The sequence below is a fragment of the Scyliorhinus canicula genome, chromosome 8 (assembly GCF_902713615.1).
Source record: "Scyliorhinus canicula chromosome 8, sScyCan1.1, whole genome shotgun sequence".
Lineage (NCBI taxonomy): Eukaryota > Metazoa > Chordata > Chondrichthyes > Carcharhiniformes > Scyliorhinidae > Scyliorhinus > Scyliorhinus canicula.
Window position 1 is genome coordinate 191297702 of NC_052153.1, and position 60948 is coordinate 191358649.

A 60948-nucleotide genomic window follows, 5' to 3' on the forward strand; every position below is an offset into this window, starting at 1 on the left:
AATCCCACCATTTGAATTAAAGCAATTCCTGGAATGTTCTAATTCTGGAATGGTGTAATAATGACCATAAAATGAATGTCGTAAAAACCCATCTGGTTCTCTAATGTCCTTTTAGGGAAGGGAAGGGAATCTGCCGTCCTTACCTGGCCTGGCCTACATGTGACTCCAGATCCACAGCGACACCCTCTGAAGGGGCCCAGCGCTCAGTTCAAAGGCAATTAGGGATGGGTAATTAAATGCTGACCCAACTAGTGATGCTCACATCACATCAATGAATAAAGCTAGAATGAGTATAACCAGCGTTATACTCCATGAGTGCTAACCAATGGGTCAATATTCAATTACCCATCCAGGGTCCCAGGTGCGATTCCGGCTTGGGTCACTGTCTGTGCGGAGTCTGCACATCCTCCCCGTGTGTGCGTGGGTTTCCTCCGGGTGCTCCGGTTTCCTCCCACAGTCCAAAAGATGTGCAGGTTAGTTGGATTGGCCATGCTAAATTGCCCTTAGTGTCCAAAATTGCCCTTAGTGTTGGGTGGGGTTATGGGGATAGGGTGGAGGTTTTGACCTTGGGTAGGGTGCTCTTTCCAAGAGCCGGTGCAGACTCGATGGGCCGAATGACCTCCTTCTGCACTGTAAATTCTATGATAATCTATGTGCAGGTTAGGAGGATTGGCCACGCTAAATTGCCCCTTGGGAAAAAAAAATAATTGGGTACCCTAAATTTACTTCAAAAAAATAAAAATAAATACTGTGGCTACACGAGCAGGTCAGAGGCTGGGTATTGTGTCGCAAATAATTTACCTCCTGACTCCCCAAATCCTGTCCACCATCTACAAGACACAAGTCAGGAGTGTGATGGAAAAGTGCGGCATGGAGGCGCTGAGGACCCAGGTTTGATCCTGACCCAGGGTCACTATCCATGTGGAGTTTGTACATTCTCCCCGTGTCTGTGTAAGTCTCACTTCCACAGCCCAAAGAAGTGCAGGGCAGGTGGGTTGGCCACACTAAATTTCCCCTTAAATTGGAAAAATTTTAAAAAAGGAGTGGGATGGAAAACTGTCCACTTGCCTGGATGGGTGCAGCTCCAACAACACTGAAGAGGCTCGACACCATCCAGGACAAAGCAGCTCTTTTATTGGCACCCCTTCCACTCGCTTAAATAGGAACTTGCCAGTGCTTCACGACAGAATTTTTGAAAACTGACCTTTGCGTCAAAGGAGCAGATTCATGGGACCAGACCCCCGCCAAGACATTGTTTACTATTCCGACTTGAATATATAATGCCATTCTGCCCCTGTCTCTGGGTAAAAATCCTCAAACTCCTTCTCAAACAGCACTGTGGGTAGACCTTTTTTTTAAATAAATTTAGAGTACCCAATTATTTTTTCCAATTAAGGGGCAATTTAGCGTGACCAATCCACCTACCCTGCACATCTTTGGGTTGTGGGGGTGAAACCCACGCAGACACGGGGAGAATGTGCAAACTCCACACGGACAGTGACCCAGGGCCGGGATTCGAACCCAGGTCCTCAGCGCCGTAGGCAGCAATGCTAACCACTGTGCCACCGTGCTGCCCCTTGGGTTTTCGATTCCGCACGGCGGTGTGATATGGAGTGCAAGTTGATGCGAAAGAGGAGTCAATGTTCGTTCACAAACAATTGTTTATTGGTTGCATTGTTTACAATCATTGCAGCTCCATCGTGCAACTTTGATAGATCGACAATTAAACGCAGACGTTCACTCTGGGGTGGGTTATGGAAAGCTGGCTGACCTACAGCAGTATCTCCCCCAACACAGCCGAGGAGTTGGGAACAGCAGCCAGTCACCTGGACAAAGCACCGGGAATAATCAGGGTCAAATCTGTCCGACTCACAGTCACCTCTGCCACACTATTAATATTGACGATAAACCTGTGCTTTGTGAATTGATCTGTGCAGCGCCTGTTAAGCACCAATACCTAAACCATCCATGTGGATAAATATCCTGGACGTCTTACTAAGAGCACAGTCAATGTACCTACATGGACTGCAGCGGTTCAAGAAGGCAGCTTACCACCACCTCCTCAAGGGTATTTAGGGATGGGCACCAAATGCTGTTCTACCCAGCGACACCCATGTCGTGATCTCTGTGTGTGCATGTACATAAGGGGTTAATATGTAATCCGTAGCACCACATGATCACTAGAGGGCCGGACCAACAGAGGTATAAAATAAATCACACTGGGTCTCTCCCTCTCTTTTGGGTGTACTGTGACCAGGACAGGAGTATCGGATTAGTTCAGATGGTTAGTGGAGTTACGAGTAGTCACTGTAGTTAGATCTTGTTAACCTTATCACTAGTATCAATGTCAAAGTAAAGAACTCATGCAATTATTGTTATAGTTACTCAATAAACCTTTTGTTACTACTGGACGAGTTCGAGTCTTCTTCATCGAGATTCAGAAGACCTCATCAGTAACCGAGGTTTGAGTAACACATATTGCACTCCGTAGTATATCAAGACTGTAGCCATCTGGGATGGCCACTTCCAGAATACAAAATGGACGCTCGCAAAGAATGTAGGGAACTGTGGTCAATGTTAGGAAAGCAAGCAGGCAGAGCATGTATGCAGATTGGAGAAGGCAGCTCCCAGACGTGACTGAAACTATTGGTCAATGAACATATTGATGGCCCATCTCCGGGAACAAAGGAAAGACACTCAAGCAACTAATACTGTTTCAGACATCCCAGAGCCAGTTCCCCAAGCGGAAGCACAAACAAAGCAAGGCCAACGGCCACCTAGGACACGCCCAGCCATCAGGGCACCCACCCCTTTATTGGTCAAGATCAATACCAGTGATCGAGAAGTGGCCCAATTAATTGGGGCCAAGTTTAAGGCCCGCCTAAAAGCACGCAAAGCCCCTCCAGGTATAAGAAGGAACCCCCCACGAGAGGTTCGCTCTCTTGGAATTGGCTCTCAAAGCGGAGAGACCCGTCCACCAGCTGCACCAGAAGCAGTAAGTTCAAGGTCAACGCTCGCTACCAATCGGACGACCTGAGCTGTTCTCCTGTACCTCTTCGAACCCAGCAACCTCAGAGCCAAACAATGGCCATTGTCCCTCTGACTGAGGGGGCACCCGAAGCTAAGTATAGGCCTTAGAGTTAGAGATAGTTTACTTTGTAGTACTTTGTGCATGAGTAGATATTATTGTCTGTGTATTGGCTCTTTGATCAGTATTCGGGTCGAACCTCGTGGCGGTATCGAAAGATACCTGGCGACTCTTAGGCATAAACATAAATAGGATTAAGAAAGGCGACTAGATTAACTGCCATATTTATAATCAGATAAATATAGCAACAAGACACACAGAGAAATGTAATAAAAGATAATACAGGAGTGTAATAAAAGAGCCCATATCCTGCAAATGAATTTAAAAAATGACAGGAAGAGCATTTCATCTCCAAGTAGAGATATGGTCATCATACTGACAAAGGTTAAAACAACAAAGCAATCAGCTCTGACCCAGGGAAATAAGAATTTGGCTGCCTGTTTGAAGATCGTTGTTTGACCGAGTAAAACTGCATCTGATAAATTAAGTTCTGACATTCATTGACCGGAGTGTGGTGATTAGGGGGGTTTGTTCTGCATAACCACACCCCCCCCCCTCTCTGCATTCACCCGCCCCCATTTCCCCATCTCCCACATCCATCCATCCATCCCATAGTCCCATTTATCCTCCCCCCCCTCCGCATTCCCACTCTTCTCATATTCTTCCTCCCTATTCCCAAACCCTACCTCTTGCGTTCACCCTTCTCCCACATTCCTCATTCCCCAACATTTCTCCTCAATTCCCCCTCCTCCCCCGCATTCCGGCTCTTTCCACATTCCCACTGCTCCCCCGCCAAATCCACCTCAGTTTAAATTTCCCATGCCCGATCCTAATTGGCTCCGAATTGTCAAGTGGGAGAGGGTCAGAACATCAGTCAGCAGCGGAACTATACCGCAATGCGAGAGAAAACGTCAGAAATGGGAGGAAAACATTGGGAATTTGAGAGAAAATACCGGAAATGAGAGAGAATATATCAAGTACAGGAGAGAAAACAGGAGTAGGAGATGAAAACACTGCGAATGTGATTTTTGGCGTTCAAACCTGATCCATTCACAATCGCGTCTGCCACATGAGCTCATAGATGATAGAATCATAGAATTTACAGTGCAGATGAGGCCATTCGGCCCATCGGGTCTGCAGCGGCTCTTGGAAAGGGCACCCTACTTAAGCCCCACACCTCCACCTATCCCCGTAGCCCAGTCTAACCTTTTGGACACTAAGGGGCAATTTAGCATGGCCAATCCATCTAGCCCACACATCATTGGACTGTGGGAGGAAACCGGAGCACCCGGAGGAAACCCCACGCAGACACGGGGAGGAAGTGCAAACTCCACACAGACAGTGACCCAAGCCTGGAATCGAACTTGGGACCCTGGAGTGTGAAGCAACCGTGCTAACCACTGTGCTAACGTGCCGCCCACTATTACCTAAGGGAAAGCCGGAGTGTTTATACAGACTTTTACTGAGAAAGCTCAAATTCACAATCCATTCTGAGAATTGAGGTCATATGGATTTAATGCGATAGAGTAAAACGGTCAATCCACAGCTAGTTTTATCGCTTTCCTCATGAAATGAAAATGAAATGAATGAAATGAAAATCGCTTATTGTCACGAGTAGGCTTCGATGAAGTTACTGTGAAAAGCCCCTAGTCGCCACATTCCGGCGCCTGTCCGCGGAGGCTGGTACGGGAATCGAACCGTGCTGCTGGCCTGCTTGGTCTGCTTTATAAGCCAGCGATTTAGCCTTGTGAGCTAAACCAGCCCCTGGTTATAATATAATAATAATCTTTATTGTCACAAGTAGGCTTACATTAACACCGCAATGAAGTTACTGTGAAAATCCCCTAGTCGCCACACTCCGGCGCCTGTTCGGGTACGCAGAGGGAGAATTCAGACTGTCCAATTCACCTAACAAGCATATCGTTCAGGACTTGTGGGATGAAACCGGATCACCTGGAGGAAACCCACGCAGACACGGGGAGAACGTGCAGACTCCACACAGACAGTGACCCAAGCCGGGAATCGAAGCTAGGACCCTGGCGCTGTGAAGCAACAGTGCTAACCACTGTGCTACCGTGCCATCCATTGTTGGTGCAGGAGAAAGGGTTTTAGATTCCTGAACCATTGGAACCATTTTTAGGAAAGGTGGGATCTCTACAAACTTGCGTCACTGTCTGTGCGGAGTGTGCATGTTCTCCCCGTGTCTGCGTGGGTTTCCTCCGGGTGCTCCGGTTTCCTCCCACAAGTCCCGAAAGACGTGCTGTTAGGTGAATTGGACATTCTGAATTCTCCCTCTGTGTACCCGAACAGGTGCCGGAATGTGGCGGCTAGGAGATTTTCACAGTAACTTCATTGCAGTGTTAATGTAAGCCTACTTGTGACAATGAAGATTATTATTATTATTTCAATTTCAGCCAATGGCTGAGATTTTAAACAGACTGTTGATTCATAATCACACGTGTACATGGGGCTGTTTAGCACAGGGCTAAATCGCTGGCTTTGAATGCAGACCAAGCAGGCCAGCAGCACGGTTCGATTCCCGTAACAGCCTTCCCGAACAGGCGCCGGAATGTGGCGACTAGGGGCTTTTCACAGTAACTTCATTTGAAGCCTACTCGTGACAATAAGCGATTTTCATTTCATTTCACACAGTCCCATCAAGACTATAAGATCACCACAGTGTGATGTAGAACATTGCCGACTAGCTGATTAACAGGAAGAATTTTGCTGAACCCAGGATCTCACAGTGAAGGATGATTAAAGCAAGCCCAGTTTAAACTGCTGGGTGAGATTCTGTGCGGGGCGAGTGGGATAGGTTTATGTTGCAGTTTATATATTTGGGTTCTCCCCTTCCTGCGATGGGTCGGTCCTTCCTGGGTTCTTCCTCAGCCTGATCCTTCCTGGGAATAAAGACAAGATCAATTAAAATGAGCCAAATTAACAGTAAGATAACATTTTCAACACCTCCAGATACAGCCAGCACCTGTTTAAATAGGATTCCTCACACATTTAAAAACAGATCTAATTATTGGTACTTGTGTTAAATATTAACCGAGTGGGCAGGATTTTCGAATGGTCTTCCGTTCCCCAGTATATTACCAAATAGGATCCTGAATTCTCACTCGCCGGGAGACAGATGGGCGGAGCAATCATCCAGAAGGCAGCATCCTAACTGGCTGCCTCTGCGTTCGTTGTCTGATTAAGGACACCATGCTGGTTCTCAATGTAACCGGCCCAGTCAGAGAGTTGGCAGATCTGGAGCCTTAAACAGGTGAGTGCTGCTCAGTCACGAGGATGCTGAGGCACATTGCTGAAGGTTTGAGATAGACTAGGCCGGTGGGCCTTCACCGGGCACAGATCGCTGGTTCTGATGGATCCTCCAGGTTGCTGTACTGAGACCACCTCCACTGAGCTGGCAGCCTCCACGAGTGGGGGGGGGACATCTGTTCCGTCACCGGCAAAATCCCAACAGGCCCAAGCATTCGCCTCTAATTGCCTCCAGGCACCTGTCGATGGATCAGCTTCCCAGGCCATCCATGGGAAACGTCCCCCGTTTAGGGAATGTGGTGGGAAGATGTCCTCAGGCAGTTTCCCCTCACACCCAGCCCCCCTCCACCTCCAAGCCCCTCCGCTGCCTGTAGGACAGGAGAACGCAGCCCAAAAGGGAGGATTTTCTACCTGGGGATTTTGACACGAGTAACAAAAACTTGTGTTTATATAATCGCACCTTCCATGTAGCAAAACGTCCCAAGACCATAACAGACAAAACCTGACACAGGAGATATTAGGACGGGTGAGCAAAAGCTTGGTTAGAGGGCACAGCAAGACTTCACGAGACTGTGAAAGCCTCATTGCCACGGTCTGAACAGCAGCCACTACCCAGAGTGCAATTCCTTTCCCCACTGCTGTGGAGAGTGGTTAGTTATTCTACAATAAATGGGAAAAAAATCTTAGATTGGAAAATTACCAGGACTCTTACTGCCAATATTTATTCATTTAAAATTAATTACGGGATGTTGGCTTCACTGGCTAGGCCAGCGTTAGTTGCCCATCCCTAGTTGCCCTTCAGAAGGTGGTGGTGAGCTGCCTTATTGAACCGCTGCAGTCTTTGAGGTGTAGGTACACCCACTGTGCTGTTAGGGAGGGCTTTCCAGGAGTTTGACCCAGCGCCAGCCTGTTTAAAATCTCAGCCATTGGCTGGAATTGAAATAGTAATAATAATCTTCATTGTCACAAGTTGGCTTACATTAACACTGCAATGAAGTTACTGTGAAAAGTCTCTCGTCGCCACATTCCGGCGCTTGTTCGGGTACACGCCGATATATTTCCCAGTCAGGGAGGTGAGTGACTTGGAGGGGAACCTCCAGATGTTGAGGTTCCCAGGTATCTGCTGCTCTTGTCCTTCTAGATGGGAGTGGTTGTGGGTTTGGAAGGTGCTGCCGAAGGAACCTTGGTGAGTTAATGCAGTGCATATTGTAGATGGTACACACGGCTGCTACTGTGCATCAGTGGTCGAGGGACCCAGCACTGGAATCAAATAGAACTAAATCATATTTAAATCTAACATCTCCTGCAGATATCCTACAGATTAAAGTAGACTCCAGCGAATGTGGAACGATCTTGTGGCGGAGTGGGTACCGTCTCTGCCTCTGAGCCAGGATTTCCTTTACGAGTCCCACCCCAGGACTTAGTGGCCAAGTAAGATGTGTTCATAACACGGCCAAACAGGTTGATTATTAAACCTTTCCAACACACGCCAATGACAGGCAATAAGGGCGGGGGAGATTCCTGATCAGCCAGGACAAGAAATCGGAGCCTCCGCCATCACTGTCCACAAACGCAGGTTACCACATGCATGTAAACATTAATGTCACGGTGACTCAGACTCCCTGTGTAAACTGCAGCACACCGTCATTGTGAATGGAGGTGGCCTGGGGGGGGTTAAATCAGGTCTGTGACACTTCAGTAGGTTCATGCTGTGAGGAGCTGAATCGTGCAGACCAGGAATGGGCCGGTTTCCATCCCCTGTCTGAGCTAATCCCAACTGGGCTGCAGTAGGAGCTGGTGTAACTGCGACAGGGATAGGGAGACTAAACATTGAGCAGGGTGCCTGCTCCCATTGTATCCAGTGACCTGTGCTGGACACACACTGTGCGGCTCAATCAGAGTGGCCCAGTGACCTGTGCTGGACACACACTGTGCGGCTCAATCAGAGTGGCCCAGTGACCTCTGCTGGACACACACTGTGCGGCTCAATCAGAGTGGCCCAGTGACCTGTGCTGGACACACACTGTGCGGCTCAATCAGAGTGGCCCAGTGACCTCTGCTGGACACACACTGTGCGGCTCAATCAGAGTGGCCCAGTGACCTGTGCTGGACACACACTGTGCGGCTCAATCAGAGTGGCCCAGTGACCTGTGCTGGACACACACTGTGCGGCTCAATCAGAGTGGCCCAGTGACCTGTGCTGGACACACACTGTGCGGCTCAATCAGAGTGGCCCAGTGACCTGTGCTGGACACACACTGTGCGGCTCAATCAGAGTGGCACCTCTGTTCAAATCTCCTGCCAAGACACACTGCCCAAGGGTCACCTGCGAATCGAGCTTTGCAAAGGCTCCCAGTAAAAATTCCATACCTGATTTTGTCCCTCAATAAAATGATCCACATCACGAGCAGGGGAAGGAGTTTCACTCCAAGTGGAATGCACAGTATCACAAGGGGGAAGGGCTGTGCAGCTGAACAGAAAGGAAAGAGATCAAATCAGAGACAAAAGGTGAGAGATCGACAATATACAGACAATCGTCAGAGGGCTGCAGACAATTGCAGATCAGAAATATTGTCGCACTGGAGCTGAATTATGCAAAAAGCATGGAGGAGTGTGGAGGTAAAGCAACAAACAGACACTGCCAATGTTTCACATTGACAAGGATCATTTGTTGCATTTACAGTCAGTTTCCGACCCTATAATATGTAAAACAATACGGGTAAATTTGCAGTACTTGCTGACTTCTGGTGTGTCAATGGAGGGCGCATGTTGGGTGGCTCCTGTTAGAGTCTCTGGTTTTAGACTTTCATGCCTGGTTTCAGGGTGAGTTTGTGGATGGGTTGAAGTGGGAAGTCATAAGGGAAACGAGGAATATCGAAGCCCCAGAAGAAGGGTGTTGGATAGAAGGGGGCGAGCGGAAGTCTGCCGTCGAGTGAGTCTGTGAGTCCTGCGGGAGGAACGATGGCGGGGGCTGGGACGTAGGGTGGGGCTGCTCCCCTCACGGTGGACACTCTGACCGAGGTGATGTCAGGGGAGATTGAGAGGCTGTTGGCCAAGCATTTGGAGGTGCTGCGGAGGGAGTTGATGGCCTCGCTTAAAGAGTGGGTGGAGGAGGCGATTGCCCCGGTAAATGCGGCAGTGGTGAAGACGAGGTGTGGGAGCAAGGAGAGAAGCCAAAGGGGGTGGAGGAGGCTCAGTCACAGCACAACAACCAGTTCACCTCGATGGGAGAGGAGCTGCGGAGGGGGGGGGGCGAGGGTCACAAGGGGCCTCAGAGCCAAGGCGGAGGGCCTGGGGAACAGGCCCTGGAGGCAAAATCTGGGAATCGTGGGTCTGCCCGAGGGGATGGAGGGCCCGAGGCCGACCGAATACTTTGCAGAGATGTTTGCGGGGTTGATGGGGGAGGGGAGGTGAACCCTCTCGGTATGAATGGGACATGGCACATCGGTCACATGGCCGAAGCCTAAAGCGAATCGGGCAGGTTTTGATGGACCTTGGGGGGGGGGTTATGAATGGTGGGGGGAGGGGATCGACAATGGGAGTGGTTTTTGCAAGAGGAAGTGGATGAGGGGATTCTGGGAGGATGGGGTCGACGTGGCCAGATGGGCAGGGCCTGAGGGAATGGCGATGGCGGATAGGAGGTGCGTGGGAGTGGGGGGGGGGGGGGGGGGGGGTGAAAGAACCCCGGTCAGAATGGTGACGAGGAACGTGATGGGGTTAAGGGGACCGGTGATGAAAGCGAGAGTTTTTGCGCACTTGAAGAGTTTAAAAGCTGATGTGGTGATGCTGCAGGAGACCCATTTGTGGGTGAAGGATCAGGTGAGGCTTGTGGGTGAGTCAGGTGTTTCACTCGGAGTTTGATACTAGATCTCGGGGAGGGTTGGCGATGTTGGTGGGCAGGAGGGTGAGGTTTCAGATAGAGAAGGTAGTGGCTGAGCAGGAGCGCTGGTCAGCATATATTGCTCCAATTGGGACGATGCAGGGTTCGTGAAGAGAGCGCTGGGTACCATCCTGGAACGGGACACCCATGAGCTGATTTTAGGAGGGGGGGGGTTCGAACATGGTGCTCAAACCGAAGGTGCACATATCCCAGCCGCGCTTGCTGACCCAGTCGGGGGTCAAAGGCGTTGGCCGGGCTCAGGAGGGAGGTGGGGGAGGGGGCTGGACCCGTGGAGATTTTCATACCCGAGGGATCGGGAGTATTCGTTTTTCTCCCTGGTTCACAAGGTGTTTTCGAGGATTGATTTTTTTTGTGGTGGGAAAAGCGCTGTTGGCCGTAATTAAGTGGTCGAAGTATTCGGCAATTCTGATCTCGGATCACGCTCCGCATTGGAAGGATGCGTGTGGTTTTGGAGAAGGGGGTAACCCAGAGGCTGGGGTGGAGGATGGAGAAGGGGGTAACCCAGAGGCTGGGGTGGAGGATGGAGAAGGGGGTAACCCAGAGGCTGGGGTGGAGGATGGAGAAGGGGGTAACCCAGAGGCTGGGGTGGAGGATGGAGAAGGGGGTAACCCAGAGGCTGGGGTGGAGGATGGAGAAGGGGGTAACCCAGAGGCTGGGGTGGAGGATGGAGAAGGGGGTAACCCAGAGGCTGGGGTGGAGGATGGAGAAGGGGGTAACCCAGAGGCTGGGGTGGAGGATGGATGTGGGTGTGTTAACGATCCGGAGTTTCTGTGACAAGATTGGGAAACCATGATGTGGAGATGCCGGCGTTGTACTGGGGTGAGCACAGTAAGAAGTCTTACCACACCAGGTTAAAGTCCAACAGGTTTGTTTCAAACACTAGCTTTCGGAGCACTGGTCCTTCCTCAGGTAAACCCTGAGGAAGGAGCTGCGCTCCGAAAGCCAGTGATTGGAAACAAACCTGTTGGACTTTAACCTGGTGTTGGAAGACTTCTTACCAAGATTGGGAAGGTGATTGAGGAATATGTGGAGTTCAATTGCATGGGGGAGGTCTCACGGTCGGTGGTCTGGGAGGCTCTGAAAGTGGTGGTGAGCGTGGAGGTGATCTCGTTTAAGGTTAAGATGGATAGGGAAGAAAGGGAGGAACGCCAACGACTGATGGAAGACTAATGGGAGACTGATGGAAGAGATTTTGAAGGTGGATGGGAGGTATGTGGGGGGGCCCGGACCCGGGTCTCCTGGCAAAGAGGAAGGAGTCGCAGGTGAGGTTTGACCTATTGTCCATGTGGAAAGCAGTGCGTCAGTTGAGAAGGGCGAGGGGCTCTGTTCTCTAGAACGGGCGAGGAACGTAAATCACCATTAACTTCAATAGGACTCAAAGATCTCACCAGCGGCCAATAGCAAGCGACCTCCGCCATGGTGGGGCTGGAGAATTCTGCCCATAGAGTCAGGAATCATTGCTACACACAACGTGGCCATTCAGCCCTTCAATCCTATGCAGGGCCCTTACTGAGAAGGGTAAATGCTGTATAAACTGTTTAGGATATATATCGTAGGACTCACGGTGACGAAGATAAACCCTCTTGCTGGCAGGGGTAAAAAATATAACAATCACAGTGTTAGGGCTAACTACTATAATGACCATGGTCTGAGGGGTAAGCACTGTGGTGTAAGGATGCACTTTTACACACAAAGCCAAAGATGTCTAGGTTGGGTAGCTTGAGTGGGCCGAGGTGGAGTTCACTTTCTGAAGGTCACCTAAATCTCCAAAAATCTGTCCTGGTCCACCCACATCGACGCTACCACCAAGAAAGCACAACAGCGCCTATACTTCATTAGGAAACTAAGGAAATTCGGCATGTCCACATTAACTCTTACCAACTTTTACAAATGCACCATAGCAAGCATCCTATCGGGCTGCATCACAGCCTGGTATGGCAACTGCTCGGCCCAGGACCGCAAGAAACTTCAGAGAGTCGTGAACACAGCCCAGTCCATCACACAAACCTGCCTCCCATCCATTGACTCCATCTACACCTCCCACTGCCTGGGGAAAGCGGGCAGAATAATTAAAGATCCCTCCCACCCGGCTTACTCACTCTTCCAACTTCTTCCATCGGGCAGGAGATACAGAAGTCTGAGAACACGCACAAACAGACTCCAAAACAGCTTCTTCCCCACTGTCACCAGACTCCTAAACGACCGTCTTATGGACTGACCTCATTAACACTACACCCTGTATGCTTCACCCGATGCTGGTGTTATGTAGTTACATTGTGTACCTTGTGTTGCCCTATTATGTATTTTTTTTCATTCCCTTTTCTTCCCATGTACTTAATAATCTCTTGAGCTGCTCGCAGAAAAATACTTTTCACTGTACCTCGGTACACGTGACAATAAACAAATCCAATCCAATCCAAGGTCGGTGCAGACTTGATGGGCCGAATGGCCTCCTTCTGCACTGTAGCAATTCTATGGCTCCATGGTAAACGTCAATCCTGCTGTGGGATCTGAAGCCATAACTTTCTGATTCAGAGGTAAGAGCACAACCAACTAAACCACATCCAATCAATGTTTCTAATTATACCGCTCACCCTCAGAGTACACTGGGGAATGCGGCAATGATTCCTTACCATGTTTGACCTGCAGCTGTGTCTCAGTCTGAATCAGGTATTGATAATGGACCCGTTCCCCCTTGTACTCCACCAGACACAGGTAAGTGTGACTATCATTCACGCTCAGCTGCTTTATCCTGATTGAGGCGGTTCCCTCCTTTGGGTTCCCGATGAGCTCGTATCGATTTTCACCGTTTACAGTTGTCCACAATCCATTTGACTGGGGTGTAAATGTGACCACCCGTTCATAGGTCTCCTTCCTCATCCAGCTAACAGTGGTCAGGGTGTGGGAGTACCTGGGTATGAACGTACAGGGCAATGTAACCGAAGCTCCCTCAGTGCCACTCACCACTAAGTCATTTCCACCGGCAGCTGAGGAAAGGACAAACAACAGAATGATCAGGGGTCTGGATAATGACCCGATCCAGTTAAGGGCTGTTAACATTTCAAACAAAATTCCAACGCCTTATTTTAACCAGTAGAACTATGTCACAAGATTTCACTTTTCTTTAATAGAAGTGACTTTGTTTTATATAAAAGAATAAAAGAAGCACTCTTAACTTAACAATATGATTTATATTTATATACATTATGCACTCATGTGTACTTCCTACTCCCCACAAGAATTTTCTTTAAAGACATATAAGTCTGAAAGTTATTTATTTCTGTGGGGACCACCTATAATAATAATCTTTATTATCACAAATTGGCTAACATTAACACTGCAATGAAGTTACTGTGAAAATCCCCGAGTCGCCACATTCCGGCGCCTGTTCGGGTACACAGAGGGAGAATTCAGAATGTCCAATTCACCTAACAGCACGTCTTTCGGGACTTGTGGGAGGAAACCGGAGTACCCGGAGGAAACCCACGCAGACACGGGGAGAACGTGCAGACTCCGCACAGACAGTGACCCAAGCCGGGAATCGAACCTGGGACTTTGGCGCTGTGAAGTAACAGTGCTAACCACTGTGAAGGATGCACAATCCACAACTTCTCTTCAGCTCCAGTTTTCTTATAGGGAAATCTTTCGCTTACCTATTCTTGACTGTGGGGAACTCAGTCCTCTGTTCTGGTTACTTCTCCAATACTTCCACGCTAATTTGCTGGTAACTTTCTTTTGAAATAAGACAGCAGAACAACAGTAGATTCTCCCACTAGCTCCAAACTGGGCAATCTACCAGCTTCTTTACCTCTTCCACGCTTAACATCCCAGGCCCAAAACACTCATTCCAGGTTAAGCAGTGTTTCACTTGCACCTCTTCCAATTTGATCTACTGCATTCGCTGCTCCCAATGTGGTCTCCTCTATATCGGAGAGACCAAACGCAGACTGGTTGATCGCTTTGCTGAGCATCTTCGGTCTGTGCGCATTCAGGACCCTGACCTTCCTGTTGCTTGCCATTTTCACAAAAGACCCTGCTCCCATGTCCACATGTCTGTTCCTGGCCTGCTGCAATGTTCCAGTGAAGCTCAATGCAAACTGGAGAAACAACATCTTGGGCGAAATTCCACGCAGGGTCGGAGAATCGGCCGGTGGCGGCGTTATTCCCGCTCTCGCCGGGTTTTTAAATCTCCGACCGGCCAAAAACTGGCGTTTTGCAAATCCCACCGGCAGCCTCTGAGAACAGCTGGCGCCGGCGGGATTTCATTATATTTTTACTTTCACAAAATCTCTGGCCCGGATGGGCCGAAGTCCCGCCGACGTGGCCATGGGTCACGTCGGCGAAAAACAGAGTAGCTTTAAAACGGCGTCAACCATTGATGATGGTTGACGCCGTTCAGTTAACTGGGGCGAGGGGGGGGGGGGGGAGGAGGAGGAGAGAGTCCTGGCGTTTGGGGGGGGTTGGGGGGGGAGAGAGAGTGTCCCGGCGTTTGCGGGGGGGGGAGAGAGAGTGTCCTGGCGTTTGGGGGGGGGGGGGGGGTTGCGGCGTTGAGGGAGGGGGGGTTGCGGCGTTGAGGGGGGGGGGTTGCGGAGTTGAGGGGGGGTTGCGGCGTTGAGAGAGAGGGGGGGTTGCGGCGTTGAGAGAGGGGGGGTACTGGCCTTGAGAGAGAGGGGGGGGTACCGGTGTTGAGAGAGAGGGGGGGGTACCGGCGTTGAGAGAGATGGGGGGGCGGCGTTGGAGGGGGGTAGGGGTGGTGGGGAGGGGGGTAGGGATGGTGGTGAGGGGGGTAGGGGTGGTGGGGAGGGGGGTAGGGGTGGTGGTGAGGGGGGTAGGGGTGGTGGGGAGGGGGGTAGGGGTGGTGGGGGAGGGGGGTAGGGGTGGTGGGGGAGGGGGGTAGGGGTGGGTAGGGGTGGTGGGAGTGGGTTGGGGTGGGGGGGTAGGGGGTAGGGATAGGGGGTAGGGATGGGGGGGTTGGGGGCAGCGGCGCCCCCCCCTCTGCCCCCACCCCTACCCCCCTCCCCACCACCCCTACCCCCCCTCACCACCCCTACCCCCTCACCACCCCTACCCCACTCACCACCACCCCTACCCCCCTCCAACGCCGTCCACCCTCTCTCTCAATGCCGGTACCCCCCCCTCTCCTTCTCAACGCCAGTACCCCCCCCTCCCTCTCAACGCCGGTACACACACCCCCCTCCCCCTCCCTCTGAAGGCCAGTACCCACAACCCCCTCCCCCTCCCTCTGAAGGCCGGTACCCACACCCCCCTCCCCCTCCCTCTGAAGGCCGGTACACACACACACACCCCCTCTCTCCTCCTCTCCTCCTCTCCCCCCCTCTCTCCTCCTCTCCCCCCTCTCCTCCTCTCCCCCTCTCTCCTCCTCTCCCCCCCCTTTCCCCCCTCTCTCCCCCTCTCTCCCCCCTCTCTCCCTCTCTCCCCCTCTCCTCCCCTCTCGCCTCCTCTCCCCCCTCTCTCTCCCCCCTCTCTCTCCCCCCTCTCTCCCCCCTCTCTCACCCCCCTCTCTCCCCCCCTTCTCTCCCCCTCTTCCCCTCTCTCCCCCTCTCCCCACCCCGCCCCCCCTCTCTCCCCCTCTCCCCCCCCTTTCTCCCCCTCTCCCCACGCCGGTACCCGTCCTCTCTCTCTCAACGCGCCACTTCTGCAGCGCATTAAAATGACGCGTATCGCGTCGGTCCGATGCTGGCCCCTCCGGGAACGGAGATTAGCGGCCTAAAAGAAGGCCCCGACGCCGGAGTCATCTGCACCGCTTTTGCTCGCCGGAAATCGGCGTCACGACGGTCCACGGAGAATTTTGCCCCTCATCTTCCGGTTAGGCACGCTACAGCCTTCCGGCCTGAACATCGAATTCAACAACTTCAGATGATCAGCCCCACCTCGACCCATTTGTTTTCATTTAATTTTAACTGTCTTTTACCATTTCTTTATTTCTTAACATACATTTAATCCACCCCCCCCCCCCCCAAATCTTTTCCACTTTCCTTCATCTTTCTCCTCTTTGCTTCCCCCTTCCCTTCCCCCCACATCTACAGTTCATCCTCTGATGTTAGTTTCCCTGCTGTTTGACCTTTCACATCTTTTGCCCTCTCTGGGGACTGCCATTAACACTCATTCCCCTTGGTATCTGTGGCCATTAGCACCCGGTTTCCCTGGGTTTCTGTGGCTGTGACTCATCTTTCATTCCTACTCCACAGTATAAATATTTCCCACTTTCTCTGTCTGTTAGCTTTGACAAAGAGTCATCTGGACTCAAAACGTTAGCTCTTTTCTCTCCCTACAGATTCTGCCAGACTTGCTGAGATTTTCCAGCATTTTCTCTTTCATTTCAGATTCCAGCATCCGCAATAATTTGCTTTTATCTACCAGCTTCTGTTCCTCACACGATTCAAACTGAGATTCAGCTTCACCCATCTTCCATGTGGTCAATGTTGCGTTTAACACTGCTTACAGTGCAGGTCTCTCTAAACGTAATCTATTTTGGCTACCTTCTCTCAGTGACCTGCACAACGATCAAGCTACAAATAAAACACCCAGATCACAGAATCTCGACAGTGCCGAAGGAGGCCATTCAGCCCATCAAGTCTGCACTCTACTCAGGTCTGCTCCCCATCCACCCTGCCCTATCCTCGTAACCTAACCCACACAGCTTTGGACTGTGGGAGGAAACTGGAGCACCCGGTGGAAATCCACGTCGACACGGAGAAAATGCAAAAACTCCACACGTTCTACACACAGTCACCTGTTATGGGAGCGGTGTTTTCAGAACCCCAAAATGTATCATGGACTTCAACCAACCTCTCCCTTTAATAGATTGTTGCTTTTGAAGCACAAGGCTTGTTCTCCGGGTGTGGTATTACAATTATGGACACGTGGGTTTTTAAACACAAAACAATGTTTATTCCATGAATTCAACTTAACCGTTTAAATAAACATTACTTCAAAGATAACCCCAAAAATAATACAACACTAAATAGAACATAGAACAGTACAGCACAGAACAGGCCCTTCGGCCCTCGATGTTGTGCCGAGCAATGATCACCCTACTCAAACCCACGTATCCACCCTATACCCGTAACCCAACAACCCCCCCCCCCCCTTAACCTTACTTTTTAGGACACTACGGGCAATTTAGCTTGGCCAATCCACCTAACCCGCACATCTTTGGACTGTGGGAGGAAACCGGAGCACCCGGAGGAAACCCACGCACACACGGGGAGGACGTGCAGACTCCGCGAAATAATCCCTCAAAATGTTCCTTCAAACCTCCAAAAGACTTAACACCTTTAAACAGAAACACATCAGGTTAAAGACATTACTATTATAAGTTTAAATCACCCAAATGATTCAGAGATAGTCTTTCCTGGCAGAGATCACAGCAGATCCAGCTTACTGCAAACACAGACACACCCAAGCTCTTTCTTCATGCAGCTCCCAGCAAACCAGCCAGGCACTTTTCAGCTGCTCTCTCAAACTGAAACTAAAAGCAGAAGTGAGCTCAGCTCCCCCACCCTCTGACATCACTCCAGTAATATGAGCTGCTGCATTTCTTAAAGGTTCATTGCTTAAACATCCATTTCTTAAAGGTACTCTCACATGACACACCCAAGGTTGGAATCGAACCCGGGTCCCTGGCGATTGTCGTGTTAATCACCCTGGGGTAACACGGACTGCAACTGGATGCAGTTGTACTGGAAAGTAGACACCAAAATTAGACGTTGGTTCAATAAGTTTTATTGAACTTGCTGAGCAGTGCACACAGTTCGCTGTGGGTTGACACTCTATGTGTGCCAACTATAACTAACTAGACCAGGCTAGCTTTGAGCCACGTGTAGAAGGTGCTGACTGATATATACACCCTGACTGTCACTACAGTTGTCACCAGTGGAAAGAGGCCGAGTACTGATGCCTCGTGTGTTTTTGTTTTTAAATTTAGAGTATCCAATTATTTTTTCCAATTAAGGGGCAAGTTAGCATGGCCAATCCACCTACTCTGCACATCTTTTGGGTTGTGGGGGTGAAACCCACGCAGACACGGGGAGAATGTGCAAACTCCACACAGACAGTGACCCAGGGCCGGGATTCAAACCCAGGTCCTCAGTGCTGTAGGCAGCAATGCTAACCACTGTGCCACCGTGCTGCTCTGCCTCGTGTGTTTTATAGTGGGAGACCACCCTCTGGCGTTCTGTCTGGTGATTGGTTGTGTTCTGTTCCGTGTGTTGATTGGCTGTACTGGGTGTCTGTCACTGCCTGTCTGTGTCTCATGATGTGCATGAGTGCATATCATGAAATGAAATGAAATGAAAATCGCTTATTGTCACGAGTAGGCTTCAATGAAGTTACTCTGAAAAGCCCCTAGTCGCCACATTCCGGCGCCTGTGCGGGGAGGCTGGTACGGGAATCGAACCGTGCTGCTAGCCTGCTTTAAAAGCCAGTCATTTAGCCCAGTGAGCTAAACCAGCCCCTATGACAGCGTTGTGAGATAAATTGAAACCAGAGAGCCTTTCCAAACTCCACCCGTATCCATGACAACGTACCCACTGAGTCATTTACATCACCAGCTGTGGAAAGGACAAGCAACCGAATGATCATTGTCCGGGTGTGAACATTAATTCAATTCAGTTCAGAGCTCTCCCTTTGCTCCAGTTACTGGGCGCTAGTAGGAACTGGCATTGCACAATGTAGATTCAGCCATTAAATACCCCAGGGTGTGAGGGGAATGGTACAGAACAGATTGAAACATGGCTACAAAACAGGAAACAGAGGGGAGGAGATAAGGAAAGAGAAAATGCTGGAAAATCTCAGCAGGTCTGGCAGCATCAGTGGTTAGCACTGTTGCTTCACAGCGCCAGGATCCCAGGTTCGATTCCCGGTTTGGGTCACTGTCTATGCGGAGTCTGCACCTTCTCCCCGTGTCTGCGTGGGCTTCCTCCGGGTGCTCCGGTTTCCTCCCACAAGTCCCGAAAGACGTGCTGTTAGGTAATTTGGGCATTCAGAATTCCCCCTCCGTGTACCCGAACAGGCGCCGGAGTGTGGCGACTAGGGGATTTTCACAGTAACTTCATTGCAGTGTTAATGTAAGCCCACTTGTGACAATGAAGATTATTATTAGAATGAGGCTTGTGAGCTACAAGCACAAATTGATTTGTGGGAATATGAGGTCGTGGGAATATCAGAAAAGTGGCAAAACATGGTGAGGTCCAGGTGCTGGATACGCAAGGGCATAAAGTTCAGAAAAGATGGGGAAGGCAAAATGAGAGGTGAGGTGTTTGAACTAATTAGGGAAAACAGTTTAACGTTGGAAAGGGAGATTATCCCTTTTGCCTAAAGTGAAATACTTAACATTCTTAATCACCGGGGATATTCTGTCAGTCTCCAAATATGACCAGGTTAAAGTCCCACAGGTTTGTTTCAAATCACTAGCTTTCAGCAGTTCCTTTACCTGAGGAAGGAGCAGTGCTCAGAAATCTAGTGATTCGAAACAAGCCTGTTGGACTTTAACCTGGTGTTGTAAGACTTCTTACCAGTCTCCAAATAGTAAGAGATAGGGGAGGAAATCTGCAGTAAAATCGTGGCCACGTGGCCATTGTGACATTGGGCACTTTAATTACAGAAATATAGATTGGACTATTCGAGTAAAGGGTAGAGGAAGTAAATGAATTTCTAGAATTTGTTCCGGGAACTCCCTTGATTAACATGCTGTCGGTTCGAATAGAAAGAACGCATTGCTCCATCTGGTGCTGGGAGATGAAATGGCGCAAGGCTCGTCGGGGGGAATACTTGGGTCAGAGTGATAATCGCATCATGAGGTGTAGATATTCATGGAGAAGGGAAAGGAACAATCAATAGTAAGGGTCTGGATTCTCCGCACCCAGACGCCGAAATCGCGGCTGGCTCCGGGGCGGAGAATCCAGTTTCCCGCATGAAATTGGGACCTGTTCTCCGATTCCCCTGGCCCGGCCCCGCGCCACAGATCACCTACCTGCGGCCATTGCTGGAGGCCCACCCCACCACTCTGCCGACAACGTGGATCTAACATGGTCCTGCTGGTCAGGATACTAGTGTGGTGGCTGCGGACTCAGTCCGCGGCCGCCCTGGTCGTGGGCGGGCCAATCGGAGGGCAGGGGGCCTGATATGCGGCCGGGCAATTTATGGGCGGGCGGTCAGGATCGGGCACGCGGCCAATTGGGGGCACTATGTTTAGGGTCCAGCTCCGTGGTCTGAGTCCGCCTTGGAGCACAGCGCGGCTGCTGGAAGCTGCCGCTGTGCGTATGAGCGGCCTCCCACCGGGACGTCTGGGGGCCCGTATCTGCAGCAAAAGCTGCTAGATCTACGCCGGGTCCCTGCTCGAACCCTGCAGGGCGAGGCATATGTGCCCCTTTCACACCAGTTTTTCTGGAGTGAAACTCCACAGTTCATAGGATGGCGTGGGGACATAGTCCCAAAAACAGAGAATCCAACCCAAGATCTTTGATTTTCCATTTTTACACAGGACATTGAGATCACTGGCAAGGCCAGCATTTATTGCCCATCCCTAATTGCTTCAGAAGGTGGTGGTGAGCCACCTTGCACCACATCAGTTCTTCTGGTGTAGGGACACCCACTGTGCTGTTGCAGGATTTCACCCAGTGACAGTGAAGGAACGGCCGATATATTTCCAAGTCAGGGCGGTGAATGACCTGGAGGGGAACCTCCAGGTGGTGGAGTTCCAGGTATCTGCTGCTCTTGGCTTTTTAAATGGTGGTAGTGGTGGGTTTGGAAGGTGCTGACTAATGAAGTGCTCCTGTGAATTTTGGAGACAGTACACTCGACTGTCACTGTGCTCAGATGATGGGGGGAGTGGATGTTTCAGCCGGTGAATGGGGTGTCAATCAAGCAGGGCTGCTTTGTCCTAGGTGGTGTTGAGCTTCTGAAGTGTTGGAGCTGCACTCATCCAGGCAAGTGGAGAGTATTCCATTACACTCCTGACTTGTTCCATAGTCGAAAAGATAGACAGATTTTGGGGAGCCAAGAGGTGAGTTACTCTCCACAGAACTTCACAGCATTTATATGGGTGGTCATGTTCATTATCTGGTCAATGGTAACCTTGAGCATATTAATATTGGAGAATTCAGTGAAGGTAACGACATTGAGTGTCGAGGAGGATGGTTGGATTGTCTCTTGTTTAAGATGGTCATTGCCTGGCACTTGTGTGGTGTGAATGTTACTTGCCACTTATCAGCCCAAGCCTGGATATTTTCCAGGTCTTGCTGCATTTGGACATTGTGGTAGTCACCACGAGCAGTATTATATGTATTACGGTAAGACACGTATACTAGAGGTACACAGGTAAATCCCTGCCTGCTGGCTCCGCCCAGTAGGCGGAGTATAAATGTGTGTGCTCGCCGGTGCTGCAGCTATTCTGGTTCCAGCTACAGGAGGCACAACATCTTTGCTCAATAAAGCCTCGATTATTCCACTACTCCCATCTTTGTGGTAATTGATAGGGCATCAGACATGGCCTGCTTCAATGACTGAGGAGTTGCAAATGGTGCTGAACATTGGATTGGATTTGTTTATTGTCACATGTATCGCGGTAGAGTGAAAAGTATTGTTCTGCGTGCAGTTCAGACAGATCATTCCGTACGTGAAAAGAAAATACATAATAGGGCAAACATAAAATACACAATGCAAATACATAGACCATAGAAAATTGAGCAGTCATCCGCAAACATCCCCACTTCTCACCTTAGGATGCAGGATGGGCATTGATGAAGCAGCTGAAAATGTTGCAGGTGGTCCTGCTGTGACCCCCTGGGACTCAGACGATTAACCTTCAACATCCACAATCATCTTCCTTTGTACTACTCTAATCAATGAAGAGTTTCTCCCCGATTCACATTGACTCCAGTTTAGTTAGGGCTCCTCGACGCCGTACTCGGTCAAATGCTGCCTGGATGTCAAGGGCAGTCGCTCTCACCTCACCTCGAGTTCAACTCTTTTGTCCATGTTTGAACCAAGGCTGTAATGAGATCAGGAGCTGAATGACCCTGGCGGAACCCAAACTGCATCAGTGAGCAGGTTATTGCTGAGTAAGTGCCGCTTGATAGCCCTGTCAACAGCACTTTCCATCACTTTACTGATGATGGAGAGTAGACTGATAGGGCAGTAATTGGCTGGGTTGGATTTGACCTGCTCTTTGCGGACAGGCCATACCTGGGCAATTTTCCACATTGTCGGGTAGATGCCAGTGTTGTAGCTGTACTGGAACAGCTTGGTTAAGGATGCAGCTAGTTCTGGAGCACGTCCCCAGTATTATTGCTGGAATATTGTCTGGGCCCATAGCCTTTCCAGTATCTCGTGTCTGCACTGAATTGGCTGAAGACTGACATCTATGATGTCATCATAGATGACATGGACAGCACGGTAGCACAAGTGGATAGCACTGTGGCTTCACAGCACCAGGGTCCCAGGTTCAATTCAATTCCCTGCTGGGTCACTGTGCGGAGTCTGCACGTTCTCCCTTGTCTGTGTGAGATTCCTCCGGGTACTCCAGTTTCCTTCCACAGTCCAAAGACGTGCAGGTTAGGTGGATTGGCCATGATCAATTGCCCTGGTTAGGAGAGGTTATTGGGTTACGGGGATAGGGTGGAAGTGAGGGCTTAAGTGGGTTGGTGCAGACCCGATGGGCCGAATGGCCTCCTTCTGCACTGTATGTTCTATGTTCTATGATAAGACTGTAAGAAATAGGAACAGGAGTCGGCCATTTGGCCCTCGACACTGCTCCGTCATTCAATAGAATCACGGCTGATCTGACATTCTGCACATCCACTTTCCTGCCCTTTCCCTGTATTGATTTGCTTATTGATCGACGGCTCTCGGTGCTGCAAAGACTCACAACCCTCAAAGGAGAAATTCCTCCTCATCTCAGTCTTCAATTAACACCCCTTTATTTTGGGACAATGCCCTCTGGTCCTAGACTCTCCCATGAAGGGAAACATCCTCTCAGCATTTACCCTGTCGAGCTCCTTAATAATCCGCCATGTTTCAATGAGATCCCTTCTCATTCTTCTAAGTTCCACTGAATAGAGTCCCAACCCGTTTAACCTTTGCTCAACAGGCAATCCCTCCATACTGGAGATCACCTTGCTGAACCTTCCCTGAATTGTCTCCAATGAAGGACTTCCACATTGAAGTCCCCCCACCCAGAGGTCCTCCTGTACCCTTGCCACCCTCAGTACTTCCTCCAAGTAGTTTTCAACATGAGGGAATAGCGATTCAGGAAGAAAATGGAGGGACAATATGAAATTCTAACATGGTGGCAGGCACAGAGGATCATGCTGTATATGTGCAAAAGTCATTGAAGGTGGCCGGACAGGTTGCGAGAACAGTTAATAATGCAGACATCATCCTCGGCTTTATTACGCCAGGGAAGTGTGACTTTATTCGCTTTGGTCGCAAAAAAGAGAAAAGTAGAATTCTTTTAAAAAGTGAGGAACTTGCAAGTGTTGATGATCAAAGAGACTTGGGTGCTGTGGTGAACATATTGTACCAACCATTCACCACTGTATCACATTGTACCATGCTGTTGCCCATGTGGTCTCCACCTACGGACCATTGTACCGTACTACTCGGAATGTATCAGTTGGTGCCCTTGTGGGCTCCGCCCCTGGCTCCGCCCCCTTCAGGGGAAGTATAAAGAGCAGCTGCCCTGTAGGCGGCTCTCACTAGCAGAGCAGTCGCAGGCAGGCACTGTTCTAGTCGATTAAAGCCACAGTTTACTTCAACTCTGTCTCGCGTGAATTGATGGTCGCATCAGGTGCGTCTCGTACAAAAAACGCAGAAAGTTAACATACAGGTGCAGCAAGCAATTGGGAAGTTAACATGTCGTGTTGGTCTTTATTGTGAGGGGATTGGAGTACAGGAATAAAGAAGTCTTGCCACAGTTGTACAGAGTTTTGGTGAGGCCACATCTGGAGTACCGTGTGCAGTTTTGGTCTCCACATTTGAGAAAGGATATAGTTAAGAATGGATATACTTATTCTTGAACTGGAGGCGGTACAGTGAGGTCTCACGGAAGTGGTCCTTGGAATGCGGGGGTTGTCTGATGAGAGATTGTGTAAATTGGGCCTGTATTCTCTGGAGCGTAGAAGAATGAGAGGTAATCTGATTGAAACTTACAAGATTCTGAAATGGTTTAATAGGTTGGACGCTGAGAGATTGATTCCACTGGTCAGGGAATCGAAAACACGGCGGCACAGCCTCAGGTTAAGGGGATGATGATTTAGGAGTGAGATAAGGAGACATTAATTTACTCAAAGGGTTACAAATCTTCGGAATTGTCTATCCCAGAGGGTTGTGGATGCCCAATCATTGAATACATTTAAGACTGGGGGAGACAGATTTTTGTCTATGGGAAATGGGTGGGAAAATGGAGTTGCACCCCAAGATTAGCGATGATCCTATTGAATGGTGGAGCAGGCTCGATGGGCCGAGTGGTCCACCCCAGCTCCTGTTTCTCGTGTTTTCATTAATGGGGGCAGAGACTATAGGAGCAAGGAGGTTCTGTTCACCTTTGGCCTTAGATGGAGTATCGTATCCAGTTTTGGGTACCGCACTTTGGGAAGGATGAGAAGTCACTGGGGAGAAAAGGCTAACGGGAATTGTTGCCCGGATGAATAGTAAGATTGGAGAAGTTGGGACTATTTTCCTTGGACAAGAGAACGTTGAGAGGAGACTTGATAAATGTATTCCAAATAATCGTGAGGGGTCTGGACAGAGTCGATATCCCCGCTCGTGAAAGGATCGAGAACCAGAGGGCATAGATTTAAAGTAATTTGCGAAAGGAGAAAAGAACGACGTGAGGGGAAAACTCTCTCCCACAGCGAGTGGTTAAGGTCTGGAATGCGCTTCGATGGGGACATGGCCAGTCAAAACTTTCAAGCAGGAAGCAGGCTGATATCTGAAAAGGGGTGAAGCTGGGATCATGGCACTCAGGGAATCGCTCATTCAGAGAGCCATGGGCAGACACGATGGGCCGAATGGCCTCCTCTGGCGCTATCTCCAAGGGCAGCACGGTAGCATTGTGGATAGCACAATCGCTTCACAGCTCCAGGGTCCCAGGTTCGATTCCGGCTTGGGGCACTGTCTGTGTGGAGTCTGCACATCCTCCCCGTGTGTGCGTGGGTTTCCTCCGGGTGCTCCGGTTTCCTCCCACAGTCCAAAGATGTGCGGGTTAGGTGGATTGGCCGTGCTAAATTGCCCTTAGTGTCCAAAATTGCCCTTAGTGTTGGGTGGGGTTACTGGGTTATGGGGATAGGGTGGAGGTGTTAACCTTGGGTAGGGTGCTCTTTCCAGGAGCCGGTGCAGACTCGATGGGCCGAATGGCCTCCTTCTGAAATGTAAATTCTCTGGATCTATGATAACAAATCTGTGAAATGTTAACTTTTGGTGACGACATGACAGCTTGTGAAAGCAAAATGCGTGTGACGGGCAAAGCAATTATCAAAGTGACCTCAGCACTTCAGCATTCCGTGCAGTTCTTTTATTTTAAATATAAATTTAGAGTATAAATTTAAATGTCCAATTAAGGGACAATTTAGCGTGGCCAATCTACCGACCTGCGCATCTTTTTGGATTGTGGGGGTGAGGCCCACGCAGACATGGGGAGAATGTGTCAACTCTAGCGGACAGTGACCCGGGATCGAACCTGGGTCCTCAGCACCGTGAGGCAGCGGTGCTAACCACTACGCCACCATGCCGCCCGACATTCCGTGCAGTTCTAACATGTAATACATATGATACTGTCTAGATTTTGCTCGCGTGTGCTGATAACCTTTCTACATCTCTATTTACTCTCCCCCTCCCCGTCCCACTCTCTCCATCCCACCCTCCCCTCTCCTTCCCCTGGTCAGGTATAAAGCCATGGGCAACACGGTTTGGGGGTGGCCATGGGAAGCTTTACTGTTGTGCTCGGGAACTGGGTCAAAACCTTTTATTTAACTCTTGAGTTGGCGTTGGCCCCTCCACTTCCACTGGCACCAACTAACAGCCCTCTCCTCACACTGGGCTGGGGAGAAAGGGGACGCAGTGGCACTGTCACCCTCTCCTCACACCGGGCTGGGGAGAAAGGGGACGCAGTGGCACTGTCACCCTCTCCTCACACCGGGCTGGGGAGAAAGGGGACGCAGTGGCACTGTCACCCTCTCCTCACACCGGGCTGGGGAGAAAGGGGACGCAGTGGCACTGTCACCCTCTCCTCACACCGGGCTGGGGAGAAAGGGGACGCTGTGGCACTGTCACCCTCTCCTCACACCGGGCTGGGGAGAAAGGGGACGCAGTGGCACTGTCACCCTCTCCTCACACCGGGCTGGGGAGAAAGGGGACGCAGTGGCACTGTCACCCTCTCCTCACACCGGGCTGGGGAGAAAGGGGACGCAGTGGCACTGTCACCCTCTCCTCACACCGGGCTGGGGAGAAAGGGGACGCTGTGGCACTGTCACCCTCTCCTCACACCGGGCTGGGGAGAAAGGGGACGCTGTGGCACTGTCGCTGGACTAGAAATCCAGAAACCCAGAGTCATGCTCTGGGGTCCAGGTTTCAAATCCCGCCATGGCAGATGGTCAAATCAACAAGAAGTCTAACGATGACCATGAAACCATTGTTGATTGTCGTAAAAACCCATCTGGTTCACTAATGCCCTTTAGGGAAGGGAAGCTATTGTCCACAGAGGTGTGATCTGGCCGACAGTGTGATTGACTCTTAAATGCCTTCAGGGATGACCAATAAATGCTGACCCAGCCAGCGATGCCCACAACACACGAATAAATGATAAAAGAGGCAATGGGCAACTGGGACTTCGGCTGCTGCCAGATTGACAAGCTTCTTGGCCAATCAGCGCTGTGGAAGAGGTGGCCCAGTCTCCAAAGCAGCCAATCAGCTTTGGTAATGATTGGGATCAGGCAGAAGCTTTTCCTGGATTGCATACATCTCTGTTTTAAATCATTTTAAACATCGATACTCACCATTCACTGTCAGATTGGTTCCTTGCCGTACTTGAAATGTGTCGATGTTGAGCTCCACACGGCAGTGATAAACTTTGCTGTCCGCCCGGCTCAGTCGCTCCATCATTATTGAGGCATCATTGTTGCTGAGATTGCCCACGAATCGGATTCGGCTCCCAGCATCCCGCTGCTTCCCACTCTCACACGGTTCACCCTGTGAAGGGTCTGTACCAGGATATGTACATCGGAAAGTTATTTCACGATTCCCTGGGTCAGAGGTGAACCACATCACGGAGCCGGTGATGCTCCGATTAGTGGGTGGGGGGTGGGTGAAACGACACGGCAGGACAGCCGTTCCCCCCTCCCCCACACTCACACCATCCGCCACGGTCATTGTCCAACGATTCAGTGAAAGCCCTGTGCAGAGAGAGAGAGAGAGAATATTAACACAGCACAGGGACAGACATCAGTTAGGCCTGAATAACATTCAGGCTTGGGCTGAAAAGTGGTACGTTCAATTCATTGCATAGAAGTGCCATCCAATAACCATCTCCAACAAGATAGGTCAATAAACAGGGGTCATAAGAACATAAGAACCAGGAGCAGGAGTCGGCCACCTGGCCCCTCGAGCCTGCTCCGCCATTCAATGAGATCATGGCTGATCTTTCGTGGACTCAGCTCCACTTTCCAGCCCGAACACCATAACCCTTTATTCCTTTATCCTTAAAAAAATTGGATGGAATTCCCCCCCCCCCCTCACGCCGGGTGGGAGAATCGCCGGGGCACCGCGCGGGTCCCGCCACCCCGCCCTGGCACGCGCACGGGATTCCTCCCCCCCCCCCCCCCCCCCCCCAAACAGGTGCTGCAAGATTCACGGCTGGTCGCTGGGAGAATCGCCGCTCGCCGTTTGTAATGTGCGGCGGGAACAGCGCGGGAACGCTGGGGGGGGGGGGGTGGTCTGTGGGGGGGGAGGAGGGGGGTTCTTGCAAGGGGGGGAGCCTCAAAAGGGGTCTGGCCCGCGATCCGTGCCCTCCAATCGGCGGGCCGGCCTCTCTGAAGGAGGAACTCCTTTCCTCCGCCGCCCCGGTAGATCCATCCGACATCTTCTTGCGGGGCGGCGGAGGAAAGGAGTTCCTCCTTCAGAGAGGCCGGCCCGCCGACGGGCCAGACCCCGTTTGAGGACCCGCCCCGGTGCAAGAACCCCCCTCCTCCTCCCACAGGCCGCCCCTCCCCCCCTCCCACGTTCCCGCGCTGTTCCCGCCGGCAGCGACCAGGTGTGGACGGCGCCGGCGGGAACCTGTCATGTTGGGGCGGCCGCTCGGCCCATCCGGGCCGGAGAATTGCCGCGCGTGCGCGGGTAACTTCATTTACGTGGCGCCGGCTGTGTCATTTACGCTCCTAGCCCCCTGGTGGTGGGAGAATAGGGGGCTGGGAGCGGCCTCCGACGCCGGAGAGAACTCCGGGACACTTAGGGCGAGATTCTCCGCAAATGCGGAGAATTGTAAAGGCTGCCGTGGGACAGGCCGTGACCCACGGCGGCCTTCACGCCCACTTCCGGGGCCGATTCTCCCCCCCGGGCGGGGCTAGGAGCGCGGCCCCGTGTGTCACAGCGGCGCGGCCTTGACGATGGTCGTCAAGACCGCACGTCAAGGAGGACTTCCGGTGGCGGGAATGATCAGTTAAGCCGCACGTTCGGCGGCTCCCGTGAAGAACGGACTTTGGGGCTCTTTTCAGGGCCCCCAACGGAGCTGCAGCGGCGAACCCCAACGGGGGAAGAAGAGAGGAGTCGGCCCCAACGGTCCCATGGTCCGGACCAGGAGCGGGGCAGGAAAAAATCCGAGGAAAGTGCCTCTGAAAAAACGGGGGCAGGAAGAAAAAATGGCGGCCGGCGAAGGCCTTGAGGAGCTGAGGCAGTGGGCTCAGGAGCAGCAGGCGATTCTGCTGAGCCGCTTCCAGGAGCTGAAGGTGGAGCTGCTGGAGTCCCTGAAGGTAACCAACAGGGAGCTGATGGAGACCCAGACAGCCCAGGGGGCTGCGATCCGGGAGCTGCAGCAGCAGGCCTCCGAAAGGGAGGACGAGGTCGTGGCCATGGTGGGGAAGGTGGAGATGCACGAGGCACTCCATAAAAGATGGCAGGAGCGGTTCGAGGAGCTGGACAACCGGTCGAGGAGGAAGAATTTGCGGATCCTGGGCCTCACGGAGGGGCTGGAGGGGTCGGACCTAGCGGCCTATGTGGTGATTATGTTAAACTCGCTGATGGGGGCTGGGTCCTTCCAGGGGCCCCTGGAGTTAGAGGGGGCCCACAGAATTCTGGCTAGGAGGCCCAAGCCGAACGAGCCGCCGCGGGCGGTGTTGGTGAGGTTTCATCGGTTCGTGGATCGTGAGTGTGTGCTCCGGTGGGCCAAGAAGGAGCGGAGCAGTAAGTGGGAGAACACGGAGGTGCAGATCTTCCAGGACTGGAGTGCGGAGGTGGCGAGGCGGAGGGCCGGGTATAACCGGACGAAGGCGGTGCTCCATAGACGGAGTGTGAAGTTCGGCATGTTGCAGCCGGCGCGTCTGTGGGTCACCTATAAGGATCGGCACCATTATTTTGAGTCCCCGGAGGAGGCGTGGGCCTTTGTGCAGGCCGTGAAATTGGACTCAAACTGAGGGTCTAGGATGGGTGATATTGTATAATATTTTATTTGCATTTGCTTAGTTTAGTGTAAGAATGTCGAACTGTTTTTTCTATAGGGGTTTTTAAGCAGGGGTCGGGTGGACGGGTTCGGGCAGAGGGGTAAACGGGGAGTTCGGGGAACTGGTGGGGGGACTGACAATGGGAGTGGCCCTGGAGGAGGCGGGGCCCGGCAGGGCGAAAGCGCGGGCTTTCTGCGGGTTTCCCGCGCTGTGGGATGGTGGGGGCGGGGCCGGGGCTGAGAAGCGCAGGTAGTTGCTGGTTGGTTTTTTTTCCCACGCAAGAGCAGCGGGAGGGGGGAGGACCCATTGACGGGCACAATGGAGGAGGGACAGTCCCACGTTGAGAGGAGCCGAAGGTAGGGCGGGAGTCGCCGGGGTCAGCAGAAGTTAGCTGGCTCACGGGAGTGCTATGGAGGGAGGGGCGCGGCTAGGAGGGGTCCTGGGGGGGGGTTACCGGGTTGCTGCTGAAACGGTCAGGAAGGAGCTGGAGGACGCAGGGGGTACTGGAGGGGGGGAGTTGCCGCCGTGGGAAACTGACAGAGAGGGGGACGCTGGCCGGTGGTGGGCAAGGGATGGGGTATGGCTAATCGGCAGGGGAGGGGGGCAGGGAGCCCTCGGATCCGGCTGATAACCTGGAATGTGAGGGGGCTGAATGGGCCGGTCAAACGGGCCCGGGTATTTGCGCACTTGAAGGGGCTGAAGGCGGATGTGGCCATGCTCCAAGAGACGCACCTGAAAGTGGCGGACCAGGTTCGGCTGAGGAAGGGATGGGTGGGCCAAGTATTTCACTCAGGGCTGGATGAGAAGAGTAAGGGGGGGTGGCGATCCTGGTGGGAAAGAGGGTGTCGTTTGAGGCGTTAAATGTGGTGGCTGACAGTGGCGGGAGGTATGTGATGGTGAGTGGTAAGCTGCAGGGGGAGCGGGTGGTGTTGGTGAATGTTTACGCCCCAAACTGGGACGATGCGGGATTTATGCGGCGCATGTTGGGCCGCATTCCGGACCTGGAGGTGGGGGGCCTGATCATGGGGGGGGGGGGGGGGGGAGACTTCAACACGGTGCTGGATCCCCCACTGGATCGATCCAGGTCCCGGACGGATAGGAGGCCGGCGGCGGCTAAGGTGTTGAGGGGGTTTATGGACCAGATGGGGGGGGTGGGGGGGGGGGGGGGGGGGGGGGGGGGGTAGATCCCTGGAGGTTTGCGAGGCCAAGGGCCAGGGAGTACTTGTTTTTCTCCCACGTACATAAGGCCTACTTGAGGATCGATTTTTTGTCCTGAGCAGGGGACTGGTTTCGAGGATGGAGGATGCTGAATACTCCGCCATTGCCATTTCAGATCATGCCCCGCACTGGGTGGACCTCGGGCTGGGGGAAGAGAGGGACCAACGTCCGCTCTGCCGCTTGGAGGTGGGGCTGCTGGCAGACGAGGAGGTGGCCGAGAGGGTTCGGGGGTGTATTGAGAGGTACCTTGAGGCCAATGATAACGGGGAGGTTCGAGTGGGGACGGTCTGGGAGGCATTGAAGGCGGTGATAAGGGGGGAATTGATCTCCATCCGAACCCATAGGGAGAAGGGGGAGCAGAGGGAGAGGGAGAGACTGATAGGGGAGATGGTGCAGGTGGATAGGAGATATGCGGAGGCTCCGGAGGAGGGATTGCTGGGGGTGAGGCGTAGCCTTCAGGCCAGATTTGACCTATTGACTACCAGAAAGGCGGAAGCTCAGTGGAGGAAAGCACAGGGGGCGGTGTATGAATACGGGGAGAAGGCGAGCAGGATGCTGGCGCACCAGCTCCGGAAGCGAGATGCGGCCAGGGAGATTGGGGGAGTGATGCATGGAGCTGGGAAGGTGGTGCGGAGGGGGGTAGATGTTAATGGGGTCTTCAGGGACTTCTATGGGGAACTGTACCGGTCTGAACCCCCGGTGGAGGGGGGTGGAATGGGGCGCTTCTTGGACAAGCTGCGATTCCCGAGGGTGGAGGAGGAGCAGGTGGAGGGACTAGGGGTGCCGATCGAGCTGGAGGAGGTGGTCAAAGGGATAGGGAGCATGCAGTCGGGGAAGGTGCCGGGGCCGGATGGGTTTCCGGCGGAATTCTATAAAAAGTATTTGGACCTGTTGGGCCCCCTGTTGGTCCGGACCTTTAACGAGGCAAGGGAGGGGGGGGGGGGGGGGGGGGGGGGGCTTTGCCCCCAACTATGTCACGGGCACTGATTTCCTTGATCCTGAAGCGGGACAAGGACCCTCTGCAGTGCGGATCATATAGGCCGATTTTGCTGCTGAACGCCGACGCTAAGCTGCTGGCAAAGACCCTGGCCACTAGAATAGAGGATTGCGTGCCCGAGGTCATTCATGAGGACCAGACGGGGTTTGTGAAGGGAAGGCAGCTGAACACAAAAGTACGAAGGCTCCTCAATGTTATTATGATGCCGGCTGTGGAAGGGGAGGCGGAGATAGTGGTGGCATTAGATGCGGAGAAGGCCTTCGATAGGGTTGAGTGGGAGTATTTGTGGGAGGTGTTGGAGAGGTTTGGGTTTGGGGAGGGGTTTATCCGGTGGGTGAGGCTGCTCTACGAGGCCCCGATGTAGCCACAAATAGGAGGAGGTCGGAGTACTTTCGGCTGTACCGGGGGACAAGACAGGGGTGCCCCCTGTCCCCCTTGCTCTTCGCGTTGGCAATTGAGCCCCTGGCCATGGCGCTAAGGGAGTCAGGGAACTGGAGGGGCCTGGTGCGGGGTGGGGAGGAGCATCGAGTGTCGCTGTATGCGGACGACCTGTTGCTGTGTGTGGCGGACCTGGTGGGGGGGATGCCGGAGGTGATGAGGATTCTTAGTGAATTCGGGGGGTTTTCGGGGTACAAGTTGAACCTGGGCAAGAATGAGGTGTTTGTGGTGCATCCGGGGGATCAAGAGGAGGGGATTGGTAGGCTCCCACTGAAGCAGGCAGGGAAGAGCTTCAGGTACCTAGGGGTCCAGGTGGCTGGGAGTTGGGGGGGCCCTGCACAAGCTCAACCTCACAAGGTTGGTGGAGCAGATGGAGGAGGAGTTTAAGAGGTGGGATATGTTACCGCTGTCGCTGGCGGGGAGGGTGCAGTCCGTTAAGATGACGGTGCTCCCGAGGTTTTTGTTCCTGTTCCAGTGCCTTCCCATCCTTATCCCGAAGGCCTTTTTTAGGAGGGTCAACAGGAGTATCACGGGATTTGTGTGGGCGCATGGGACTCCGAGGGTTCGAAGAGTGTTCCTGGAACGAGGCAGGGATGGGGGGGGGGGGGGGGGGGGGGGCTGGCGTTGCCCAACCTCTGTGGGTACTATTGGGCTGCCAACGCAGCGATGGTGCGTAAGTGGGTAATGGACGAGGAGGGGGTAGCATGGAAGAGGATGGAGGCGGCGTCTTGTGTGGGCACGAGCTTGGAGGCGCTAGTGACGGCGCCGTTGCCGCTCCCTCCAACGAGGTATACCACAAGCCCGGTGGTGGCGGCTACCCTCACAATTTGGAGGCAATGCAGACGGCATAGGGGAGAAATGGGGGGCTCGATGGAGGTCCCGATACGGGGGAACCATCGGTTTGTTCCAGGGAGCATGGATGGCGGATTTATGGGCTGGCACAGGGCAGGGGTTAGGAGGTTGAGGGACCTGTTTGTGAAGGGGAGGTTCGCGAGCTTGGGGGAGTTAGAGGGGAAGTTTGGGCTCCCCCCAGGGAACATGTTTCGGTACATGCAGGTTAGGGCATTTGCCAGGCGGCAGGTGGAGTGGTTCCCCTTGTTGCCCCCACGTGGGGTACGGGACAGGGTGCTCTCGGGGGTGTGGGTTGGAGGAGGGAGGATTTCGGACATATACCGGGTAATGCAGGAGGTAGACGAGGCCTCGGTGGAGGAACTGAAGAGTAAATGAGAAGAGGAGCTGGGTGAGGAGATTGAGGAGGGGACGTGGGCGACGCCCTGGAGAGAGTGAATTCCTCCTCTTCCTGTGCGAGGCTTAGCCTCATACAGTTCAAGGTGCTGCATAGGGCCCACATGACTGGGTCGACGATGAGTAGGTTTTTCGGGGGAGAGGACAGGTGTGCTAGGTGCTCGGGGAGCCCAGCGAACCACGCCCATATGTTTTGGGCGTGCCCAGCGTTGGGGGAGTTTTGGAAGGGGGTAGCAAGGACGGTGTCGAGGGTGGTGGGAGCCAGGGTCAAGCCAGGCTGGGGACTTGCAATTTTTGGGGTGGCAGTGGAGCCGGGAGTGCAGGAGGCGAAAGAGGCCGGTGTTCTGGCCTTTGCTTCCCTAGTAGCCCAGCGGAGGATCTTGCTCCAATGGAAGGATGCGAGGCCCCCAAGCGTGGAGGCCTGGATCAATGATATGGCGGGGTTCATTAAATTGGAGAGGGTGAAATTTGCCCTGAGGGGATCAGTACAGGGGTTCTTTAGGCGGTGGCAGCCTTTCCTGGACTTCCTGGCGGAACGGTAGGGAAATAGGCCGACAGCAGCAGCAACCCGGGGGGGGGGTGGGGGGGGGGGGGGGGGGGAGAGGGGGGGCTCTTTTGTTTTTCTTTTCCTTTTTCCTTTTGTTTGAAGTTGCTCTTGAAGTTGGGGGGGGTATTGTTCTTGGGGTGTTACTGCGGCTGTTTGTTCATAGAGTTAAGATGTTTATATTTTGTAAAAATTTCAATAAAAATTATTTTTTTAAAAAAGACCGCACGTCAAGCGTCACGCCGGCTGACGCGGCCGATGACGTCAGCCGCGCATGCGTTGGTTGGACAACGCCAACCCGCGCATGCGCAGTTGGCGTCTATCTCCTCAGCTGCCCGGCAAGACGTGGCGGCTTGATCTTGCCGGGCGGCGGAGGGGAAAGAGTGCGTCCGTTTTGGACGCTGCCCCGACAATTGGTGGGCACCGATCGCGGGCCTGTCCCCTCCCGAGCACAGTTGTGGTGCTCCCGTGCCAATCGGGCCTCCAGATGCCCCAAACGGGCATCTGGCGCCCGTTTCACGACAGCAGCAAGCAGGTGTGTTTGCCGGCCGCTCGGCCCATCGGCCTCGGAGAATCGCCGCTCCCCGTAAAAAACGCCCTAATTTTGAGGCTATATCCCCTAGTTCTGCTTTCACCCGCCAGTGGAAACAACTTGCCCGCATCTATCCTATCTATTCCCTTCATAATTTTATATGTTTCTAGAAGATCCCCCTCATCCTTCTAAATTCCAACGAGTACAGTCCCAGTCTACTCAACCTCTCCTCATAATCCAACCCCTTCAGCTCTGGGATTAACCTAGTGAATCTCCTCTGCACACCCTCCAGTGCCAGTACGTCCTTTCTCAGGTAAGGAGACCAAAACTGAACATAATACTCCAGGTGTGGCCTCACTAGCACCTTATACAATTGCATCATAACCTCTCTAGTCTTAAACTCCATCCCTCTAGCAATGAAGGACAAAATTCCATTTGCCTTCTTAATATCGGGTTGCACTGTAAACCAACTTTTTGTGACTCGTGCACAAGGGCAGCCAGGTCTCTCTGCACAGCAGCATGCTTTAATATTTTATCATTTAAATAATAATCCCGTTTGCTGTTATTCCTACCAAAATGGATAACCTCACATTTGGCATCATTGTATTACATCTGCCAGACCCTAGCCCATTCACTTAACCTATCCAAATCCCTCTGCAGACTTCGAGTATCCTCTGCACTTTTCGCTTTACCACTCATCTTAGTGTCATCTGCAAACTTGGACACATTGCCCTTGGTCCCCAACTCCAAATCATCTATGTAAATTGTGAACAATTGTGGGCCCAACACGGATCCCTGACCACTAGCTACTGATTGCCAACCAGAGAAACACCCATTAATCCCCATTCTTTGCTATCTATTAATTAACCAATCCTCTATCCATGCTACTACTTTACCCTTAATGCCATGCATCTTTATCTGATGCAGCAGCCTTTTGTGTGGCACCTTGTCGAAAGCTTTCTGGAAATCCAGATATACCGCATCCATTGGCTCCCCGTTATCTACCGCACTGGTAGTGTCCTCAAAAAATTCCACTAAATTAGTTAGGCATGACCTGCCCTTTATGAACGCATGCTGCGTCTGTCCAATGGGATTATTGCCATCCAGATACCTCGCTATTTCTTCCTTGATGATAGATTCCAGCATCTTCCCAATGACCAAAGTTAAGCTCACTGGCCTATAATTTCCCGCTTTCTGCCAGCCTCCTTTTTTAAATAGTGGTGTCACCAGGAAGCAAAGTACTGTACACACCCCTGTCAGCATCAATGGTGCCGAGGTGAAGATGGTTAGCAGTTTCAAATTCCCAGGGGTGCACATCACCAAAAATCTGTCCTGGTCTACTCACATCGACGCTATCACCAAAAGAGCACAACAGCGCCTATACTTCCTCAGGAAACTAAGGAAATTCGGCATGTCCACATGAACTCTTACCAACTTTTACAGATGCACAATAGAAAGCACCCTATCAGGCTGCATCACAGCCTGGTATGGCAACTGCTCGGCCCAGGACTGCAAGGAACTTCAGAGAGTCGTGAATACCGCCAGTCCATCACACGAACCAGACTCCCATCCATGGACTCCATCTACACCTCCTGCTGCCTGGGGAAAGCGGGCAGCATAATCAAGGATCCCTCCCACCCGGCTTACTCACTTTTCCAACTTCTTCCATCGGGCAGGAGATACAGAAGTCTGAGAACACGCATGAACAGACTCAAAAACAGCTTCTTCCCCGCTGTTACCAGACTCCTAAATGACCCTCTTATTGACTGACCTCATTAACACTACACCCTGTATGCTTCATCCGATGCCAGTGCTTATGTAGTTACATTGTATATCTTGTGTTACCCTATTATGTATTTTCTTGTATTTTCTTGAATTTTGTTTAATTCCCTTTTCTTCCCATGTACTGAATGATCTGTTGAGCTGCATGCAGAAAAATACTTTTCACTGTACCTCGGTACACGTGACAATAAACAAATCCAATCCAATCCAATCCAATCCACGTTTGCTAATTTCCAATCCACTGGGACCACCCCAGAGTCTAGTGAATTTCGGTAAATTATCACTAGTGCATTTGCAATTTCCCTAGCCATCTCTTTTAGCATTCTGGGATGCATTCCATCAGGGCCAGGAGACTTGTCTACCTTTAGCCCCATTAGCTTGCCCATCACTACCTCCTTAGTGATAACAATCCTCTCAAGGTCCTCACCTGTCATAGCCTAATTTCTATCAGTCGCTGGCATGTTATTTGTGTCTTCCACTGTGAAGACTGACCCAAAAAACCTGTTCAGTTCCTCAGCCATTTCCTCTTCTCCCATTATTAAATCTTCCTTCTCATCCTCTAAAGGACCAATATTTACCTTAGCCACTCTTTTTTGTTTTATATATTTGTAGAAAATTTTACTATCTGTTTTTATATTCTGAGCAAGTTTACTCTCATAATCTATCTTACTCTTCTTTATAGCTTTTTTAGTAACTTTCTGTTGCCCCGTAAAAAAGAATCCCAATCCTCTAGTCTCCCACTAATTTTTGCCACTTTGTATGGTTTTTCCTTCAATTTGATACTCTCCCTTATTTCCTCAGATATCCACGGTCGATTTTCCCTCTTTCTACCGTCCTTCCTTCTTGTTGGTGTAAACCTTTGCTGAGCACTGTGAACAATCGTTTGGAAGGTTCTCCACTGTTCCTCAACTGTTTTACCATAAAGTCTTTGCTCCCAGCTTACAGTCATAGATATAAAGTCATTGCTGAAAAGATGAGAGTGCCGTTCAAGACTATTTGTTTCACCCAGAGGGTTTTGGGGGTCTGGAAGGATGGTAGAGGCAGAAACCCTCATCACAATACTTGGATATGACTTTATGTGGTGTAAAGTACACATGCCGAACCGGCAGATAGAATTAGACTGGATAGTTTTCTTTTGCCTGCATGGACATGATTGGCTAAATGGCCTCCTTTCTGCATTGCTAGGTGAGAAGTGAACCATCTTCCTCTGCCAGTCACTCAGCAGGGTACAGTGCTTTAACTGTGAGACGTGGGAGATCCGTGACGCTTCTAACGTTCCGGTCGACTACGTGTGCAGCAAGTGTAACCAATGGCAGCTCCTCACAGACCGTGTGGTTTGGTTGGAGCAGCAGTTGGATGCATTTAGGAGCATGCAGGTGGCGGGAAAGCATCATAGATAGGAGTTATAGAAATGTGGACACACCCAAGGTGCAGGCAGATAGATGGGTGACTGCGAGAAAGGGCAGGCAGTCAGTGCAGGAATCCTCTGTGGCTGTCCCCTCTCTAACAGGTATACCATTTTGAAAACTGCTGAGGGGGGAATAGCCTGCCAGTGGGAAACAACAGCAGCCAGAACAGTGGCACCACAACTGGCTCTGTTGCTCATCAGGGAAGGGCAAAGCGCATGAGAGCGATAGTAATAGGGGACTCTATAGTAAGCGGCACAGATAGGTGCCTCTGTGGATGTGAAAGAGACTCCAGGATGATGTGTTGCCTTCCTGGTGCCAGGGTCAAGCATGTCCCTGAATGAACACAGGACATCCTGAAGGGGGAGGGTGAACAGCCAGAGGTCACAACATATGCAGGAAGAGTGATGAGGTCCTGCAGAAGGAGTTCAGGGCGTTAGGCAGTAAATTCAAAAGCAGGACCTCTTGGGTAGTAATCTCAGGATTATTCCCTGTGCCACGTGCCAGTGAGGTTAGAAATAGGAGGATAGTGCAGCTAAACACGTGGCTAAACTGGTGGTGTAGGAGGGAGGGTTTCAGATTTCTGGACCATTGGGATCTCTTCTGGGTCAGGTGGGACCTGTACAAGAAGGATGGGTTGCATCTAAACTGGAGGGACACTGATATCCTGGCTGGGAGGTTTGCTGGAGTCACTCGGGAGGTTTAAACTAATATGGCAGGGGGGTGGGTACCAGAGCGTTAGCTTAGAAGGTGGAATAACTAAAGGGGAAATAGAGAACAAAAATAATAGAATATCACCCTCAGGCAGAGCAAAAAAGGCAACAAATGTGAGAAGGGAGGTGGTCAATGAAGGATTGAGGGTGTTGTACCTAAATGCGCGCAGTATACGGGGCAAGGTGAATGAGCTTGTTGTGCACATTGAAATTGGCCGTTACAGCATCACAGAGACGTGGCTGTAAGGGGATCAGGGCTGGGATCTAAAGGATATATGTCCTATCAAAAGGACAGCCAGATGGGAAAAGGGGAAAATCAGGTTGGGAGTGGATCCCAAGAAAAGGAATTTGTGGAATGTCTAAGAGATGTTTTTTTGGAGTAGCTTGTGACAGAGCCTACCAGGGAACAGGCAATTCTGGATTTGGTGATGTGTAATGAGTCAGCTCCTGCTTGAAGGCACAAAAAGAGCTCTTTTTAGCCAATAAGAACATAAGAACTAGGAGCAGGAGTCGGCCATCTGGCCCCTCGAGCCTGCTCCGCCATTCAATGAGATCATGGCTGATCTTTTGTGGGCTCAGCTCCACTTTCCGGCCCGAACACCATAACCCTTAATTCCTTTATTCTTCAAAAAACTATCTATCTTTACCTTAAAAACATGTAATGAAGGAGCCTCAACTGCTTCACTGGGCAAGGAATTCCATAGATTCACAACCCTTTGGGTGAAGAAGTTCCTCCTAAACTCAGTCCTAAATCTACTTCCCCTTATTTTGAGACTATGCCCCCTAGTTCTGCTTTCACCCACCAGTGGAAACAACCTGCTGGCATCTATCCTATCTATTCCCTTCATAATGTTATATGTTTCTATAAGATCCCCCTTCATCCTAAATTCGAATGAGTACAGTCCCAGTCTACTCAACCTCTCCTCGTAATCCAACCCCTTCAGCTCTGGGATTAACCTAGTGAATCTCCTCTGCACACCCTCCAGTGCCAGTACGTCCTTTCTCAAGTAGGGAGACCAAAACTGAACACAATACTCCAGGTGTGGCCTCACTAACACCTTATACAATTGCAACATAACCTCCCTAGTCTTAAACTCCATCCCTCTAGCAATGAAGGACAAAATTCCATTTGCCTTCTTAATCACCTGTTCCACCTGTAAACCAGCTTTCTGTGACTCATGCACTAGCACACCCAGGTCTCTCTGCACAGCAGCATGCTTTAATATGTTATCATTTAAATAATAAGCCCGTTTGCTGTTATTCCTACCAAAATGGATAACCTCACATTTGTCAACATTGTATTCCATTTGCCAGACCCTAGCCCATTCGCTTAACCTATCCAAATCCCTCTGCAGACTTATAGTATCCTCTGCACTTTTCGCTTTACCACTCATCTTAGTGTCATCTGCAAACTTGGACACATTGCCCTTGGTCCCCAACTCCAAATCATCTATGTAAATTGTGAACAATTGTGGGCCCAACACGGATCCCTGAGGGACACCACTAGCTACTGATTGCCAACCAGAGAAACACCCATTAATCCCCAGTCTTTGCTTTCTATTAATTAACCAATCCTCTATCCATGCTACTACTTTACCCTTAATGCCATGCATCTTTATCTTATGCAGCAACTGGGTGGAATTGTGATGAAAAGGCGTAGGTGAATGTTGGAGGAGGAGTTTCCCCCGGGAATGGTATGTCTGCTCGTTTGCAAACCCAGCAGAAAACAGTGAGAGACCTGGCTAAAGGGTTGGAAGAAACCTATGCTGCAGCAGTTACTGTAAACATGCAGGTGGGAGAAGGGTTGATGCAAGCTGGAAGTCCCCAGATGGAGTTGATGGCTTTTATTGAGGTGAAATTCTAGCAGCAGAGGGAGGAAATGCGACAGGATCGCTCGAAGGCCATGGAAGGAGCTGTGGCACTCTGGAAGAGTTCTCTGGAACGGGTGCAGAAGTGTTTGGAGGTGCAGGGGTCGCGGATTCGGGAGATCGAAGCAGTGATCTCAGACCACAGCGATCGTGTGGTGGCTCTGGGGGTGGAGGTGGGGCTCCGAGGGGGACCTCTGTAAAATGTTGAAGGCAGAGCCTGTGTGGCTGCCTGAAGGAGTGGAAGGTGTGAGTGCAATGAGGTACATCTCGAAGATGCTGATGGGCTGGTGGCAGTAGGGTTTCTAGATTAGGCCCCTGAAGTGGACCGAGCACAGAGGTCCCTGAGGCAGAAGCTTCGAGTTGGGAGCCGCCGCGGTATCGGGAGACTCCACAAATTTGTGGAGAAAGAGCAGATTTTGCGATGGGCCAGAGAGAAGCATACCTGCGACTGGGAGGGGAATAAGGGCCGAATTTATCAGGACATTGGAGCCGGGTTGACAAAGCGGCAGGCAGGCTTCAATAAGCAGGGCCGGCTCAAGGCACCGGCAACTCGGGCAGTCGCCCGGGGCGCCATGTGCTGGGGGGCGCCAGAGGCTCGGGTCCCGCGCATGCGCAGTTGGGCCGGTACCAACCAGCGCATGCGCGGTGGCCGCCCTCCCCCAAGGTGCCCCCCCCCGGTCCGCCCCCCCTCGGGTCCGCCCCCCCCCTCGGCTCTGCCCCGCCCCCCCTCGGCCCCGCTCCGCCCCCCCCTCGGCCCCGCTCCGCCCCCCCCTCGGCCCCGCTCCGCCCCCCCCCCCTCGGCCCCGCTCCGCCACCCCCTCGGCCCCCCGCCTCGCCCCCCCCCCTCGGCCCCCCCTTGGCCCCGCCCCCCCACCCCTCGGCCCCGCCCCCCCCCCTCGGCCCCCCCCACCCCTCGGCCCCGCCCCCACCCCTCAGCCCCCACCCCCCCCACCCCTCGGCCCCGCCCCCCCAAGGGCGCCGAAGTTCAGCTTGCCGGGGCGCCAGCAACCCTAGGGCCGGCGCTGTCAATAAGGCCCAGGCGGTGATGGGCTCAGGTACTACCCGGCAAAATTATGGGTGACGTTTGGAGGCCGGGAGTATTATTTTGAGACCCCAGGAGCGGCCGAAGACTTCATAAACTGGGGGAGAACTGAGCGGACAATGCTTGGGAACCAGGGTGCTGCCACTTTGGAATGGTCGGGAGCATGTTTGAAGTGGGGGCAGGGATTGGGGGATTTCTGTCTTTTTTGGGGGGTGGTTTGCACTTTCTTGTTGGAATTGTAAGGGGTTATGGGAGTGAAAATGTTATGTGAGGAAAGATGTTCCCGTCCCCCCCCCCCCCTCCTGTTTTATGGGACTGTTTGTGTTTAACATTTGTTTGTTTTTGGAGAAGGCTACCTGGAGTTCAGGAGAAGTCTTTGTTTGGGTGGGGGAGGGAGAGGTGAACAGGGAGCCTTCCTCCTTGAGCTGAGGGGTGGGCGGGGAGAAGGGGAGGTCACTGGGAGGTGTATTTGGGCAGGGGCAGCCACGCTAGCAGGTGATGCTGGTGAACGGAAGTGAGGTGGTGGGGGGGGGTTAGGCCGAGAAGGGTGGCAGGGTTGGCGGACGAGAGGTTGCTGTGGCGTAGCAGGGTGAGCGACGACATGGTCAGGGGCGGAGAAAGGGGCCATCTGGGATGGGCTAGGTATAGGGTGGAATTAAGGGGGCAGGAGTTAAATGGTGACAGACGGCAGAGGGGATTGGAGGCGTAAGCCTCCGGTAAGGCTGGTAACGTGGAACTTCCGGGGACTGAATGGACCGGTTAAAAGGTCGCGGGGTGGTCTTTCTGCAGGATAGGCACCTCCATGTGAAGGACCAAGTTAGGTTAAGGAAGGGGTGGGTCGGGCAGGTTTTTCACTCAGAGTTTGATTCGATATCGAGGGGAGTGGCAAAGGAGGGGAGGGATCTGGGTGGGAGATATGTGATTGTGAGTGGGCTATTGGAAGGGGCACCTGTAGTGTTGGTAAATGTGTATGCCTCAAATTGGGATGGTGTGGGTTTTATGAGGGGGTTGTTGGCAGCGAACCCGGATTTAGCCACATACCAGTTGATCATGGGAGGAGATTTTAACTGTGTCCTGGAGCCGAGGGTGGGTAGGTCGAGCCCCAGGTCGATGGGTAGGGTACGAACGGCAAGAGAGCTGGGGGGGTTTATGGAGAGGATGGGTATGGTGGATCCATGGCGCTTTTCTGAAAGTGGGAAGGGAGCATTCCTTCCTTTCACACGTCTCTTAGATTCGGTTTAGATCGGGACGGGAGCAGAGGCCAGAGTGGGGGTTTGACTCGGGGTTGTTGGCGGATGGAGGTTTTTGTGATAAGGTGCGGGTGGAGTAGAATCAGAATGGGGAGGTGTTGGCGGCCATTTTGTAGGAAGCACTGAAGGCAGCGGTCCGGGGGGGGGGAAATTGTTTCGTTTATGACTCGTGCGGATAGGGAAAGGAGGGCGGAACATGACCTTCTAGTGAGCGAGATAGTGGAGGTGGACAGGGAATATTCGAGGGTGCCCACCGTGGAGGGATTGGCGAGGAGGAAAAAGTTGTGGGGGCAGTTTGACAGGCTGACAACGCGGAGGGCAGTAGGCCAACTGCGTAGGGACAAGAGGGGTGCAATACGAGTATGGGGAGAAGGCGAGCCGCATGCTGGCGCACCAGCTACGGAGGCAGGCTGCGTCCAGGGAAATATTGAAGATACGGACTGGGGCTGGGGATGTGGTGCCAGAGCCAGGGAAGGTACATGGCGCATTCAGGGAGTACTACCAGGGACAGTACGAGGCAGACCTGGGGGAGAGGAGGGGGATATGGGGCGGTTTCTGGGCGAGCTGGAATTTCCCCAGGTGGAGGAAGCGCTGGAGGAGCCCCTGGGGTTCAGGCAGGTGCTGAATAGTATCAGGGGTATGAAGCCGGGGAAGGCCCCTGGGCCGGATGGGTACCCGGCAGAATTTTATAAGGAATTTGCGACGGACCTGGCACCACATCTGTTTGGGGGCGTTTAATGAAGCACTGGAGAAGGGGGAGTTGCCAAAGACAATGAAGCAGGTAGTAATCACACTAATCCCGGGGGAATGTGGGCCAGATCACTATTGAACACGGATGTGAAGGTATTGGCTAAGTTGTTGGCGGGGTGGGTGGAGGATTGTGTCCCAGGGGTGGTTGCAGAAGATCAAACAGGCTTCGTAAAGGGCAGGCAGCTCACAGTAATATAAGACGACTGTTAAATGTGGTGATGAATCCGTCGGGGGCTGTGGTACCGGAGGTGGTGGTGTCCATGGACGCGGAGAAGGTATTTGATCGGGTGGAGTGGTGGTACAGTTCGAAGTTTTGGGAAGGTTTGGGTTTGGGCTGAGATTTGTGGCATAGGTGTGGTTGCTGTGTGTGGCACCAAGAACGAGGGTGAGGACGAATGATATGAGCTCACAAAGCTTTGACTTACACAGGGGTATGAGGCAGGGGTGCCCGCTGTCGCCGCTGCTGTTTGCGCTGCCCATAGAGCCATTGGCGATGGCTCTCAGGGGGTCGGCGGAGTGGCGGGGGATTATGAAGGGATAGAGGGAGCATCGGGCGTCGCTCTGTGCCGATGACCTCCTGCTATATGTTTGGATCCGTTGGAGAGTATGGGAAGGATTATGAGCCTGTTGGGGAGGTTTGGAGGTTTGGGGTACAAGCTAAATGTCGGGAAAAGCGGTGACTGAGCTGGGGGAGGGGCCAAATTGGGGGGCGTTGCCATTTACAGTAGCGAGGGATAGGTTTAGGTAGTTGGGGATTTAGGTAGTGAGGGAATGGACGGGGCTCCATAAATGGAACTTAACGAAGCTGGTGGAGGACGCCAGGGAGGATCTTAGGAGGTGGGATACACGGCACTTAACGCTGGCGGGGAGGGTCCAAGTGATAAAAATGAATAGTCTGCCGAGGTTCTTGTTTATCTTTCAGGCTCTCCCGATCTTTATACTCAAGGCCTTTTTTTGGAAAGTGAACATGATCATTTCTGACTTTGTACGGGCGGGGAAGGTGCCTCGGGTGAGGGGGACCCAGCAGGGGGGATGGCTATGCTGAACTTGCTTCATTATTATTGGGCGGCAAATGTGGACAAGGTGCGGCAGTGGTGGGAAGGAGAAGGGGTAGAGTGGGTTAGGATGGAGGAGGAATCTTGTAAGGGGTCTAGTTTGAGGGCTATGGTGACGGCAGCATTGCCAATGGCTCCGAGTAGGTATTCAGGGAGCCCAGTGGTGCAGGCCACGGTGAAGATATGGAATCAGCTGAGGAGGCATTTTAGGCTGGAAGGGATGTCGGTGCTCAGGCCGCTGTGCGTGAATCATGAGTTTGAGCCGGGGTGGGGCGGGGTGGGGGATGGATAGTGTGTACAGGAGGTGGAGGGAAGTGGGGCTGGTCAAGGTGAGGGATCTGTATTTGGATTTGCCAGTCTGGAGGAGCTACGGGAGAGGGTAGAGCTCCCGAGGGGGAGTGAGTTCAGGTATCTGCAGGTTAGGGACTTTGTGCAAAGGGTCTGGAGGGGGTTCCCTAGGTTGCCAGGATACACCCTGCTGGAACGACTGCTGCTCCCGGATGTGGAAGGGGAGGGAAGAATTGGGGATATATATAAATGGCTGGGAGAGCAGGGAGGTGAGCAGGTGGTGAAGAGCAAGAAGAAATGGGAAGCGGAGTTGGGAGAGGAGATCAATTGGGGAATATGGAGTGAGGCACTGCGTAGGGTAAACGGGACCTCCTCTTGTGCAAGGATGAGCCTGATACAGTTTAAGGTGGTGCACAGGGTGCATATGACTAGGGCGAGAAGGAGTGGGTTCTTTCAGGGGGCAGCAGATGAATGTGAGAGGTGTGGGCTGGGGGCCAGCGAATCATGCGCTTATGTTTTGGAATTGCAAAAAATTGGGAAGATTCTGGGCGGGATCGTTCGCGGTCTTAGCCAGGATAGTGGAGGAGGGGGTGGACCCGGACCCTTTGGTGGTGATATTTGGGGTTTCAGAGAAGCCGGAGCTCATGGAGAGGAGGAAGGCCGATGTTGTGACCTTCGCCTCTCTGATTGCACAGCGGCAAATTTTGCTGGAGTGGCGCTCTGCATCGCCACCGGGGGTAGCAGCATGGTTGACTGACCTGTACGACTTCCTGCGGTTGGAGGAGATAAAGGATGAGTTAAGGAGCTCAGCAGGGGGGGGGTTTGAGAAAAGGTGGGGGATGTTTGTGACCGTGTTTGAGGAGCTGATCGTTGCGGGGGTTAGGGGGGTGTGCGGGGAGGGGGGGGTGTGCGGGGAGGGGGGGTGGGCGGTGGAAAGGGTAACATTTTGTAGACTATATAGTTGATTGCTGGGAAGTATGTTTCCCGGGTGTTCGTGTGTTGTAACCTGTTTTGATACATGTTGGTAATAAAATATATTTTTTAAAAAGCAGCGCCACAGGAAACTGCACAAACCTCAGGGCGGCCAAGGTGAGTAGCCAGCAACCCCCGTCCCAAATACCCGTAACCCCCCTCTCTCTCCCCCCTACCCCTGGAGGGTGACCAGACTCCACCCTCACCACATGACAGACCCCAGACTGGCCGGATGCCCTGGCCACAAAGGACACCAGCTACCCACCCCCTGGGCTGCATGCGTCCGTCTGCCGAACACTGTACGCTTTCTGTATCCCCGTTATCCCCCCCCCCCCCCCCCACCCCCAGTAGAAGGCGGTGAACAACCGCCGGGAGAAGGAAAGGACCCTGGAGGGGGGGGGGGGGGCAGACCTGCGGCCCCTCACTGCAGCGGAGCGCCAGGCTCTGGCCTGGTTGATGGGCCCAGGATCAGGACGGTCACCGAGGCAGTGATGGCATCGGGCGAGTACGTGAGACCCTGAGTTGCAGTTCCCCATGGAACGTGTGTCACCACCGCTGCCCCCACCACCCCCCATCAACAGACCACCCCCACACATCCCCGCTTCACTCCCACATCCCACCTCCACCACCTCTATCCCAAAGCCCCACTCAGCACCATGCCTCCTCCACCACCCCCACCAACCCCTCCCGTCCCGTGACAGGGCTGCCGTGTACCAGAGCCACCTGGACATTGCAGCAGCGCTCAGTCGCGGTGGGTCATGGTTGAGGGCTTCGGCGGCATTGCCCTGCTGCTGGCTGGCCTCAGCCAGGCACCAAGAGGTGGCACAGTCACTGACTGATGTGGCACAGACCCAGAGAGAGGTGGTCCACTGCGCTGTGCTCCATGGCCACGAGCATTGAGACTCTGGTTGAGATGAGAGCGGGCCTCCAGGACTGGCAGCCAGGTGGCAGGATTGCCTCAGGGGTTAGCTCCGCTTGCACCCCCCTCCCAAGGAGTAGCCCAGGCCCCCGAGGGAGTAGGTGGTGATGGGGCCCGTGCCGGTGACCCTGCAGGGGAGGTGCCTGCAGCATAGTGGTTAGCACAGTGGTTATTCACAGCTCCAGGTTCAATTCCCGGCTTGGGTCACCGTCTGTGCGGAGTCTGCACGTTCTTCCCGTATCTGTGTGGGTTTCCTCCGGGTGCTCCGGTTTCCTCCCACAGTCCAAAGATGTCCAGGTTAGGTGGATTGGCCATGATAAATTGCCCTTAGTGTCCAAAAAGGTTAGGAGGGGTTACGGGGATAGGGTGGAGGAGTGGGGCTCAAGTAGGCTGCTCTTTCCAAGGGCTGGTGCAGACTCGATGGGCTGAGTGGCCTCTTTCTGCACTGTAAATTCTATGATACACCACAGAGGGGATGTTGGGGGTGGGCTTGGGCCAGGGTCTCCAGCTTGCCACTCTGGTGCATCACCCCCATCTCTCTATACCGCACCCCCCCGCTCCCCTTGCCTTCCCCACCACCATCCGCATCTCCACCATCCCAAGGGTTGGGTGGGACCGTGTGATGGAACGGCCAGCTTGCAGGCAAGAATAACCCAGGGGGACGGTGGAAAGGGCTACCGGGGCAGGAGCCATTGTCAAACGGCGTGGAGCACCAGAGCCCGTCGCAGAGCGGGTTGTCATCGTTCTCCGTCCCGTTGATCATACCCGCTGTTCCTGCCAACCCAGGGCCCGCACCCCATAGTGTGGCAGGTCGGGATCACGGAGGGTGTTGCAAGGGAGGGTGGGAGGTGGCACAGGGAGGGTGGCCATGGGAGGGGGTGATCGGCTGTGGGAGGGGCGGGATGGCCGTGTCGCTGGCACAGGGTGCTCAGGTCAGTGCAATCCAGCTCCTCTACCACCAGGTGGAGCTTTTCTCTCCCTTTGCAAATACTGCGGCTTCCTTCCTGAATAAACGCAGTTTTCACCCCCTTATGCTCTACACAGGAAACGTGGCTGCACTTTAAGGAATGTTCTCAGTTTAAGCTTCAATTTGAGCCCTTTCCAGCCCCTGAGACAGAGTTAGAATGTTATAGAACTGCGGGTAATGGCTTGCACATTCTCGTTCTAGAGGTCTCTTGCACAGGCCTTGCTTCTTCCTGTGTCTTTTAAACCTGAGAGCCTCCACAGGCCAGACTGGCCGCTTCTAAAATCGCCAGGCAGGGTGAGCAGGTAAAGAGAGTGCCTTGCAGCTGCGACCTGGCTGAATCCTTTTCAAAACAATCTTGTTAAGTCCAATGGCGGACTGGCCAGGGTGTCAGCTTGCCCGATGGCAAGTGGGCCCCTGATGAAGTGGGCCCCCTATGTCAAATAAAAATGCAATAAAGAAACAAACACAGACAACTGTTTTAGTAATAAAAAGGAATAAGAAAAAAAAGAGAACAGGACACAAATAAGCAGTGCATGAAAAGGAACGAAGCAGGGGAGGTAGTGGAAGGATGTGGAATAGGGGGGGCCGGGTCGGGCATAATTAAGGAAATTCCATGTTTTCAGCAAGAGTGTGTGAATTTAAAGATAAAGTTACAATTCGTGATTTGAGATGGTCGGCAACTTCAAAGGATATCAAGCAGTAGTCTTGGTTCAGCCGGTACATCGGTGAATCTCTGAAGGGCCCTTAAAAATTATAATTAATTAGATAAATAAATCTCCAACTTCTTTCCTGAGATTTGTATTCTAACTTAATAAAATATAATTGTTTTTAAGAAGAGCAACAACCAAATAAAAATGCAATAAAGAAACAAACAAATAATCACTCAGTGTATGAAGGAACGAAGCAGTGTTAAACGGATGTGAAAAGGAGTGAGGGGGGGAGGGGTTCACCCGGGTCGGACATAGTTGGAAATCCACGTTTTCAGCAAGAGTGTGTGAATTTAAAGATAAAGTTACAGTTCGTGATTTGAGATGGTCGGCAACTTGAAAGGATATCAAGCAGTACATAGGGTCGTAAGGTCACCGAAAAGGAGAAGCGGTACCTTTGACCGTGAATCATGAGGTCAAAGATATTGAAGTGATAAGCCATGATCGGTAAACTCAAAGGGTTGCGACTTGTAACACTACACTGGTATCAAACTGAACATGTTAACTTTGGTCATGGGACCATTCTTAATGTCTTACTATAGTCGGACCAAACTTCTAAGTTTCAACAGTTGTCTCAGTTGCTTGCTGGTGTGAACACTGGACAGTGGATTGTCTTCTCTTCTGAAGCTGCATAGGCCACAGTAGTATTGACTAATGAACATAGCCTATTGAAGTGTAAGTAAGTTATTTTATATTTTTTTTACCAAGTAGGGGTTTATCTGGTGTTCCTTCAAGTTATTCTTGCAATCATCAATATTCATTTTTCCCAATGTGGGCTATTTTGAATAAAGTTTTTATTTCAGGAATATTACCCCTACCAGCATGGAAAAGAAAAAGCATAAATCTGGGTCACTAAAACGCAAAGAACAAAAAGAAGCAGAAAGGAAGGAATCAGCCAAGCGATGCAGGCCTATTACAGAGTTTATAATACCACAAGCACAATCCACATCAATATCCAGTTCTGCATCAAATAATCAAGAAGCAAGAAACAATGCTCATGGTGATGATGCAATGACATGCGAGTTACAAGAACAGAGAAGAGCTACTTTGAATGTGGAGACAAATACAAGTGCATCCATTACTGATCAACCCAGGCCCAATATTTCTTCTGGCTTCCTTGTTCCGGTATCTGTACTGCCTATAGTTGCAACATCTGAACACATAGCTTCAACTAGTGACAGGGAATCAGATATTCCTTCAAGCATAAATGACTTGGTTTCTGAAGCACATCCTGTAAATGGAGTCTGCACATCCTCCCCATGACTGCGTGGGTTTCCTCCGGGTACTCCGGTTTCCTCCCACAGTCCAAAGATGTGCAGGTTGTGTGGATTGGCCATGAAAAATTGTCCAAAATTCTATGAATAACCTGGGACAAAAGTTCGGCGCAACATCGTGGGCTGAAGGGCCTGTTCTGTGCTATATTTCTCTATCTACGCAAGAAAATGAAAGATCAATTACTGGAATCTTCCAATATCCATCACGAGCAAAGCTAAAACAGTTTTTTGCTGAACATCCACTTCAGCCACTTGATGATCTGCCATTTGATGCTCGTTTGTATGAGAGGAAAATTATGACTGACTCAGTCCCAAGAAAATGGCTAACACATAACAAAGAAAATAGATGCTTATATTGTTCATACTGCTTAGCCTTTGAGTTTCCCAACACTTGTAATCCATGACCCTTTGTACGTGGCTTTAGTGACTACAGGCGTATTAGCCAGAGCTTGACTTTACATGAATCGACAACAACACATGTCAGAAATGCTCAGCAATATATCAGTGTGATTAATGATGGCACCTTAGATATTTTTTTTACAGCATCGCTAATTAAAAGGATAGAAGTATTGAAGCAGAGAAGTATTGTCATGAGGATTATAGACATCATAAAGATGTTAGGCAAGCAAGCACTTCCTTTTCGAGGTCACAGAAATGAATCAGCCTACACTCTAGATCAGGGGTGGGCAAACTTTTCCGTGCAAGGGCCACATTCAGAAATTCACAATTTTAAAGGGCTGCATAGTATATTAATTAATAGTTCCGGTTGTAACCAATTAGCGTGCGGCATATACCTCAGCGCTTCCCCCGGCGGCATCCTGCCTTTAGCCCTCTTTTTCTCTACTTTTCAAAAATGGCGCTTCACCCGGTTATGATTCTGGGCGCCTCATATAGAACATAGAACATAGAACAGTACAGCACAGTACAGGCCCTTCGGCCCTCGATGTTGTGCCGAGCAATGATCACCCTACTCAAGTCAACGTATCCACCCTATACCAGTAACCCAACAGCCCACCCCTGCTCTAGATAATGAGGTTCTGAACATGGCAATTTTTTAGCTACAGTGCAGTTGATGGCAAAATATGACCCAATTATGGCAGCTCACATTTCTGCAGTGCAAAACAAGTCTAAACAAAGAATCAAATGATTAGAGCAACAAGGAAAGGCTCAAAGTAAAGGCCGTGGTGGACTTATATACCTGAGTAAAACAACTATAAACATGTTAATCAAAATTATGAAGAATATGATACAAGAAAGAATTAGTCATGAAGTTTCTCAAGCAAAATATTATTCTATTCAGTTTCATTCAACACAAGATAATTCATCCGTCGATCAGGTTAGCATTATTATTCGGTATGTGCTTAAAGGTATTATCTGTGAGCGACTACTTTCAGTTGTGCCAAGTAATGGTGGTACAGGACAGGGACTTTTTGATCTATTGATTGAAACATTACAGCATCTTAAAATTGACCCCCAAAAGTGTTTATCTGATAGCACAGATGGCGCTGCAAGCTACCAAGGCCAGTATGATGGTTTACAAAGTAAAATTGCTGATGTGGCTGATCAACATGTTCATATATGGTGCTATGCCCATGTCTTGAATTTGGTGATAACTGAAACCACAAAATGTTGTGTGCCTGCAGTTTCTTTTTTCAATTTGTTCCAGAATATAGCAACTTTTGTGAAAGCATCATACAAGAGAATGGCTGTATGGATAGAAGTTGTTGGAAAACATCTAGGACAAGAAAAAATGAAATGATTAAAGCTAATTGGTGAGACCAGATGGTCAGGAAAATCCAATGCAGCAACAATTATATTTGGATGTTTTGATGATGCCGCTGCCAGTACTTTCGTAAATCTATTGACATGCTTATCAATGATACAAGATTCAGAAAAGTTTGATGCAAAAACAAAACATGAAGCAAATGTTTTACTTCAAAGTCTTCTAAAGTTTGAAACCATATTGACAGCATTTACTTACTTGTATATATTTGAAACTACAACCCCGTTATCAAGTTATCTACAGACAAGTGGTTTAGATATGTTTACTGCATGGAGTTTGTTAGATTCAGCTACAACAAAGTTGAAGGAACAGACAAGAACATTTGATAACGTTCACAGCAAGGCTTTGGAATTTGTAAATAAATGTAATGACAGGATTTCACAGATGAACATGGATGAAAATCAAACACTGGAAATTGATGCGTTGGAAACAGCATTGCCAGTTAAGAGGCAGAGGAAGAAGAAAAGAATGGCAGATGAGCTTATTGATGATGAAAGAAATTCCTCAGATTCTCTAGCTGATTTTCGAGTAAATGTGTTTAACCTAATAATGGATCGCATTGTCCAGTCATTAGAATCACACTTTGTACAACACAAACAGTTGTATAAAGATTTGTCCTGCTTGGACCCAGTAAAGTTTAAAACTATTGCAGAGAAGGGCCTTGAAGATGAAGCATTGGAAGGTATTATTAAGCTGTTTCCACAAATCAGCAAAGATCAAGTAATATTGGAATTGTTTTCTTTTGCTTCAAACTTTGATGTATTAAAGCTATTGCTTAATGATGGTGAGAATATGGATTCCAGTTGCAACAATTGTAAAATTTGAAGCACTTGCCCATCGTGTGTACTACAACTTCTGGCATCCAACAGACTTCATGACAAGGCATATGATAACCTTTATGAACTTTGTAAAGTCATCTGCACACCATCAGTTACTCAAGTCCAATGTGAGAGGACATTTTCAAAGCTAAAGATCATAAAGACAAGGTTAAGAAATTTGCTGTCTGAGGAGAATTTGGAATTATACATGTTGCTATTCATTGAAAAGGAATTGTTAGATGAATTGGATGTAGAAGCAATTATTGGCAGATTCGCACAATCATCTAGCGAACACAAACGATTGCTCTTAATATAGTGGACTGCATGCAATGCTCTATTGTGCTTTTGAACTATCTGTTAATGTGTAAATTGTGCAGTAAACTATTTAAAAATATCAACCAATTACTTAAAATTTTAAAAAATAAATACAAAGTTCAATTATAACATTCTGTATTTACATTTGGTATCTACTGCCAGTAATATGTACAGTACATGTACACTGTAATTACTAAGAAATACACATTTGTTCCACAAAAATTTTAATTGTACCCTTTTTTCCATATGTATTTTAAAAATTGTTTATTTATTCGTTATGAAAATTAAATGATAGCATTGTAGTTGTGGGTGGGCCCCTTTGTCTCCTGGCAACCAATATTTTTAGACCCAGTCTGCCACTGCCTTCAGCTGTATCAGCCCCAACCTTGCGCAGGAAGTGGAGGCGTTTACCCTCCGGACCACCTCACACCAGAACCCCCCTTACATATCCTCTCCCAACCTTTGGTTGTCCAAAGATGTGCAGGTTAGGTGGATTGGCCATGATAAATTGCCCTTAGTGACCAAAAAGGTTAGGTGGGGTTATTGGGTTACAGGGATTGGGTGGAAGTGAGGGCTTAAGTGGGTCGGTGCAGACTCGATGGGCCAAATGGCTCCTTCTGCACTGTATGTTCTATGGAACTCTGCCTCCCACTTTGCCTTGATCCCAAAATAGCCTCGTTAACTGCCGACACTACCCCTTTCTCCAGTCCCCCTGTCATCAGAACCTCCTCCAGCAACTTGTAAGCCGGCTCTACTGGGAAGCTCTATATCTCCTTTCTGGCAAAGTCTCGAACTCGCATGTATCTAAACTTTCTCCCTGCCCCAGCCCATACTTCGCTCCCAGCTCCTTCAATCCCGCAAAGCGATCCCCAAGAAACAAATCTTTTAGTGTCCTAATTCCTTTCTCCTCCATCTCCGAAAATTCCCATCCCACCTCCCTGGCTCAAATCTGAGGTTCCCCCGAATCGGCATTTCTCTTGACCCCGCCCCCAACCCGAAGTGCTGGCAAAACTGCCTCCAAATTCTCAATGAAGCTATTATTACCGGAATCCCTGAGTATTTCCCCGGGGCCCTCGGGAGCGGCGCTGTCGCGAGCGCCTTCAATCCCGACCCCCTGCACAAACTCTCCTCCATTCTGACCCATTGGGAGTCAACCCCTCTGACCCAGCTCCGCACCTTCTCCACATTCGCTGCCCAGTAATAATACATCAGGTTCGGAAGACCCAAACCCCCTGCCCGCCTTCCTCTCTGTAGCAGCACCTTTCTAACTCTGGTCACCTTCCCCCCCCCATATGAATGAGGTAATTATTCCTTCAATCTCTCTAAAGAATGGACTACTGGTGGTGCTCGTGAGCGGGTCAGCCACATCGAGAGCAGCTCCCCCCCCCCCCCCCCCCAATTTCTGTTGGTCTATGGGGTTGTCCCGGGCGCCAAGCCGGGCCGGTTTGGGAATCGGTGAGGAACACCGCGTGTGTGTCGGGCTGCCGGAGCTGAGGCGTTGGGTCCGGGGAACGCGGTATTTGAAGCGGCGGGGGCTGAGCCAAACTGAAGACGAGGCTGTAGAGGCAGCAAGTCCGAAGCCAGGGTGCAATGCCACGGGGATGTTGCACATCGGGTGACTTCCACTTAAAATGTGTCCTTCAGAAGGCTGAAGTCCGGTCGGGGGATGATGTTTTTTTTTTAATTCTTTATTTCTTTATTCTTTATTTTTCTGAATTTTTGTTTTTCAATTTTTTTTTTTGAAATTTTTTTTTAATGATCAAAGAAATAAAAATAATAAAGTCGTTAAAGGATGCGAAACGCAGCTGCGAAGAAGGGAGGATACACGGATTTTCCGTCGAATGAGAGGACCAGCAAAAAGCGCTGACAAGACGGCGGATGGCGGACCGCGTGGCGGGGCCGCACTGCTTACGCTGGAAAGGATGACCGAGGTGAAGGCTGCGGAGCTGGAGAAGCAGTTTGCGAGGCACCACGGAGGCGTTGAGGAAAGAGATGGCGGTCGCACTGAGATCATTGGTGGAGGAGGCAATCGCCCCGTTGAGGTTGGCTGTGGCAAAGACATCGGCCGAGGTGAGAGAGCAGGGCGAGAAGATGAAGGAAGTGGAGGAGGCCGTATCGCAGCACAGCCACCAGGTCACCTCGATGGGGGACCAGCTGCGGAGGGTGGTGGAGGCCAACAAAGGACTCCGAGAAAAGCTCGAGGACTTGGAGAACCGCTCGAGGCGGCACAGTCTGAGAATTGTTGGCTTGCCCAAAGGGGCTGTGGGCCCGAGGCCAACAGAGTACTTCGCGAAGATGCTGAGGGTGAGAACACCTCCCGGTATGAACTGGACCGAGCTCATCGGTCGTTAAGGCCGAAACCCAAAGTAAACGAGCCACCAAGAGCAGTAATTATCTACTTTGTAAATGAAAATGGGAAAGATGCAGTTTGGAACAAAATACACAGAATAAAAGAAGCATATAAAAATATAAAAGGGCAGCACGGTAGCATTGTGGGTAGCACAATTGCTTCACAGCTCCAGGGTCCCAGGTTTGATTCCAGCTTGGGCCACTGTCTGTGCGGAGTCTGCACGTCCTCCCCGTGTCTGCGTGGGTTTCCTCCGGGTGCTCCGGTTTCCTCCCACAGTCCAAAGATGTGCAGGTTAGGTGGATTGGCCGTGATAAATTGCCCTTAGTGTCCAAAATTGCCCTTAGTGTTGGGTGGGGTTACTGAGTTATGGGTATAGGGTGGAGGTGTTGACCTTGGGTAGGGTGCTCTTTCCAAGAACCGGTGCAGACTCGATGGGCCGAATGGCCTCCTTCTGCACTGCAAATTCTATGATATCAATGAAGAAACATATAGAAAATAGGTAAAGTAACATACAAGTGGGAATGGCGAACAGGCGGTGGAATGTGGCGACTAGGGGCTTTTCACAGTAACTTCATTTGAAGTCTCCTTGTGACAATAAGCGATTTTCATGTCATTTTCATGTCAAGAAGTTTTTAAAAGCTTGAGGCTAGCAAGCACAGAAGAGGTCAAAAGTTTGAGAAAAAACAACAGGCATGAGTTAGGATGGTTAAGAAAACCATGAATGTTTGAGATAGACCGGATATAGCTTTATTTTAGCAACAGTAACGCCTTCTGAAAGAAAGAGCAGTGGTGAGGAAAAAGGGAACTGGTGGTTAAGGAAACCTGGCAAGTTTGAGCAAAGTGCGACAACATTCGTTTATGAAGCTTAGCAGTCGTTAAAATCCTCTGAACAAATTGGGTTTTGCAAATGTGGCCGTCTTGGACAACCCAGCACGTACAGGAACGGATGTGTTAGAAAGCTGCTCGTATTTTAAGTACAAAGAACATAGAGTGCAGAAGGAGGCCATTCGGCCCATCAAGTCTGCACCGACCCACTTCAACCCTCACTTCCACCCTATCCCTGTAACCCAATAACCCCTCCTAAACTTTTTGGACACTAAGGGCAATTTATCACGGCCAATCCACATAACCTGCATATCTTTGGACTGTGGGAGGAAACCGGAGCACCCGGAGGAAACCCACGCAGACACGGGGAGAACGTGCAGACTCCACACAGACAGTGACCCAAGCCAGGACTTGAACCTGGGACCCTGGCGCTGTGAAGCCACAGTGCTACCCACTTGTGCTACCGTGCTGCCCAAATAGTAGACAGGAAATAGCTGTAGATTAGTTTACGAAGCTTAACAGTCATAAAATCCTTGAACAAAAGGGAACTAATTGGGTTTTGCAAATGTGGCAGTCTTGGACAGGACGTGTATTTTTTAGGAAAGAGGAGACGAGTGGTTTTAAAATGTTTATCAGTCTTGAGCCAAGCGCAAGACCACAAGGTTTTTGAAATGTGACATATCTATAAGGGAAATTCTGAGACAATGCTTTGTGATTGAAATGTGCTGGAGAGCCAGGGTATAAAAAGTCTCGGATCGCCAGCAGGAAACCACCCCCGAACTCAGAGAACTCGGAGCACTGACACCCTGAGAGCATTCGGTTCGAATTCAACTCAGCTGATCGGTCTGTGGGAAACAGAAGAAGCTGGAAAACCGAAGAATAAGAACAGCCACCAGCTATCAGGACAGAAGAAGAATTGTTAAAGAGAGCTCTTGAAGTCTGATCAACGAAAAGAGACCTTTAAATACAAAGTAATTTGTTAAGAGTTTGTGAAAGCAAATAAAAACAAGTTTTATGTTAACTCCAAAACCTGAAACAGTGGTTTATTTTAAATCGGAACCTGAAATAACGGTTCACCCAAAAGACTCACTCAACAAATTCAACATTCAACTCGACATTCTCAACAAATCCAGGATATTGAATGGCAAATGAGTTAAAACACTTCCTTGTAGATTTGGGATCCAATAATAGCTTGAAATATAGTTTGAAATAGATTAGTTCCCATCTGGTATCAGCAAGGGATAGACGACCTTAGAGTAGCCAACTAGTTAAGAAGTTATAGGATATAGTAATTCAGAAAGAGTTAATGGGCAGGAGTCTCCCCAATCTGCGCGATGGCCCGAAGCTGGCGTAACAAATGGCGCCAACCAGTCCGGTGTTGGGCCGACTAGAAGTTGCGGAATGCTCCGTATTTCCGGGGGCTAGGATGGCGCCGGAGGAGTTGGTGCCGCGCCGGCCAGCGCCAGCCAGCGCCGAAGGGCCGGCACAAGTTAGCGCATGCACAGAACCGCCGACGTGGTTCCGCGCATGCGCAGACCGGCTGGTGTGGTTCCGCGCATGCGCAGACCGGCTGGCGTATTCTAACGCATATGCAGGGGGGGTGTCTTCTCCGTGCCAGCCATGGCGGAGCCCTACAGGGGCCGGCGCAGACTGAAGGAGTGTCCCCACGGCACAGGCCCACCCGCAGATCGGTGGGCCCCGATCGCGGGCCAGGCCACCGTGGGGGCCCCCCGGGCCGGATGCCCCCCCATGCCCTCCCCCGATCTGGCTGGTGCGGTCCTCGGGGGAGGGCGCGGGGGGGGGGGCATCCGGCCCGGGGAGCCCCCACGGTGGCCTGACCCAGCGGGGGGGGGTCGGAAAATCCCACCCATTATCTTTACTCTTGCCAACCCCACCGTCAAGTCCTGATATATCTGAACTCGAGCACCATCGCACTGCACCTCGCGCTTCTGTTTCGCCCAGCTTAACACCTCCTCCTGCATGTGGTATTTATGGACGTTGTATTCTTGTGCTCAACTCTCGTTAAGAATACAGCGAAATCGATGCCTGCCCAAAAGGTTGTGGTAACACCCCCTTCCCTATCGCCTCCTCAAACATCCCCACCATCAGCGGTACCAGCTTATCCTTGAATTTTTTATAATATTTCACCGGAAACCCATCCGGCCCTGCCACCTTCCCCGACTGCATCCTCCCAATCGCATCCTTTATCTCCTGCTCCACTATCGCCCCCTCTACTGTAGTCCTGTCCCCCTCCCCTAACCTCGGGTACTCCAGCCCATTTAGAAATTCCTGCATCTCCCGGCCTCCTCCAGGTGGCTCTGACCTGTACAACCTCTCATAGAATTCCTTAAAGACCTTGTCCATCTGATCCGGAGCCACCACCAACTTCCCTGCCCTGTCCCGTACCTGGACAATTTCCCTTGCCGCAGCCTCCCTCCGGAGCTGACACCGCCTTCTCTCCAGGCTCGTAAACAGCACCCCTAGTCCGCCTCAATTGGCGTACCGACTTAAAACCACCTTCGTCTGCACAATTAGGGATGGCCAATCAATTTTAGCCTTGCCAGCGACTCACAACCCTGTCAATGAATTCAAAATAAATGTAAAGATTGAACAGTTATTATTGGAAAGCACCTACTATAACCCAGCAGCGGGGTCGACAGCAGGACTGTGGAGAGCCCAATGTAGACAGTAGTCATTGCCATTCCTCCAGTGTTTTTCATCTCTCTCACTCGCTGCTCCTTCTCACTTGGCACTGAAATGCAGAAGTTACTCGAAGTGAACTTCTGGTGAAATTCTCAAGATATTAATCACTGTTGCTCAATTTAGCAGCGAATGTGATGTCCGCTTGCGGTGAGCAGGAGCTGAGATGTTTATTTAAAACTCGGAAATTTGGCACAAACCCCAGCATTTGTAGAGAAGGAGAGATTCTGCATCGGCTTTCAATCTCGTCCTCAGACTGTCCATCACGTTCCATAGCGATCAAATTGATTAGTGGGGAGGAAGGGTGTTGGGACGATGGTGCACAAGTAACCCACTCCTATGTATCGTGCGGCACACCAGAGGTAAAATACGCGCTGTCTGCTGATTTCCCCATTGCCGTCTGCAGCCAGTCGTACACAAGCTGCGAACATCGGAAGGGGGGTGTGGCCATCTAAAATGGCCGCTCGCATAGATCGCTGGGAAATTTGGCCAAGCCCGAGTACAGACAGGCTGCCGCCTGCAAATAAACAAAAGCTGCAGCGCAGACGTATGCAGAAACTAACACAGGAGAAAAGCCATTAAAAGGCCAACCCGGGACAATGGATTCCAGGTAGAAACTGACAATAAGCGGCAGACTCAGCGGCGCCTGCTTTCCTTATTTGGGAAGGCCTACGTGCTTCGGACACAAGAGACTATGGCCGACCGGGACCCGTCCGGCCATCAAGGTGTGGTAGTCACCACTATATGTATATATGACATATATGAGAAGTAATACGGTAAGGCTCCGCCCAGTAGGCGGAGTATAAATGTGTGTGCACACCGAGCTGCAACCATTTCGGCAGCAGCTGCAGGAGGGAACACATCTCTGTGTAATAAACCCTCGATTACTCTCTACTCTCGTCTCGTCGTAATTGATAGTGCATCAATTTGTTAAGCAGAGATTTTACAGCGATGGACCTCCGTATCAAGCCTGATCGCCTGCAGCTGCACCCTCAAGCAGACAACACCATGTCGACCTTCGACCACTGGCTAGCTTGCTTTGAAGCCTACATCGGATCAGCGACAGAACCACCCTCAGAAGCACAGAAACTCCAGACCCTGTACTCACGGGTGAGCTCCAATATTTTTCCCCTTATCCGGGACACGCCCACCTACAATGAGGCCATGGCGCTTCTGAAAGAGAGCTACATCCGGCCGATCAACAAACTCTACGCCAGGCACCTCCTGTCCACGTGGCAACAACTCCCCGGTGAGTCATCGGAAGGTTTCTGGCGCGCCCTGCACGCCCTGGCGAGGGACTGCGAATGCCAGGCAGTTTCGGCCGTTGAACATTCCGAACTCCTAATCAGGGACACTTTCATTACGGGCATAGGGTCAGCGTACATCCGCCAGCGCCTCTTCGAAGGGAGTACGCTCGACCTCGTGGCGATCAAGAAACTCGAGACCTCACTAATGGTAGCCTCTCATAATGTACAAGCGTACGCCCCCGACCGCACAGCGCCCCCCCTCCTGGACTTCGTGGACTCCACCAGCGACTGCCCCCCAGCCAACGCCAGGGAGCCCAGGTGCTATTTCTGTGGGCAGACAAAGCACCCAGGGCAACGCAGCCCAGCGCGGAGCGCAATCTGCAAGGCCTGCGGGAAGAAAGGACATTTCTCTGCCGTGTGCCAGGCCGGATCGATCGCCGCTGTATCCAGGCCCATTGTTCCTGCACCTCCCACGTGCGACCCGTGGGCGCCGCCATTTTCGTCCCCGCAGCCCACGTGCGGCCCGTGGGCGCCGCCATCTTCCTTGCATCAGAACACGTGCGGCCCATGGGCACCGCCACCTTCCCCCCATCAGACCTTTTGTGGCCTGTGGGCGCTGCCATCTTTAGCGGCACCCGCCACGTGCGCCCCGTGGGCGCAGCCACCTTCGGCACCATTTTGGACGGCGCGTCAGGACCCCTGCTCATCGGGCACTTCATCAGGCCGCTCATCGCCCGCAACCGCTGCCGACCAGCCCGGGGCCCGTCAACACCAGCCGCAGCTCGCCTCCATCACGCTCGACCAGTCCCGGCCACACAACCTCGCAACAGCGACAACAACGGTGAAGGTCGATGGCCAGAAGACACCTTGCCTTCTCGACTCCGGGAGCACGGAGAGCTTCATCCACCCGATACGGTAAGGAGCTGCTCCCTCGTGTTACACCCCATTACCCAACGAGTCCGGGGGTACTGCATCGCCACCCCCACTGTCCAGGGCATAGAGTTCAGCAACTTCCGG

The 60948-nt window shown here is 51.5% G+C and overlaps 1 protein-coding gene across 1 annotated transcript; it reads right to left on the reverse strand.

Moving 5' to 3' along the window:
• Positions 1-5703: 5703 nt before the first annotated feature.
• LOC119970764 lies at positions 5704-58726 on the reverse strand. Its single transcript, XM_038805912.1, has 5 exons — positions 58620-58726; positions 27272-27667; positions 12890-13243; positions 8726-8825; positions 5704-5988 (listed from the first exon to the last, which is right to left on the reverse strand). The coding sequence occupies exons 1-5, from the start codon at positions 58702-58704 to the stop codon at positions 5862-5864; spliced, it is 1062 nt and encodes a 353-aa protein (XP_038661840.1). The 5' UTR covers positions 58705-58726; the 3' UTR covers positions 5704-5861.
• Positions 58727-60948: the final 2222 nt, after the last annotated feature.

What these genes read in the sequence shown, in the direction of transcription:
- LOC119970764 (XM_038805912.1), bottom strand. Translation starts at nt 58,704, where the DNA reads ATGAAAAACACTGGAGGAATGGCAATGACTACTGTCTACATTGGGCTC. An exon ending in AACCAATCTGACAGTGAATG is followed by an intron (nt 13,244 to 27,271) that starts GTGAGTATCGAT and finishes TCCTTTCCTCAG; the next exon opens with CTGCCGGTGGAAATGACTTA. An exon ending in ACAGCTGCAGGTCAAACATG is followed by an intron (nt 8,826 to 12,889) that starts GTAAGGAATCAT and finishes CTTTCTGTTCAG; the next exon opens with CTGCACAGCCCTTCCCCCTT.